This window comes from Aspergillus foveolatus (genome assembly GCF_047715535.1).
Source record: "Aspergillus foveolatus strain CBS 279.81 unplaced genomic scaffold BDW70scaffold_74, whole genome shotgun sequence".
NCBI classification, from domain to species: domain Eukaryota; kingdom Fungi; phylum Ascomycota; class Eurotiomycetes; order Eurotiales; family Aspergillaceae; genus Aspergillus; species Aspergillus foveolatus.
The window spans coordinates 1-63360 of record NW_027396138.1 but is presented as its reverse complement, the minus strand read 5'-3'; the positions used below and the strand labels follow the sequence as shown (position 1 = coordinate 63360).

Genomic DNA, 63360 nt, shown 5'->3' with positions numbered 1-63360 from the left:
CTCCTTCTTTTCATCCCCATTTCTGCTCCCCCAGATATCAGGGGACCGCGACCTTTCTCTTTCAATCTGTTTTTCTTGACTTAACCGTGCATCCCGACTCTTCTTATCCTCCAAGAATAAGCCCTCGTCGCCACCACCACTAGCGTTCGAACTACCCTCCCTCTTTAACAGCCGCGGCCGCGGAGCCGTAACCCTACTACCAGGTCTCTCCCCCTGCGTCGTGAACTGCGTAATGCGAGCTTGTTTGGATGTTGATTTCGGCGGTCCGTCCGTCTTTTGGAAGAAATTAAGAAGGGTATTGTTTCGTTTTACCGAGTGCGGCTGTGACTTTGCGCCGGCGGAGATTTTGGACGGTGTTGAAATCCGCCTATTGTTAGATGATGCTGGCATTCCCTCTGAAATCTGAAGATTGAGAATTAAGAGCGAAAAAGCGGTAGGTTATATAGAGAATGGAGCTGCGAAGGACGATCGAGGTCACAGTTAGTGTTTTAAGACGAATTCAGTGAATGTGCATCGTATCCAGCATCCATGAGGCATAAACGGTCATATTATTTTGTTCAGTGAAAAACAACGGATTACAGAAACAAAGATATGTTTAAAAGAGAGACAATGTTGCGTAAATCAAGAGTTAGTGGCCAATGTCTCGGAGGCGCGGCAAGTCGATTTTCGCGACACGAAGTCACGTGATTAGGCTACCTACTCTATGTAGGCTACGGCTTTGGAGATAACATCAGTGCAGGGCTAGATGGACTGTTGACCCGTGAAAGTCTAATTCGCTATTCTGGCGATAATGATACGTTCGAAAATAGAGGTATGTCCGCTGAAATATCAGCAGGAAAGGGACGCAATGAGCCCGGCCCAGCAGCGCTATGTGCCTTCTTGAGTCCGCTCCGGTATTCCCAACTGGAAGCTCTTCCCAACGGCCTTCCATCATACATCAGCCATCATGGTGCTCAACCACCTGGCCCTCCCAGGTTGTGGTTTCCTCGGTCGACGAAATAGCAACATCGCATCACATCGTAAAAGCGCATTCATTAGATAAATATGTCTCGAATCCTAGGTGTCGAAATCACCGAGCCTTCCCTGCCTGGTTCGCAGCCTCTGCAAGACCAAATCATATCAGTGTCATGTCTCATGTCAAAAGTTGTTCCAGGAGAGTAAGTGGTTACATACCTCTCCGCGTCGCATCCTCCAACAAACCCACATCAACCTCCGACCGCGGCAAAACTACATACCGCACTACACTCCCTCGAATAAACATGTTCTTGACGGAGCTGAGATGTGGATATTTGTCGAGGTCTAGAACGTCGATATCATCGAGTTTGATGTTTAGGTACTGGTCGACGGACTTGAGCGTCCCGCGAATGCGGATATCATTCTTGAGCTCTATTGTCACGACTTGGTTCGTTAGGGTCTTGAAAAAGCTGAATCGGAGGATTGTTAATAAGGATAGAAACTTGAGATGGTTAATCGGAGGCCAACGTACCTGAAAAAGAGCATTTTGGTTGTGCAGGGTTTTAGTGAAGATTGGTTGACAATGCGACTGCGTCTTTGGACGCGGAGGAGCTCTAGGCGGGACGGACTTGTTCACGTGACTGGCTCGCATGAAGTAGATTGAGACACAAAAGCTCATGTATTTGTTAGGCCTATATTCTAGACTGCAAAGTGCCTGTGTCGGAGAAACCCTATAGTAATATAACGTTGTCTTATAGGAAACGTCGTCCATGACTGAGCTGCGGGTTGTTACAATAGCGATTGGGAGAATACAGGTGTACGTATGAAGTGGGAGAATACTTCGAACAGATAGGGTTTTTTTGTTATACTAGGTCATTGGTATCAAATCTCATGCCGTCGTACTCTGCTATCTCGGATCTCATTCATCACAGAACGCTCAACAGAACCGCACCAAAAAAGGTCAGTTGATCAGATAGTAATCGATCGCCACCAGGACGATAGAGGGAACAAAAAGACAGCCACCAGGGCTGAATATTAAACAATGAAAGAGTGGAATGGACGCACGCCGCAACCGCAGACGGATAGAGAACCTCAAGCACCCTTAGCTTCGCTCTGCTTCTTTAACGGCTTCATCGCCCAACCAGACAAGCACGTCCAGCCAGACCCATTCTTCCGCCCCTCGTCAAACACACTCCCGATACCCTCAAGCAGCTTGCTCTTATCTCGACCCATCTCAACCTGGAGCTTAAGCAGCCACTGTTCCCAGATCCAACCACCCAGTAAACCCGTGATGGACGCAATATCAGCCGTACTTCCCAACGGCCCCTGAACCGCCTCGTAGTCCTCAATCAGACTCTTGACCCTGGGATCAGGAGTCTCTCTTGGGACTTGAGGCTTTGGTGGCTCTGTTCCCATTGGTAGATACATCCAGCCTCGTTTGATGCCCACGAAGCCTTGCTTGCGCAGGCGACCAACGAATTGCCTCGTTGGAACTGGGTCGTAGCCTCGGATTTTCAGACTGAACGAGAACTCGATGGATGTTGCAGATGCGTATGGACCCGCGCGAGTTATCTCGGCGTCCATCACGAGGTACTCTAGATACCCCCCTGGCTTGAGACAGCGACGGCATTCCTTCAGACAAAGATCGTACTCGTCTAGGCTCTCCCCGGCCGGGCGTTCCGTCTTCAGGAACGCAGGTAGGGAGCGGGCTGAGATCACGTCGAACTTATTGTCAGGGAAGGGAAGCTTCCATAGCTGGGGTACCTGAATGTGATGGTGGTTCGGGGGGCCCTTGATGGCCTTGTTGACTTGCTGGTGCTCTGTGTACACAGTGTAGACCTTGACATGAGGATAGTCGTGCGCGAGATGCCAGGCCCACTCGGCTGTGGCATGACCACCCAGATCAAGAACCCTCACTTGACGGCGCTTGGGGGACTTGTGGGCGGCTGCGACCGTCGCACGTTTCGAGAGGCGCTTCCGAGCAGGACTCACAACAAGATTGCCCCCTTGGAGGTATCGCAAGGCTTCCATGGCCCACATTGGTTGGCTGATTTGGGAAAGGACAAGTTGCTCCTTCTCAATCATGGAGAACTCAGCTTTTTGTTGGAGGATTCCGGGAAGAACGGAATTGCGCGGCGCTTTCGCGAACGGCCCACTGTAGGCGGGCCGCTCTGGAAGCACCAGCTCATAGTTCCCAAGCAGGCACTTGTTGTGCAACCCAGACAAACCAAGACGGAAAGATTGCACAGCGTCAAAACGAGTACTACGATGCACAAAGGTATCCCGGCTTCTAGACTGATCAAGCAAGAAACGGAAGCCGCGCCAGTAGATTGAATCCTTGCTCGCATTAGCAGCAGGAAGCGAACTGGGAGGTTCCGGAAATGTCCCAGTGAAGCGAACGGAAGCCTTTCGCTCGAAAGCCGGAGAAACGTGTTGGGGGCTCTCGTCGACGTTTTGAGGCCGCTCCTCTTCATCTGGAAGGTTGTTGACGGGATTTGTTTCGCTGAGCGCCGCAAGATACGAAGCTTGTGCCGCCAGCCAAACGCTAGTTCTGTCCAAACTGGACAGTGCTTTCTTGTGCAGTTCTTCCGCATAATTCTCGTCTTGCTCGTCGGGGTCGTAGGCGGTAGCAGGTCTTGAAATCTCGTGCATACGTTCGCTGACAGGACTAATGGAACCCTCCGTTGGTGGGTGTGCGGGACTCTCTGGGATCTTGATTGCTGTCGGTGGTGCGTAGATTGCCGTCAGCTGCTCATCATTCAATCTCTCTGGGAGATCGATGACTTGCTCAATGATTTCCCCCTCGTCCCTGTTGAACGGAAGGTTGTAAAATCTCTCAGCAGTGGCAGAGGTAGGCGGCTGGTTGAGCTTCGGAAGTGACCAGGTATGGCGAGCCCGAGGAGCCAGCGAGTTGAAGAATCCCCCAGGCGATGGTATGCTCAGTCCCGTGAAGCTATACTCTGACAACTCAGATACTGGCGTTTCATCGTCAAGGCGGCGTGGTCCTGGCGGAGCTGCAACCTGCCACATTTCCTCATTCGGTTCCGAAGTCTCCGACCATGGTTCCGGCGTTCCTTCCAGAGGAATAAACTGCAACGTTGCCAGGGCACCTTCAGGAAGAGAAACACCTCGGTCCGAAAGGGTGTCCTCGCGCGCTGGTTCAACTCCAAAATAGCCGGCCTGCGGTGTAGTTTGGCCAGGAATCTGCGGAAACTCCCCAATGAAGCGGCGCCAGTCGTCGTCGGCATCTTCAATAGGAATTTCGATGCTCGGTACTTCTTCAGTCTCAGGGTTCGCAATGTCTGGGTGTTGCGAATCGTCGAGATCTGGAAGAACATGGATCTCGCGCGAGTTCCAGTCGGTGTCTGGAAGAGACCGCAAGGACGGAGTCGATGGAGTGCTCAAATTAGACACCTGGTCCGATGACACGCTGCCATCCAACGACGGGGTCGCGTGCATTGCCGGTACTGAACGTGACAAAAGCGAGAGAGCGGCCGGAGAAACGGGGATTCTCTGCGGAGGAGTTGGTGGAACGGGCGAGCTCTTCGGAGCCCCATTGAGCGAAGGCCATATACTCGACGTTGGGATAGAGAGAGCCGGATACCGCCTCCGAGAATTCGAAGAGGTCACCGAGTCCGTCCTCGTGGTCGGTGTTGTCAGGCTGGTGGGCCGGGTACTTGTAAATGACATGCACTCATCACTGAAGTCCGACTCATCGTCCGTAGCATCATAAAGTTCATCAAAGGTCCTCATCTGATTCTGCCAATCCACATCTGAACACGACGAGACTGAACCAGCCGACAGCGGCGACAGAAACTTCCGTTGTTGTCTAACCAGCGGCAACGACAACCCAGTCGTCTTCAACTTCAGTCGCGGCGCGGGACTCTTCGGACCATTATCAGTCGGACTCGGTCCCCGATTGTCTGCATATTGCGTCTCGCGCGCGTCCTCGATTATAGTATTAAGCCTCGTGCCCCGGACCTGCCGGGAAGGAGGAAATCTGGCAGTTGCAGGTCGACTCGGCTCTGCCATCATCGAGCCTCGTAATCTGCTAGACGGATTATTGTACGTGAGCGGAACCAGCAAACAGTACTTCTAGGGTATCTCAAAGCATCGACCTGATCAACAGGTTCAGGGATTATAACGAAGGACGGCCTAGCTACCAGAGCCAAAGGCACGACAAGGAACAAACCAAAGGCAGCACGCAAAAGAAGCAACTCCACAAGAGGGAAACAAGACCTGACGCCGTGGGTAGCGCAAGGCTGTGATAAATAGATCTCCAGCGCGGGGAGGGGAGCGGATCTCGCGAAGGTGCCTTCACACCCGCCATCATCCGTGCAGAACCTAATGCAACATTGCGCACGCCGGACCCAAATATCCCTGTCCAAGTGTCCTGCAAATGCGATTATTGGCTGCGAGGAGGCAGGCGCTTCGAACAGGAGGGTCCTCCCTGACGCTGAGAGGCAGGCTGGGAGGTGCACAAAGCAACCAGGCAGATCATCACACCAATCATGGCCGGGAAACCTTTATTGTGTCTGCAATGAACCGCCCAAGGGAGTTATGGTCCCAGTCACTTGAAATTGAAATCGCTGATTGGCGTGATGAACGAACTGCAAGCGCCGAGCGAACTATCTTTAGAACGAAGCCGCTGTCGGTCGGGGAAGAGCACAGACACAGGCAACCTGGCAAATTTTGGGCTCGAACACTTGACGGAAGCGTAGATTGAGTCACCTGAACAGCGTGACCTTGTCCAACTGGCGGAATTACTAATTCTGGAGGATTCTGTGCAGTCAGCAGTCACCACGACGGAGTAATTAGGGGTCTTTCCAGTATCAGTCATGCACAGCGATAAGACTATCCCCAAGTCGATGAGAATTTAACCTCCAGCAAGAAAGCAAAAGGAGATATGCCACAAGCGGTTACCTGGTAATTAGCATGGTTTGATGCTGTACCCAGAGTCCTAATAATCAAGAGATGTTAAGAGCTTGAAATCAACGATTACCGCCAGCGCGGAATCAGGCAGAAAGGTGAGGCATCGATAGGGAAGGATCTAGGCTTGTCTGCCCCACCTCACTTGTCCACGTGCGATGCTTGGCCCTAGCCCTTACAGGCAAGCTCTTCTTCCCAATCGGGCTTTCCGGAGTGACGTCGCCGGACAGATTTACCGATAGAAAATGTCGGTGATATCAATGATCGCTGGCAACTGGGCCTGCGCGGGAGAGGCTGCTCCGTAGACAAAAATCATAATAGCATAATAATCGAAATCCCTCCACTTTAACATTCCTCTAATTTACATCTCGCCACTCCCTACGAGTGCTACCGGTTTATTTGTTTGTACATACTTCATCTTAACAGCCTTCTAGATCTTCCAAACCCATATCAGGACTATCGTCCATTCACACATAATAACAACACAACGGCACAATGTCTCCCCCGGCAATAATCGCCCCCTCTATCCTCAGCGCAGATTTCGCAACCCTCGGCAGCGAATGCTCGACCAAAATCTCCGAGGGCGCCGACTGGCTGCACGTCGACATCATGGACGGTCACTTTGTGCCCAACATCACATTCGGCGCGCCAGTGGTGACCAAGATCCGCTCGCATGTGCACCGCCCGTCGCAGCCGCAGGGCAAAGGGACGTTTGATTGCCATATGATGATTGCAGAGGTACATCCTTAACCTCACGGTATACTCAACTAGAGGTGAGAGCTAATATTGGAGCAACTTAGCCGCAAAAATGGGTCAAGGACTTCAAAGACGCCGGGTGCGATCTGTATTGCTTCCACTACGAGGCGGCGGTTTCTTCAGTTGCCGCCAAGGATCCAGCTGATAAAGAGACAACGCGCAAGACAAGCCCTAAGGAGTTGATCCGCTATATTCATGAGGAGGGGATGCAGGCGGGGATAGCAATTAAGCCGGATACGCCAGTTGATGTGCTGTGGGATATCCTAGCTGCGGATGATGAGAAGGAGAGGCCAGACGTGAGTTTTCTCTGCTCCACTGCACTTTCCTTGTTGGTAAACCAGACGAGCGTGAGCTGACAGTTTTCTGTTACTAGATGGTTCTTGTCATGACCGTGCACCCGGGATTCGGCGGACAGAAGTTCATGGCCTCAGAGCTTCCTAAAGTCAAGGCGTTGCGTGAGAAATACCCAGACTTGAACATCGAAGTTGACGGTGGGTTGGGGCTTGGGACAATCGACCAAGCAGCGGAAGCTGGTGCCAACGTCATCGTCGCTGGGTCAGCTGTCTTTGGCGCTGAGAACCCAGGGGATGTCATTCAGAAGCTGCGCGATGCGGTTAACAAAAACCGGAAAGTGTGACTATCTCCCGGCGAGGTGGGCGGAAGTAGGTTATAAGTTTTACAGCGAGTTCTGAAAGCATATTATGGATTCACGAGCGATATTTTGTTTGTTGCAAACAGCGACTTTCATACATACAACAGACATTCCTTGTGCTCTACACAAAAGCTACCGAGTTATTGTACAGTAGTATCCGTGATTTGCAAAACTTGATTGTACACTGATCAACCGAATTACATTAATCAATGGAAACCCGAGAACAGACCCTAAAATGCAACACCGTGGTATCCGTACATAGCAAAACAAACATGCATGCCGAGTCGTACAACATTCGTTGATCATTAGCAGCGAGAAAAATAGTACACGCAAGGGGGCTGTCATCTACAGCGCATGGTGCCCGCTAGCCCTCTAATGCATCTTCGACCGTGGCCTCAGCGGCGACCGTGGCCTTATGCTCGCGCAACGACTCCAGCGCGGGATTGTGAGCCCCTGAAATCGACTTGCGCAGCTCCTTGGCCATTTTCTCCGCCTCCTCCTTTGACTCGGCGGCGATGTTTGAGTTACGATGATGGTTGATCAGCCCTAAAGCTTCAGCGTTATCAGCACGAAAGTTGGCAGAAGACTCCGCAGCACACTCGGGCACCAAAGGCGGCCGGTTTGAACCAGACTTTGCGATTTCAGGAGCGACCGACATGCGACGTACACTTTGTTCGCCACCTCCCTCCTTGGTTTCTGCGCCTCCGTCGGTTTTGGAAGCGGAGGTGGAGGTGGAGGTCTGGGGTCCTGCGGCTGCTGGCGCGCTGGGTTTCGAGGCGGGTCCCTTGGCTTTGGCCGCGGCCTCTTCGCCAGCTTGGCGAAGTGCCTTGGTGACTGAATCGTCGACTTGGGATTCTTTGTCGCGGGGCTCTTGGATCTTGATTGTGCTTGTCTTGGAAGCTGGAGCGTCGGCCTTGGGTGCAGCCGTGGAAGTTGTGCTGGGTTCGGCGACAGGGAGAGGTGTGTCGGTGGCGGGGAGGTCGTCGAAGGGCTCAACGCTGTTAATCTGCATCTTCAACTCGCCGAATTCGTTCCATTCTTCGATCTGTTCAAGGTCCTGAGTTGCGTCCTCGTCAGCGATGTTTCCAAGATTAGAGACTCAACCCCCGCTTCGCCATGGAAGCGATAGGTCAAGAACATACGCCGACAACAGTCCCGTATTTCACCAGTCCAGGCAGTTTCTTCCCCCTTGAACGACGACCCCAGAGTTTCCTCGCGGCTTCGTCGGTAGCCACATCAATTGCGCGGAAGGGGATCTTGTTGGCTTTGAGGATGGTCTCCAAGCGCGAAGTGGCGGTGATGATGTGAGAGGACCCCGCAGTAAGGGAAGTGTAAAGGTAGAGCGTGGGATCGGACATTGTAGCAAATGTCTGCAATTATTCAAGGTGCGTAGTAGTGTATGTGGAGAGATCAAATGCAGATACAGGGAAGTTACTAGTAGTGCAAGCGTAGAAAAGCAATCACGGTCATGAGGATCGTGGTGCTTGTCTCCAACTGCCTTTTCTCCGCCGGCCTTTGGCCCTTATGACGTGGCCCGTCTGATCACGTGGCGATAACCCACCTTCAGCTCTTGTCAGGCCTTATCGATGTCATTGTCGACTGCGAATTCTACGTCGATCATTGTGCAACTGTAGTTGCCACATCTCCGGCCAGCAAGACGCTTTCATAACACTCCACCCCCTTGACTTTGGATTCAAGGGGTGTACCACTGATGTCGGCAGCCAACCTTGACGCTTCTGCCATCAGACACTGCGCTTGATTCGTGAACCGAACTTGAGCGGCGGCAGGATTCGACTGATCGGAGATCAATCCGTCCAGTATGAGGGCCACCCGGGACCGTTCTACTTCAGGTCCAACTTTGTCGGGTACACGATGAAGTAATTCGCCACAGCCACCAACTTTAGCCTTCTGTACTGCTATACTCTGCGCTTTTTGTACGCCATTACGCCAACCATGCACACTGAGCGCGCAGAGGAAACGATTCTACTGGTGGGCTATTTTTTTCTATAAGGGATTACCTATCAGACGTTATACGTATAACCAGTTCTGACGTGCCCTGGTAGCAAGTAGTTGCTTTGCCTAGGAGACTCCACTCTACTCCGCGTCTGGACTATAGAGACGACTAGGTCTCCATATACACTCCGTACCTTCTTCAACTTGCTACAAAGCATCGGACAACCTGCAAAACCTAACGGCTGCAGGAGCCTCGAACTTTCAGTGTCTTGGATCTCCATAGGTAATATAAGTCTGTGCCGTCCATCTCAAGCCTACACTCGATTACCTGAACATACGTAGATTTGGACTGTCCCAAGTTGTCAACCTTGTTCGACGCCCACTGCCTACGGTATTAGCAACTACGAGAATCAACGGCACTGCCAATGCTTGCATGATTGGACAGTCCTGCGCGCGGGCTGAAGTTGAAGCACTGTAATCGTTGCTGGCATTGAACTGTGGATCTAGCCTGGTAGCCAAAAGGTCTTCAGCTGAGTATCACGCATACTTGGTGGATTGAGAATTGCTGGGCGCAGTTCGTTTTTCTGACTCGCTCTTGGTATGACTGACGAGAGCTAGTGCTCGCCAGCCTGGCATCCGCTTCCACGAAAACAGAACAACTTACCATGGCGGCGCAACGATGAAGGCAATACAACTCAGCCCGTTTGCCTCTCATAAAGCGATTCGCTCCCATTGCTAAGAACCTTATGCGCCATTACGACCTGCAAAAGGCAACTACATGAGTTCCACTGGGGGTAAGCACCTTTCCCTGACTGAAACTCGGCTCGCGACGATATGGACATAGTTCTTGGAAGTTGAACAATAGACACAGGAATGGTAGAAAAGTCAAGAGGGTTAGCTACATATCAGCTTGTTCGAAGCTGACAGCAAAAAAAGGCACAGCGCGCATACGGCCTACCAAGTCGAAGAGAAGGGAATTGCCAAGTATCACTGGCAACTGGAAGTTTCCGTAGCCCGTACTGAGTTAATTAACTATATAAAATCTATTAGCAAAAGGAGAAATACAATGTGCTCGTTCCTGGAGTATAAAGAAAAGGGCCCAGAGGCCATATCAGTCAATAAGGAGTACTTTACAACCTCACTCACGTCCTATTCAAGTCTCTAGATTGGTTACCTCTTAATTAGATGTGCTTGTCACTGACATGGTACTTAGGGACATCGCGATATCAGGCGCAGACTGGCAAAGCCAACCCATCAAGCTTCACGGGAGGTCGCAAAGAGGAAACTTGAATCATTTTCATCTAGGCAGTTGAGACAGATGATATAGATATCGAAGTGGTGGCCGTTACTTAAACACAAGTCTGACTTAGCCGTGCCTGGAGTGTTTTCGAGATAACCGCTGGACTTGTTGGCCATGACCTCGTCAAGGCGGCTCTACTGACCTTGCCAAAGGCAGTTACTGACTCAGCTTGTCGCATGATTCTCGCATAACCTGCCTGTAACCTGCTTAACACACAACCATTGTGGACAATGTGGACAGGGACGAGTTACTTTGCACCTTGCACGACACCCTTCTTCTTCTAGTACTAAAAGTACAATGCGCATTCCTTTTCTCTTTTCAAGAAGCAAAAATGGAGGTCATATCCTTCCGGTCACTCGGCAATTAGTTCCAACCAGCCGTCCCACACGAATTGGAACACAAGCGATGACTGGTTTCGCTATACAAGAGGCCGGTTTCTCTTCAACGAGACACAGGAAATGTCGATACGTTATATCAGATTTGATATGAACGAGTTGGTGAAGTGTGCTACTGAATCAGTTGGATTGACATTTGCACAATGCATTGGGGTTGAGAAGTTCCCTGATGGGATGTTCAATAAGACCTTCCTCTTCACACTGCACCACGGCACGCAAGTTGTAGGGAAAGTACCGAACCCAAATGCCGGGCGAGCTCACTACACAAAAGCTAGTGAAGTGGCAACAATGGATTTTGTAAACAGAAGGCCATAACTTGTCTTGACCTGGACTATTCAGATTTTATCTAATGTTTCCTCTAGGCCCGGAATGAATTACGCACCCCGGTGCCGAAAGTATTAGCATGGAGCTCCAGAGCAGAAGACAACTCGGTTGGCGCGCCGAATATATAATAATGGAAAAGGTGGCCGGCGTCCAGCTTAGTAAAGTTTGGCCCATAATGGGTATCAGGGAAAGATTTGCACTCACCAAATCAATCTCTGGGTATCATGTCGACATCTTTTACCAAATATGGAAGTCTCTATTACTCATCTGACATGGAATATTCCTATGGATGTGACCTTGTGAAAGGGAGTATGCCTGTACCTAACCATCATCGGTTTGCTGTTGGCCCGTCAACAGGCCACGAATTTCTCGACGATAGTCGGATAGTATTGGATTTTGATAGAGGCCCCTGTATGACTTTATATCTGCCACTTGAAGATATCTGCTTACATGATTATTCCAGGGAATAGTGTAGAGCAGTACAAAGTGGCGGTTGGCCTTCGAGAGATTGCTTGTGCGCAGAATATGACTCAGTTACCTCGGTCCCTAATATCGCTATATGGCTCCGGAACCTACTGCCGTTCGCGTTCGAAAAAGTAAAGCGGCTCTTCGAAAATATCTTCGTCTTGTGAAATACCTTCTACAACGGACCCATCAATCACATCTGCCTTTCTATGGCACCTTGACCTCCATGCAGAGAACATCTTTGTTCACCCTGAACGACCAACGGAGGTGCTTGGTATCATAGATTGGCAGTCAAGTGAATTGTTGCCGCTCTTTGACCATGCACGTTTGCCATACTTTCTTGATTATGATGGTCCTCCATCGACAGGTATTGACCCACCAGCATTCCCAGCCGATTTTGACAAACTCGACCCGGCCAAAAAGCTGAGACCCAGGATCTTTATTTAAAAAGGTCACTCTCGGCGTTGTATCGAAGGTTCACTTACAGCAATAGCATGACATTATTCAGAGCCATGGAATTTCGAGAGGCCACCAGCTGTGAGATGCTCCTTCTTGCTCAAATTATCTATCTAGATGCCTTGAAGTTGAGAAGGAATGACACCCCATACGGGTGTGCAAGCCTCTGGCAACCCGCCGTTTCCGTTGCAGGTCTCTGCTGAATGGGATTTCATTGATTGATGAGGATGCTTCTGGCGCTATCAGAGGTATGGAATTAATGCGGAGCCAAAGACAGTCGCTGGGCCAGATGTGGCCTGACAAAGGCGTTGTACGGCCAGAGCAATATGAAGAAGTAAAAAAGCTTCTAAAGCAAGCAAAGGTTGAGCTGATTGACCAGCTAGCACATTCTGAAACAGAAAAGGTTTCGTGGGAAGAAGCATGGCCATTTGATAGCTAGACCAACAATACATTTTTTGCCTAATGGGTACAAAAACATCTAGAAGAGTGCAGAAATTAAGCTCAGTGGTAAAGAGTCAATGTTTAACAGCCTAAGAAATGTGCCTTTTAGTATCTGCGAGCCAGCTATATAGGAGTGTACCCTGCAGATTGGACTAGGTCTGATCATAGTAATGCTTTTGATCCAATTAGGAGTATGTTTGCCTAAACACATGCTTCTACAAGTATGATCAGACATGGGTTAAAGGTCTTGCGTTTAGAGCCAGCTGCAGTTATTGAACGAGGAGGGTTGTCAATGAAACCGTAAAAGGCCTGTATTAGGACTTGCAGATGCAGGGAATTTATGTAGTAGGTTAGGCTATCTCAGGTGCCAGGACAGGTAAAGTCCTGCTAAACTATACCAATCACCAGAATAACTGGGTCTTTAGATCTAGTTATATTTCATCTAAACAATAAACTCTACTTATAGTCATTTTGGCTTCATCGACAGTATACAACTACAACACCAAACATACACAGCTCGACGATCAAATATAACATCGGTTGACTTGCCTGTCCTTAAAGAGGTAGAGCTCATGGACGAGATACGGTTAACGTGGCCATCTAAACACCAACTCTAACCAATAGTCTGGTTCCTGGAAGAGCCCTCCAGTAATCTGGTGCTGACAAGGCTGGAATTGTTTGTGATGCGTGTGCAAGCCACGAGACCAAACCCCCGTACCATCCTAGCTATATCTAGCAGTGGCAGTCCGGCGTTGCTCCTAGTCCCAGAAAGGAGTCCACTGCCTGCCAGCTTCTCTCTCATAAGGACATCTATTGCCCTATAACTTTGCGCTGCTTCGCACACGCCGAACTCGCTAGCAAGGCGGCCGCGCAGGCAAACAGCCACCACCACCCATTTCGCAAGCTCTCCGCGTACAAATCAATGATGGAGTCATACAGCCTGCCCCCAAATAGGGTCTTGACCCTCTGCACATCCGTAAGGATGACGCCGACCTGCCCCGGCGTCAGGGAGAGATTCCGCAGGTTCGAATGCAAGACGTTCTGATACAATGCGGCGTAGACGGCGATCCCGAAGATATCACCGACCGTTTGGGCGAAGATAACCAGGCCCGTGACGAGGCCGATATGTATTGGCTCAACAGAAAACTGTGACGCTACAAGGAGCCCCTCCATGACTGCGCCCTATCCGATTCCGATGATGATGAGCTCGACGATGGCCTCAGCGCGGCTGGTCGTGCTGCTCCAGCGGGTAATCAGCCCGCCTGCGAGCACGATCAAGCCTGGGCCAACCCAGGCGTTTGGCAAAGTGAGGCCGTATTTGCTGGTAATCCAGCCGGCGAGGGGTTACCGATTTGCAGGCCGAGCATCATTGGGAGGAGAGCGACGCCGGACATGGTTGCGGAGTCGCCGTAGACGAGCTGGAAGAATTGGGGCACGTAGTACATCATTCTGAGGAGATTGGCCCCGTAGAAGAACTCGGCGAAGAGAATGGCCACGATGGCACGGTTGCGGAAGAAGACGGGCGGCATGAGGGGATCTCTGGCGTAGTGCTCCCAGATTGCAAAGGCCAGGAGGAGCGAGAAACCGCCGATAAAGCAGCCGATGACGTGGGAGGAACTCCAGGGGAAGCTGTTGCCGCCCCAGGAGATGGCGAGAAGGAGGCAGACGGTGCCGCCTGTTAGGGTTATGGTGCCGATGACGTCGAAGTTCTTGATACGCTCCTTGTCGATTTTGGGGGTGGGGATGCGCAGGTAGAGAAAAGTGATGATGAGGCTGATGGGGGAGATGCATAAGTTGATATAGAAGCACCAACGCCAAGTGACGGATCTATTGGCAGTGTCGGACTCGTCCAGGCTCTTTGTGCAGCACCATCTGGCTGAAAGACCTACTCAGAGAACGCCCCTCCGAGAAGAGGGCCGGCCACATCAGCAAAGGCCCAAACGAGCCAAGTAACGGAGACATACTTTCCCACATCACGGAGGGGAACTAGGTCGGTAAGGATGACCTTAGCACGTCAGATACTAATTATTCTCTCTTCTGGCAGACAACTCACATTGACCAGCCCATAGATACCACCTCCACCAATGCCCTGGATTACTCAGGACCAGACCAGCATGTTCATGCTCTTAGAGCAACCGCATAAACCGCTTCCAAGGATAAAAACGAGCGTCCCAAAGATGAACATGTTGCACCGTCCAAAGACATCGCCAAGCTTACTGTACAAGGGCAAGACGAGGGTAAATGAGATGAGGAATCCAGTTCCCAGCCAGGACGAATTGTTGTAGGCATTGAACTCGGACGAGATGATGGGAACGGCCGTCGCGACGATGTTGAAATCCAAGGCGGCCAGAAGCATGCCTACGCTCAGGCTGTGCGAGTTCGTCTGAGAGATAGATTAAATTATCATAGATTTAGAAGAGGACGGCATACCCAAAACATAACAATCCAGAACTTAGCGAGCGATAGCCCAGCCTTTGCGCCTGGACTCGTACTTTCCTCTGGAGGCGCATCTTGCTCTGTAGTCACAGACTTTTCAACATCGACAGCATCGGGAAGAACGCCGGTCGTCTTCAATGCACTGTCACTTTTTTCTGGTTCTGGCTGCGCTGTCATGATGGAGTTTCCTGGTAATGGCCGATGATAGGCTTTTTCCAGATGGTTGTGGAGATATTGACCGTTGAATAAGGATGGCTACAAAACAAACAAAGACAGACCAGACGGCATGAATAAGAAAGATATGATTACCTGATTTATTTGTACTTGTCTCCTAAACACCGACAGCGGCCGACATCTGACAAACCTGGCGGCCATATAGATGGCTGTGAGCGGCGGCGAGCGGCGAGCCCCACAGATCTCCCCGACATCCCTGTAAATACACATGATATGATTGGATTAATTACAGTGGTGCCGTTTGCCGCCGCCAATGGGAGCTCAGGGCCTTGCAGGAGATGCATAAAGTGGAGTAAGTCAGTACTGTACTTCTGTAGTGGTTTGAAAGTAGTTTGAAAGTGTACAACACTGACAAAGATGAGGACGAAAGTAAGGACTCTATTAAATCGTATATTAAAAGTCGTATTCATAGTCGTTGTATCTGGCAAGTAACAGTCAGGCTGCAAAGGACATGTGCACCTAACTAGGATTGAGCAGTCTGTATCACCAGCCACGAGGGGAATGGAAGCTGTTCCGCGTACCATTAAGATAGATGATGTTATAGTATAAAATGCACTGTACAACAGTTGCAGACTTGGTTTCTCAGGCTCACACTTTTCGTTCTTTTTCTTATTTAGACCAATCATTCCAGGGGCTAAGCTGTACTAGGTTGACTGTCATTAAAGTAGTTTACAGAGTACTATATAGATAAATTAGAGTCACATATAGGGTATTCTCATGTGTATTCACAGGAGTTTGTCGTATTTTCATCGCAAAGCACCAAACTATATTCAGAGAAGCAGCTGGCGATTCAACGGAGTTTCAACAGAGTTACAACAGTGGACTGTAACAATGAAAGGGCATGTCAATAATTACAACGAAAAAAAATTTCTCCTATGTTGCAGTGTCTTGAAATAGGCATATTCATCCTAAGATGATGTCAGATATTTAGCCACTCTGGTTAACAGTGGTAGAGAATTCATTACCCTAGCTCTGCAGCAGCTAGACACCGTTCCGCAATGGAGTAAAGTTTCAATCCTGCCCTAAGCCCGCTGCAGCCTGAGTTGTAGTATTTGGGCGCGCAATCGAGAATACCCTAAACCGAGTATGCCAGCGCTAAGTAATTGGAGACAGTGCAGAAGCGTACCTCCCAGATCTTACTAGTGCACTTTCTAACTTAACCGCTTCAGGTTTTACTAACAGGTTCTCGATTCCACTTCTTGGTCCTCTACAGCGCCAACCACTTCACCCGACAACCGCCCTCCATCAGTCTAATAAGTACAGGAGCGGGAGCCAGCTCTATAAATCTAGATACCTGAGGACCTCTAGTGAGATTTCTATCAACATGGTTTCGCAGCTTGAGCTCCATACACCAAGCAAACCACGTAAACAGGCCTGTCTGGCATGTCGACGGCGAAAGAAGCGTTGTGATGTGAGTCTCCTCTGTCTACCCGCTCCCATAGCCGTACTTGCGTTGACTGGTAAGGGCTATCGTCCCCCGTGTTCGGTGTGCATTGGATGGGGCGTTGAATGTGCCTACGCGTCGGACCCTCAGCCCTCAATGGGCTACGGATTTCCCAACCCCGACAGCACCCTGGGGATGGACTTGGCCGCATTTGTCCAGAATATGCCCGGCGCTGCATCATTTGATCTTCCCCCGGATCTCGCGCTGATCTCCTCGGAGGCAAACCATGGCGTGCCGGGTCTGGGAAGCAACAGTCCAATGCCGGCGGTGGACCAGCTGCCACTGGCTGGACAGACCGTCCAGCTGATAGACGAATTCTTTGCGCGTTGTCATCCACAGTTGCCCTGTATTCACAACGAGACGTTTCTGGCTCGTATACAGGCCCAGTATCAACGCCGCTAGAATGGGCGATCCTAGCCACCGCAGCAAGAGCACATCGCGACGCGACAGTCTCAAGTCGAGCAGACATATTTCTGCAAGCCGCCGTGGATTCTCTTGCACAAAGTCCTCTTCTTCGAGTAAGCGGTTCTCTGGTTGTGTCTTTTAGTTGTTCAGTGTCAGTAGCGCAAGCTTACAGGGACAGGAAAACGTCTCGAGAGACCTGCAAGCAGCAGTATGGTACGTGTATTCGCTCTACTATTCAGGGGAGATCACGAGAGCTGTTATGCTGTTGGCGCAGGCCTACTGGCTAGCCTGTCTGAACGGACTGGACAGACTGGATGAGCCCGATCCGAACGTCCCGGCAACCATGCACCTCTCCCTATAGAGAAGGAAGAATGCCGAGGGACGCTTTGGGCACTCTTCGTTCTCGACCGACAGATCAACTACCTCATGGGCCGCCACTTTGTCATTGATGATGTGCGATGGTGTGTAAACTACCCACTAGATGATGCATCGTCTCAGAGTCAACATGGATTGCGGCCCGACTTAGAACCGGAACGATGCTACAGTAGCGACTTGGCAGCGCAGGCGTGGGAGAAACCCAACATCGTTATTGGCACTGCTCTACCTCGTCTGGTGTGTAAGGCCAGCGTCATGATCGGCCGCATCGCAACATACAAGAGCATCAACCCCATGCCTAGCGACACCCACGGCGCTCAGAAGCGTCAGGCCGACTTCCGCGAGCTCCAATCTGCCCTCGCCTGCCTCTGGGTGTCTCTACCAGCATGTGTCCACAACGTCTCCGAAGTTCCATCGGGTTGCGTAAACCAGAGCGTGTGGCTGCTGATTACGCTGCACACCTGCTCCACGCTGTTCTTCTATATCACAGACACGGAGCGCAGGAGTCCCGGCAGTGATCAATATCCCACCGAGCGCAAGAACTTCACCTGCACCTACAAATCTGTCAACAAAGACGTGACCGCACTGCGCGCACTGTCGGCTTTTGCGACTGATGCGGTTCTGAACCCAATGCTGGCGCCCTCTTACTTCTCGTGCTGTCGGTTCATTCTACTGCAGTGGCGCCGCTCGCAGCAGCAGGAGTTTCGGTTGGATCTGGGGCTTTTGCTGAGACTGCTGGAGCAGATGGCTGATAAGCAGGCGGGAATGGCGAAAATCTACAAGGAGATCATTGAGCAGGAGTTGGGGAGAGATTTGGATGTGCAGGGTGAAGGTAGCCTTGGTCAGGCCCTGGTGAAGACAGAATACTGCTTTAAGATCTAAGGCGAGGACGAACGGCCAGCTTCAACGGCACTTTCGAGAACCTGGCTCCAATTTGACCAGGAGGCTTCTATCCGGCTTCTATCCGGCTTTAAATCACGCTCGGCCTGAATGTCCTTGGCGGTATACGGTCCATTATGAATCCCCAAAGCCTTGACTTAGGTTGATTCCGGATGAAGTGCGGCCCAGGAACGTTGGAAGTCATGTCCCAATCGGTCAGGTAAAGCGCTACCCCGTCACGTAGTCGGGTTGCGATAGAAGTCGTCAACGCGTCTGGTTGGGTTGTATCCTCTATCACCGGTGTGTTTTCGCCGGAAGTTACTGCAACCATACCTAGCAAACGCCGGTTCTTTCGGCAATCAAGTTCAAGCAGTTATGACCTAGTCAGCCGTCCACGCCAAGGACTATACCATGGAGCCCACAGAAAGCTCACCGAGTGCAGCTCCGGTAGGGGGTTATTTTTCTAGACGGACGCGGAGCTTTTGATCCCTGAGAGGGATCCGGTCCGCTCTGGTTCGTGGTTTTTAACCTTTCAACTCGATGCAATATTGGCGCACCATCCCAGTTACCGGCCAACAAGCGCGAAAAAATTGTTACGGAAATCACTTCTCTCTGGAAAGGACAAGGCAGTGGCATGCTCTCGCACGAGATGGTCCATGATTTCACGATGATGTGGTTGAGAGCAGATATAAAAATGGACGGTATATTGAGGGGTTGCAAAGCTTTACGCTGCTTTTCTCTCATGTCGACTTGAACTCTGCGGATTGAAGGAGTGAAGGCGAATTGCTTCAGCAACAGGTCGAGCCGAGACTCATCTTCTGGCAGGTGACAATGTGCTCTGAGGTTGTCTGCACCAGAGTCTCCTAGAAGTGCCTGACCTGGTTGGCATTCACTGAGGGTACAATTTACGTCTACCGAATGCTGAGCCTGCAGAACTGTGAAAAGTAGATGAGCTGTGCACAATACTGTTGTCAGCTGGCTCTTTGTCTAAGACCCTGGGGGAGTTTGCCTTGTCGGGTTTCCTTGTCCATTTAAGTGGCCTGTGGTTGATGGAATAGGGTTGATATGATACAAGCAGAAAACCTATATAAAGATATCGAAGCTTACCAGCAGTATTATAGTCCAGGTTTCCAAAATACCCCCCAGCGAGACAATTTAGAGTCGTACGATAAGTTTCAGTCGTGCGAGCCTTGGAATGATCATGAATGCATACGCAGAAGAATACTCAACTGGATCGAACTCTATATGAAATGGCTAGACTGCATTAATTGAAGGTTTAAGTGCATCAAGCGTTTGGCGTACTACCCGGTTGTAAAGCTGGTAATGGGCTCTGACACGAATAGACAGCAACCGAGAACGAAAGTACACGTGAAAGCTGAAGGTAGCCATGTTTCTGGCATCACTCAAAGTGACGAGAATTACATTTAGAAAGAAAAGAAGAGTAAAAGGAGAAAGAGTCGTCCTGACCGCTCATTCGAAGCAGTCTCATCGGTCTCACCTTCAGCAGCTGTTTGGCTACATAGGTAAAATGGCTCTAGTATTGCGGAGACAGAACACGAGTCTGATAAGGTATGGGAGCATCTTCCAGCATGAATTGAGCAGTCATGCCATGAAGTCGACTGGTAATATGCCGGTCCTTGTATTCTACCAGTCCCTGCCGCGCGTCAGTCCCACTACGTCCATAGATGCCGTCCACAACCAAATGCTCAGGTCATAACGGCAAGACAATAGCATTATAGGGATAATCCAAGCACAAGCAGCGCAGATGCAGTCTCCTCAGACGGAAATGAGATCATTGAGATTGTGGCAAAAGAGATGAGTATCACCTGCCTCAGCTCTGCATCGCGCAGGAGCTCAGACGGTTCACCGGTGCCGACAGTTCAGCAGCTATTGCTCAACAGTCGGAGTCCCGAATGAACACTTGTATCGATATTGAAAGCAAGACTCTGCTGCGCAAGACTAAGCAGCTGGTATGCGGCCGGGGTCTGATACTAGGAATCTTGTTGGCTGCATACAGCAGACCAGGTTGCGAGTTTGGCATCGCTTCTAGTTGCTACCGGACTTTGCCACTGAGTACTTTACTTCCCCATACCTATATCCTTTAGCAAAGGTTCTGGTATCGAGAGCTCTACTAACCGGGAATCGGTACACCATCTCGACTTTCGAGCATTCCTAACATTCTAGTGGAGAGTACTGATGTGTCAGAGTCGATTACTTCCGGTTCCATCGTCATCGGGGCCAGTTCGTTTCAGACTTCATGACTTGTTGGCGGGCTGTGGATAGTGTGGAAATCATCTCCAGCGCAATGACAACACACTCAGCTTCCATAGACCGCAAGTACACTCGGCCTGGCAATGGAGCAACTCGGTGTTCGCCCGAGCCGTTATAGCGATTAGTCATGTCTTTACCGGAGGGCAAACCCTCCAACGGCACACGACACGATGGTCTTCCCCACCCCGATCTCATTTACGATATACGGAACTGCGACGAACAACGGCTTTCAGACTCAGGGTCAATGACGTCTTCCGAAAATCTTCCGGGCGAGCTCCGTGAATTAAGACGAGGAGATTTACTTCGTAATTTAATTTTGGCAGCCCATGTGGGCCACTCACTGCAGAAGCCAGCTAGGGGCGTTTCAGGGAAGAACAGCGGTGCCGGCACGTGATGCAAACCACGTGATGGCAATCTCCGATCTTCCTTCCCCACCGGCCCACACTGCACTTTTTGGGATTGCCGATTGCGACGAGTGTGAGATTCCCGGGATGAAGGTATCGAGGACTAACACTGGCGCGCCCGGAAGAACGGAGAAAGTGTGAACGCCAAGGGTCACCCAATCTGCCTTGCTATAGCGAATGCGATAATATTCCCAAGTCATACGACGCACTGGCAGCCTTGAAACAGATCCTGAAGTCAACAGAGGGCGAACCACTCAACCTTGGAAGCCGGCCGTCCGGTACCGCCGTTCCAACGGCGGAGAATGGAGATCAGTGTGTGGCCTCCATGATTGATCCATACTTTGACCGTTCTACGCTGACCACAATATGTCATGTATCCTTCAAGAAGCAAGTTTGCCTGAGTCGGCCGCCGTCGCGGGCAAGCTGCATCCAAGCGACCGCTGCACATCGGCTGGCTCGTCATCAGCAGGATAACCGAGCGAACCGCGGTATTCGCCAGATTTTTAGAATCACTAGGACCGATGCTCTTATTGCTCTTATCATAAAGGAGGGTATTGGGTGGAAAGGGTAGAGACCCGAACGGGTGTAGCCCAGAGGCCAGACAACGTGGCAGCCGGCGAGTCGAGCGGGAGTGTGAATTCAGTCCCGAATGGCCTGAAAGCTGGCAGCCTGGCACCCTCACATGGACTTGGGCTGGCATACCTGACCTCCAGAGTCCAGAGAATTCTTCTCTGACCGCACTGGGAGCGAGCCGTATAAGCGCCCCATCACCCATGGCCAAGAGGATACGTTGTCGAATCAGAACAAAGTGCGATTCATACGGGCGTCTGAGAGTCTTCCAGATGACTGATCCAGCAGTGGTGCTTGCATCCGTATGGGCGCCTCACTTTGGTTCTGTATTCTGTCCGTACTCACCTGGCACTACACCGTACTTAATAGTCTTAGTAGTACCTGGTTCTCTGCCGCTGTAACCCGCCCGGCAGCTGACTTTCCTTTCTGGTCACTGGTCGTTTCTCACCTGGGCAAGGCTCAGGCTCTCCCAGGCTCCTCCTCAGGCTCTCAGTCTCACTTCGTACTAGCCTCCTACTCCAGCGTTAGGCTCTCACCCTCTCCTTTCCGTCTTTGCCCCAGGCGGTCTCTTTCGCTAGCGCTCTGATCTTCGCGATCATTATTGATCATGGATCACTGATCGTATTTCTTTTTTCCCTGTTCGAGCAACCCGCCTGCGCATCGCGCAGTCCAGACCTTCTTCACGTCATCCAATGATCCCCGACTGTACCTCTGCAATAACCACCCGAATTTTCAGGCTCCTCCTGTACCTTTTTCTGTCTCAGGCCTTTCCATCTTGACGCCGTAGTCTGTTTGACTAACCCAGATCTGGTCGTAGCGGACTCTGCACCCACGATATCTATCGAGCTCTCCCTCCCCATCACCCTCGACTGAATTCCAATAATCTCATCTCCTGTCAGTCGCCTAGCTGTTGTTCTCGTTTTCTCTCTCTTCTGTTACGTCTCTCCTTCCCGCTCAGTTCCTATACATCCTCCTCGTTTCCTGCTCACATCTACACTACCCACCTAGTATCCGCCCCGTACTACTCTCATCTATCTTATCGGTTCTTTATCTCTATCGTCAATCTGCCTCTCACAGTCTGTCTCCCCACCCTACTGCCTCTCTCACTATGAGAATCCTACCTTGGAGGCGACTCGCACTTCATACTAACAAATACACCAGCCCCATCAGTCCCCCAACTGTTCTCGCTGACCGCAGTTTCATCCATTTATCCAAGAGACGAAGGAGTACAGCAGCATGTCAGCAGTCACCATGGCCGACGACGAACTCTTTACGAGGGCCATATCTGGATATCGGGACGCATTTTTGGAGCAACACTCCCACCTCCCGGAATTAGAGCGAAATCAGCTTTGGAGCCAGCGCTTGAGTCAGTTTATGCCTACTACGACCGCGGTGTCACCGACCTCTCCCGCGTACCGACCAGTCTCGGGTTCCAGCATCCTTGGCCACGACACCTCTTCTGAGAAATCTGGGAAGCGGACACGACAGGAGACTCCTCGGACATTACCTGGTTCTGGCCCTCCTCCGACAAAGCGGCGAGTCACCGTACGTGCTCTACTCTGGTCCTCTCCTCCCGTCCCGCTGCATCTCTCGTCCCCACCCATGCTTGTTCCTGCTGCGCTACCTTTCTCACCTCTCCAATCTTCATCCTTTACTCTCCCGCCAACAGTCCCTGGATTGACACTTGGCAGACTCCGGATCCTCCAGAGCGTGTTGTCCTGAAACGCGATCTCTCCCATGCGTCCTCACCGGCAGCTCCGGAAACGTCCTGGCAGCTTTCGAGAACAATGTCGCAGACGGACAGCACACATCCTTCCTCCGGTCCTGGATCCGTCTCCCAACCGCCAGCTATGGTTCGTTCGCAGAGTCAACAGGTTCCAGTATCGTACCAACATCCTACGGCGTCCATGGCCCAATATCGACACTCTCCTGGATACCATCGCCGCCTCCTGCAGAACGTCAGTGAGTACTCACCGGCCGAGTTCACGAAGCAATATTTGGGCGGTTTTGAGGGCCAGCCGAACGTATCTCCAAGTACTATGGCGTTTCCAGCGAGTCCTGTGCAGGTTGGGGGATCAAGTCCGGGTTCATTTGCCAGTCAGTTCTTTCAAGGGCAGATGAGCGGCGACAACTCTCTGGCTACGGCATCCGCTCAATCCGTCCCTATGACCCGCAGCGGAACAACAGATTCCCTATGCGGAACTATGGGTATGATGCGCTTCGACTCCTCAGGACCGACTCTGGGCTCGGATTACCCCTTTGTTGCTCCTTCATCTACCTACCCTTCCTCCACACCTGTGAATGTCCCCCTCGCCAGCACCGTCTCTAAAACTCCGCAAATGATCCCCCAAGCCTCATTCAACATGGTCGATCCGTCAATATCTTTGCCATACTCTTGTTCTGCCCCTCCTGCTACCTCAATGACCTTCCTTCCTCCCTCCCCAGTGAGCGAGGTAAAAGCTTCAACGCCTACAGAGGGCGACGCCGCGTCAAGTACGCCTTCTTCTAGGGCTGCTCGAAGGGCACAGGAGCATATTGTGCATAGCGCAAGGCCTATTGCTCCCAAGACAGAGACACTCAAGGCCACGCCGCCGAAAGTGACAGAGCATAAGATGATCCGTATATCATCATCTGACGGCACTTCCAAAGAGGTCGCTGCCATTCCCAAAGCCTCAATCCAGCGTCCACCTAGGCAAAAGACATATTGCACCATGTGCAACGACCAGCCCGATGGCTTTCACGGAGAACATGAGCTTCGCCGTCACATTGAGCGTGTTCATGCCGTCGTACGAAAAGTCTGGGTGTGCGTTGACATCTCTCCTGACAAAAAGTTCCTTGCAAACTGCAAGGCTTGTCGGAACGGAAAGCGGTACGGAGCCAACTACAATGCTGCTGCTCACCTTCGTCGTACCCATTTCAACCCTTGCCAACGTGGCCGCGGTGGGCGCGGAAAAGACAGCGAGAAACGTGGTGGCAAAGGAGGTGGCACTCATCCACCTATGGACATCTTGAAGCATTGGATGGTCCAGAAAGAGGAGATTGTTGTCGAAAACGCACAGATGTATCCTCTCGATGCGGACGGACTAGTTGATGATATTGTACCTGTTCCGACCAATCCCCTAGACGACACTTCATTCGAATCGCTCGCCTCTGAGGACTTGCCTTCGCAGGGCACGGAATCAACCGGCATGAACAGTTACGATTCATTTACTTCATTTCCTGCGACGAATTCGTATCCGTCGTTTGAGAACACCTGCTACCTCGATTCTCAACCTCTAGTTCCTGAAGTTACCTCGTATGTCTGATGCTTCTATTCTAGGAATGTTTGATGGCTTTTCAATCTATATTCGCACCTTATGTTTTACCAAGTACGTCGTCGGAGTTGGTGTTTATGCCTTTTCGCCTTTGACCATGCTTTTTCCCTACTTTATCTTTCATCTTCACTTTTTTTTCTCGTCTCATTGTTCCACAAGCTTGTGGAACTTGTTTTCTTATACACTTTTATTATTTTTATATTCTCCTTTTTTTTTTTATCTATTTACGGACAACTCGTTTCCGACTTTTACCTCATTGAGGGCCTACAGGTCGAATCGCGACCTCGTAATCCCCCTCAAGGAGGGATACGACATAATGTGTGATGACGAGCAGCGATGCAGTCCACGAGACTATACATCCAGAATATATTGATTCGGCGAGCACGCCTAAGAACAACAACTCAACTAAAGCCAGACCGCATCAACGGTGGGAAAGCAAGATGAGCTACTAATTTTCCCGATGCATCACTGCAGGGACTTTGGTAACCTCCAATCTTCACTACATTACTATACTAGCTGCAGGCAGGCTTGACCTGTAGGCTATATCTGTTACTAAGTGCGCAGGAACTGAACTGAAACTCGGTGAGATAACGAGCAAGGGCAGCAGCAACCATCAAAGTCGGTTGACTTGATCAACTTGAGTCCTCATGATTGATATGTGCAATGCGCATTCATTGCGGCACTCCTGGTTCCCAGGTGCCTAGCAGGAACCGACGACTGCGAGCTCGCTATCATCCTCTCTTTTCTTTGAGCCACGCAAGCAGTCGGGCTATGCTGCTGAGCAGCCAGTCTGAATTATTTTTATTATAGATCAAACGTGCGCGGCTGTGGCGCAGTTGAGCTGGGCGTAGGACTTGTGGACTGTGTGGCTGAGACCCGGGCTGTATAACGTTGCACTCCGTATGACTTGTAACTATTAACTTTTACGAAACACTTAATCGAATTTTCTACCTCGTAGCAAAGTCGCCTATGTAGGGGGAAAGATGACTACGCATGTTGTAGCAACTGCATGCTTTGCGTGTGTTCCTTCAGATTTTCAGCGTCTCATTTGGACTCATTACTGGTCCTTGTCCGGAATTTACCCACTACCATTCCTTATGCCACGTTTGTCGAAAGATATTCCGCCTAGGAATATATGTGGCCTGCGATATCAAGAAGTAACCGCTGCACTCACTGTGCACTCACTGGAAACACCTTAAAAAAGTACAGAATGCAGCGCAGTTAGGCTTTAGAAAAAAAAACTTTTAGAGTTCTCTTTCTCCTTATCTGATAGACGCAGACGGCCCTTCTATCATCAACGGTTATATTTGGTTACGGTTGATGTTGTGCCAAGGTGTCTAGTCGGAACATGGTCTATGCTCTTCATAATTACAAAGCAGTTTATACTATGTTATGCTCTCATCAGGTGACTTTTATCGCCGGGCGGTAAACCGGCACCACACCGCCACCGCATCACCCCATGGCAGAACCTTGGAATGGCGTTCATACTCCATTCAAACGAGTCCGAGCCTTTGAACAAAACGGCAAAGGTGCCGCCGCAACGAACCGAACAATAATAGCATCGCTTGCTATTTTTTATTAATATATCTTCTCGTCGCGCCCAATCTTCCGGCTGAAACTCTAACCTTGCCTCGTCTCATCTCGCTCTTTCCTACCTACACTCCTCACCAACCCCTCCCGATCGCTCAGCCTCCGGCGCTCTCAGCTTGCCCTCTGGGCTCTGCTCACTAAAACTTGGCATTTCTTAGGTACGAGATTCCCCGGTGGTCATTGGTCCTCTGTTAGTGCTCATCCCCATATGTCGAGAGCCGTCGTCATCTGCTTTTTTCGTCTTCGTCGATCTCGAATCTTGACTGACTCCGTGTACAAGTTACTGCACCTTGAACTTCCTTTTCCCGCCGCACAATCATGTCCGCTAGAGACTACTATAACCAGGGACCCCCTCACCCTCAGCATGCGTAAGCGACCCGTTCTCTCTCCGCTTTTGATTCCGCACTCGATATTGGGAGTTCTATCTGCTCTTGCGCTGCGCGACCGCGCAGTTCGAGTCAGGTTGGATCGAAGCTGGAATCTGTCGCTATCATCGTCCGTGAACTCCACGGATTGCGACTTGCGACTTGCGACTTGCGACTAACTTGAAACAACCTCTCGCTCTCGTCCGTCATATTAAACTATACGATAGCTGACTTGGTTCGTTCATTTAGCTACCAGGGCGGCTACCCCCCGCAGGGTCACTACCAGCAGCCGCAACAGCCCTACTACCCTCCTCAAGGCTATCAGCAGCCTTATCCGCAAGGCCCCCCACCGGTATGTTACCTTATCTCGATTTACATTTCAGGATAATATAAACGGAAAAATGACTGACCAAATTCTTCTCCCGCGCAGCCACAAATGGTGTATCAGCAGCAACCTCCCCGGCAAAAGAAGGATCGCGGGTGTTTAGGTGCTTGGTGAGCCAGCTCCTCCAGTAATCCTTTGTCTTCGCATCGCTATTTTGCCGCTAACCGTCGCTTCTTCAGTTTGGCAACGCTCTGCTGCTGCTTCCTCTGCGAGGAAACCTGCGAATGCTGCTTCGACTGCATTGAGTGCTGCGAGATGTGTTAAATGAATTGATTGATACGACCCCAACGAGACGCGACGAGACGAGTCTTTAGCATATTATACTACCCGTTCCCTGCCGGCTATCTGTCGCACTTCCGCCGTACTAGACTACTCCACTGGATACGGCACCGTACCTTCTGAAACCCTCAGCGTTTTTCTGTCTCAATCTCCTCACCTGATAACAAAGATTGGCTCCGTTGAATACCTCGCATTGAGGTTCCTGATTTAACTTTATGGAGCTATGTCGTAATGCTCTGATCTTCTGGGATACTGATTACTGATTACTGGATTTTGGATACTCGGATACTCGGTTGAAGGCGCTTACTTACTAGTTTTATACCTCTGTCGCGTCGCGTCGCCTTCTATACTCTCTAATGCCGCTGACGGATTGAATATGGGTGGATCTGGGGGACTGTATATTGCTTTCACTTTTGTGTTGCTCCGGTTTCAATACACCTTTTACCTGATATCATGTTTGCGTGTTTTTTCTCTTACTATCGCTGTAGAAGGGCCTTTCAACTCCCATATCGCCGCCTCCGGCTCCCGAGTGCTCTGAACAAATTGCGCCTCGTCAATTTAAACACGTCCGGTCTGAACGGATCAGAGATCTAGAGTTGTAGGTAACTCAGGTACACAATGCACCAGAAATGGTTAGCTTTGCTTGAAATGACATGATTTAAGCGGTAGTCTACTCTCAAGCTATGGTGGAAACGTCAAGACAGGAGAGAGCTCTTCAGCACGATGGCTACTAGTTACCAGGACCACAACGTAGGATGCGCTCTGTCGGTGCGGATCAGCTACAGCAGGATAAGCTGAACATGGACGCGGCACTGGATAGTATGAGATTAATAAGCCATAACCTTCTGAGATATATCCTGTGTATGATAGGAGATATAATCGACCGTGAAGTAACATATGAGATGACGATAGTTAACACTCAGTTCAGCCCTCTAGTAGGCATCATCACACCAGCCTTGCTGATTCTTCCGCTCCCCTCCTACTGCCTTTTCACCTGCTGCGACTTCTTTTTCGGTACACGAACCAGCCAATAAAGGAACACAGCCGCAAATGCATTGAAGACGATGTAGACGAACAGAATCCCAACATTGCGCCAGTTATCATCAGGGTTGATATTCAGCGACGCCAGGAACTGATTCGTTGAGGAGATACTGCAGAGCCGGCAGTCACCATTAGGAGCATCACTAAGTAGTTTCGCATGGATTCCTTCGGCATAGGGACCGAGATACGATGTGCAGTTTTGCCCGTCTGGAGGTGGGATTTTGAGTATCTCAATGTCGGAACATTCCACTTCAGCTCCTGACAGGCCGGTGGATAATACCGATGATACTAGGTAGGTAAACGGTGAAACGTGATACATGAAGATCCAGAATCTAGGCATCTGTTGGGGAGTTGCAAGTACACTGAGCTGTTAGCAATGAGTGATGGCATCAAGAAGGACCTCTTACCCGTTGAAAATGAGACATAACGAGAACAGCAACTGGGCGACGTTGCTACCCGTATCCGGATGCTCGATCCCAGCAATGACCATGGAGCTGAAGGTTGATGTGAACATCATGAAAATTAAAATCAGCAGAAACATCGTGCCTCCTCTCTCGACCGTTTCGCCAGGACCAGCATTGCGATAGAGCCCGATGGGATAGTACCAGCAGAAGTATGCTGGTACTGCCATCAAGATGTTCCAAGGAAGCTCTACACAGATACTGGCCATCATGAAAGCTTTCCACGAATACGCCTTGGATGGTCTCTCCCGCACCTCATACAACGCACGCTGTGTGACAAAGTACGGCATCATCTGTTGAACGAGGTTGGGAAAGATAACAAGTAACATGAAGATGGCAAACATTTGGTTCTGCATTCCCTGGAGACTAAGCGGCTCTCTCCAAAATGTAAACCCAATGAAAATAGGCTACATCATTAGTTTCCTTTCACGTTCAAAGCATAGAAGGAAACATACCGGAATCACACACATGGTGGCCTTGGAATAAATATAGGATGGACTGCGCCAGTACTGTTGAAACATTCGCTTTAGGCAAATGAAAAACTGTGACCAGAGCGGCATTGCGAATTCTCCATACTCAGGCGTTCTCGGAGGCTCTGGCTTCTGTAGGAGCTCGGCCTTCATCCGTGCCAGCTCTGCGCGCACTTGCTCGCGTTCAGGGCTTTGGTTCCACACTTCAGACCAGTCCCTGTCTGCATGAGACCCTGGCGCCGCACCAATAACCTCCAACATCCATTCGGCGGGATTGGCATTCTTTGGGCAAGAAGTGGAACCTTTCTTCTCAAAATACTCGATCAGAGTCCCCATGTTCTCACCTAGCTCACCAAAGTATATGGTCTTTCCACCTTTGGCCAGGAATAGGAGCCGATCGAACTGCTGCATTAAGATAGCGGACGGCTGGTGAATTGTGCATAAGATTGCCTGACCATGATCGGCGAGCTTCCTCATTAGCGAGCAAATAGACCAGGCTGTCTGACTATCCAGACCAGACGTTGGCTCATCAAAGAAAAGAAGAAGATCAGGTTTGGCTGCGAGTTCCACTCCAATAGTAAGGCGCTTCCTTTGCTCCACGTTCAGACCTTCCCCTAGGATACCAACCACAGCCTCTGCATACTCTTCCATGCCTAGCATCTTGATGACTTCTTCCACATAAGCCAGTTTTTCCTTTCGTGGAATGCTGGCTGGCTGACGGAGCATCGCGCTGAAGATTAGCGCCTCACGGACAGTGCTGGTCTCCAGATGCAGGTCTTGTTGCTGGACGTAGCCCGTCTTGCGCTGGAATGAGTCATCCCGTAAACGTCCGTCCACCAGCATCTCTCCGGTAATCACACCCATCGTCACGCGATCCGCTAGGACATCCAGTAAAGAGGTCTTACCAGCTCCAGTGACTCCCATCAAGGCTGTCAGAGTCCCTGGCTTCACCCAGCCATCAATATGATCAAGGATACGCCGATTTTCACCTTTGATCTTGATGTCGTAGCACACATCCTGCCAGTGGAAGATCGCAGTTTGTTTCGAGATTGCTCCGACATGATCGTCACTCTTCTCACCAACCAGCTGATGCTTTTCCACTGTCTTTGCATCCTCTTCATCACGTCGAACTTCCTGGGCGAAAGCCGGGATTTTGCCCCTTGGGAAGACAAGGATCTCTCCCTTCGACGGCTTGGCCCGGACCAACTCACTGCAGATGATATAGGCTGCCAAAAAGAAGAGCATGAAGGCCAGGAGAACTCCATAGTTTCTCCACAAATGGGACCTGTAATACTGGAATGAAGTGTTCAAGTAGGTGTCACCGTCGATGTAGTCCTGTCCAGCTACAGCTCCACGCCCAGAACAAATCTTCGATGACAGAGGGACGTCAGCATACCCCGGCCCGTCCGGAACATACTGTGCACAATCAAATCTCCGGCCGCTGAACTCATTGACCATAAGAGACTCAAAAGCATACTGATAAAAGTTAGCAACGTACCTAGCGCGCTGTGAAGAATACCTACACCAATGGGGTTGAGATAGTTGAGCCATCTGAACCAGGGATGCATATTGCGCACAGGAATTGTGAACCCGGTATAAATAACGAGGATCAACATAAATATCGATGAGGGAACCATTGCCTGCGCCATAGACCGAGAAATTGCACCAATCCAGCGAAAAATGTTGGACATTGTCAGTGTCGTCGTGAATGAAAATAGGTAGAAGACGAAGAAATGGCCTGCTGTGCGTCGTAGATTCGTCATGAAGTAAAGTATAATGTTGAAAACGATCGACACGAGTACCTTAGCTGGCAAGTCGACAATCATTGAGCTGATCGCTTCTGCGGACGGATGATATAACGCATACTTGTAGTGTTTTTCCACGATTGGCCGCTGCTGCCAGAGAGTCAAGATTTCCAATGCACTGGAGAATGCGTTGAGCAGAATAGCGAAGAATAACAAGGCCCCACGCGAGAAGAATTTCTCGGTCGTACCATTCATGTTGTAAAAGATACTTGAGATGATCAACGCCATGATACTGTTGCCGATAGTGGTAGCAAGGGTCATACTCATATCACCCTTTAGACGAAGAAAGCCTCTCGACAAGCACAGACGGATCTGCATTGGGTAGGAGAGTGTGTAAGGCGAAGCAGCACGGGTGCCCTTGGCCTTTTCTGCTGCTCGAGAACGATTGAATTCCTCGTATTTGCTGCCGCCAAGGGGATGTTCGTTTTGAAAAGCTTCAATTTCCTCAAGCAACCTCTTGCGCTCCGCGCTTTGCTTCCATCGCTCCGCGAACTCATCTGGTGTCCGGGGAACAAGATTCTCGAAACCCTTTCGAACGAGGCGCTCGGTGGGACTAGTCAGGGATGTCAGGAAGTCGGCAGTGGTCTGCCTGTCAGGGCATTCGAATCCCATCTCAATGAAAAATCGTCTAGCATCAGAAGCACTCCCAAAGTATATCTGCCGACCTTCGTACAGGACAATTGCTTTATCGAACACATCGTAAATTGCCTGACTCGCCTGGTAGATGGCTACAATAGCTGTGGAACCAGTATATTCCGTAGAAAGACGTAGGTTTCGGACAAATTCCTTTCCAGAGTTAGAGACAGTAAAGAGCAGCCCGGAGTCCACTTACAAGCGCGGTTGAGCTGTCAAGACCTCTGGTCGAATTATCCCAGCACTGTAATGGACAGCCACAAAGGATCGTTTCTGCAATACTGACTCTTTTCCGTTCTCCTCCAGATACGCCTCGTATGAACTCGTTCCCAACCAAGGTATTCATCGTATGACTTAGTCCCAGCATCGCCATGGTAACATCGCGCATGTGGTGAGCGTACTGGTCTCGAGTTACACCAGGAAAACGGTTGGCCGGGGTACGAGCCTGTGCGGCAAAGAGCAGAGTCTCGCCAGCGGTGAGATTGGGGAAGTGAATCTCGGTTTCAGCCTGGTAGATCACCTCCCCGCGGAATCGACTGTGCATTTCGTCCCACGAAATTCCTTGATATTGTATATCCGTCCCGTCGTCAAGCCAGAGGCCGTGAGTCTCTCCGGCGATCGTTTTGAGAAACGTAGAACACCCACTAAATGACGAAAAGATGTAAGCAACATCGGGAAGATTGAGCAGGAGCGAGCACTGTGTTACCTTCCGGGTCGCCCAAGGACCACCAGCATCTCACCACTCCGAACAAAGCCTTCGAAGTCGCGCAAGATGTCAATGCGGACCCTATCTACGAAACCAAGTTTCCGACGAATCCATCCAAACCCCTTGAGCCACATATTCGCAACATCCATCTGGTAATCGGCGGCAGTCCCATATCCAAAGGCGCTTAGATTGCGAAAGGAGACTCCCGCAGTGCGGCGGGGGTAACGGTCTGGGTCGCGATTGGCAACGGAGAGGAAGTTCTTTGTCCATTTGCGAGCATTAAACTGGCCTGAATTAGGATCGAGCTCGGGGTCGCTAGAGGAGTCGAGGAACGTGTTTGTGCCGTCAACGGCGCCGCTTTTCTGTGAGAGACGGGATAAATTCCGCGCGAGTGCAGTGATCTTCAGCTCGCTTTCTTGATCGATATCTTTTCTGTCACGGTCGATATCTTTCTCGGAACTGGCACACGTGATATCGGAACTCTCTGCGTTTTCTTTTGCTGTGCTTGGCGCGCCGTTGTCATCTGTTATCCTGCTGACGGCCTCTGAGGGCTGCTGCACCGCACCAGGAGGGGCAACGTCCCCGGAGGGCGCTGGAGGCGAGGGTTGAGAAGACATCACGCGAGGTCAGACTGTCAGGATATCACATAGTCTGGCAAACAGAGGCAGGGGGGGAGAAGTGAAAAGACGGAAGTCTCTAGGGAAAGACCGATGGTTAAGTAGCGAGAGTCGACAGTCAACCCACGGGCCATCAAGAAGAGAAAGAGGACAGCCGGGACAAAGTCAAATAAGATCTGACAACGGATCCCGGGAAGGCAGCATCCGAGCATGAGAACAAGTGACTCACAAACAGGGACAGGGACCCAAGAGCAGCCGGCCCGATGGGTGGTGCAGTTCAGGGCCTCCCAGGCAGGATGAATGTCAATCCAGTTGCATGCTTTCGACTGGCCAATACAAGTAGATGATTGGCTTCTGAATATTATGAGAAAAATTCCGATAGGAAAATAAATTGCACACTGCAGCCTGTACTCCGAACTAGTCGGTGGCATTAAGTTCTTACATTGGGTCTGCCCCATACGCAGTGGTGACTCCTTACTGGGTTGGGCTATCGAAAATCCGGGGCTGACAGGTGTGGACCTTGATCTCAGTGGATCGGTAACTATCATTCAAGCAGGAGGATACATCCAGTTGATGCCAGCACTTCCGACTTCGGAAGGGCGGTGTTGCCTGACAAGCTGAACGAGAAAAACCATAATAATAGCATCAGTGTTAGACAGAACGGTGTCCTCAGCTTCTCGACCGGAGTCCGAGATCGAATCGTTAAATCGTATTTTCGTATTCATTATGCAGTGGTCCCACAAGGCCGGCCCGGATCTAACCTCTTTAGGATAATGCAAACAGTTATGCAAATCACGATACTGCTGGTAAGAGGTATGGTAGGGTCCGGGAAACCAGGGTCCGACTGGGAGATTCACATGGATTACCAAGTCCTTGCTACATTAACCTGAGGTTGGTATCGGGTATATTTCATGAGTATATGTGGAGTATGTATGGAGTATATGTGAAGCATATACAATTGCTAACAATTGGCAAAGAGTCTACCAATCTGACGTGAGCCACCTGGATTTCAGTTCGACCTGAGATCTCGGGGGCTTTCCCGCTTCACAGACAGGCTAGGGCCAATAAAAATTCTTGAGAAGTTGCCCACTAGTAGAGCACAGTACGGCGCATAGGGAACATAGGGAGCTATATCAATGTACCGGTTCGTGCATCAGACTAGCCTACACCTCCAGCCTTGGCCCGTGATAATGGCCTCTCGCGTAAGCGAACCAATTCGCCACACCTATAATAAGCATCACGACCAACACAACCGACGCATAATCTGAGGATATAATTAGCAGCCGCGATCGTCCAGGATGATATTGGACAGCTTACTCATATTTCCCCCCGTGACCGGAAGGGCTGCGGGAAAGCAGAAGAACACAGTCAATATGAGTGCCCAGGTAATGCAGACCACGTTGCAGATATATCCCACCACATTTGGGACCTTGAATGGTCGACTTTCAGGGAGGAAGTGAGTTGACCGGCGGCGAAGGATCACGAGAAGGGCGGGGATGGCAAAGGAAACTTGCGCGACAATGACGGTGGTACTGATGAAGGAATTGAAGGCTATATTTACTGTTAACTTGCATGATGCCTGGGATGGTAGGTTGTGAGAGATTTTACCTGTTGAGGAGCATATGTAGACAATTCCGACGAGGAAGACAAGAATCCCATCGAGCATAAGTGCATAAACGGGTACACCGAGGGAATGGTGGACGGATGAGAGTTTCTTTGAGAAGAAGAGGGCGTCATCGCGAGCAAAGGACCAGGTAAGTCTCGAAGCTGTCTGATGCACAGCATTGAATGCAACACATGAGATGACAAATAGGCAAGCCATGAACACAGAGGCGGCGGCTGGGGAATGAGTGGCCTTTTCCCAGATGAAGAAGATAGGGAACCTGGTTTGACCACCAATTAGGAACTTTCTGTGAGGTATATTGGGCATGAGGTTGAGTGCATACTCACCCAGTGTTGGTAGACAACGACTCTGCAACGTCGCGGTAGCTGTAGCTGATCGCGATAGCAAAGGGGAAAGCAGTGAGAAACCCTACAATGACGGTGGCCAGTACCGCCCTTGGTACGACGCGTTCGGGGTCAAGACACTCCTCTGCAAGATGGAGCGTGGCATCAATGCCGGACAGCATGAACTGGGGAGTTGACAAGCCCGTTAAGAAGGATATGCCGTCTGACCAACCGGATCCATTGGTCATTATGGCCCATATTTCCTTCGAGTCAATGTGAACTTCCGAGCGAGCTGGACAAGCAACAGTAATGGCAATAAACGTAGAAATGGAAAGGACAACTGGAGCAGGAGCATAGCTGTTAGCGGCAACTAATCGAGCCGTCCTTGGAGGGCAGGAACTCACATCCAATATTGTACATCCAGAGCGTCTTGTTGGCTAAGTACGTATTGTATACCACGACGAGTATATTGAATAGCTGATAGACAAGAAAGTAATGCCACGACGCGGGCTGATACGCGGGCTGCCAGCGAATAATGATCGCCATCAGAGCGTTCGTCCCTGACAGTCCAATCGACGCACCCAGGCAGATCCAAGAGAATATGGCCGCAAGGCCGCTGAAGTACGACAGTCCTCGACTCCATCGGCGAGAGGCCAAGATGGATGTGAAGTGGTATTGCCCACCAGCGGTAGGGTAGACGCTGGCAAGTTCAGCGAGCGTCACGCCCGTGCAGAGCATGGCAAAGGTGACGACGATGATCCCATAAAGCAAAGACAAGGCACCGCCTGACTGGATAGCGATAGCAAAACTGGCAGCAATAGCAACCCAGCTGTTGGAGATGTTGTAACCCACGGCGATGATGCTCAGGATGTTGAACTTGCGCTTCATGGGCATCTCCAGCTGGTCTGCTATGCCCACATCGCCCTTCACCAACTCAACATCTGGAATGGATGTTGCTCCACAGTCGGCTTTAAATGCTGATGACTTGGGTTCTTGGACCGTATCCATGACCGTCGTGGTATTGTGGAACGATCAACGATGAGATATCAACCACGGTAGGGACCAGTGTCCACCAAAGCGAACTGGGACTGACGGCTATTAAGAACCAGAACCAAAGGCATCCGCTGGTTGTCGGAACAGTTACATAATGGTCGGGGTTGCTGGCCATGCTGATAGAGAGATACGTGATAAGTGATATCGGAACCGCTGCTGAATTCCGAGCTGCGCTGCCAACCCCTATCTCAGTCTCACAACGACCATCTAGTATCAAAGCCATCTTGTCCTCACTAGCGGAAATAGACCCGGTATATGCGTCATTCTCGGCTGAGGATCAGCTTGAAATGCGGGGGACGGCACTAGGTTCTCTGACGGGCGATATTGGTTTTGGGTCACAGGCCGAATTGCGGGGAACGCTAGCCTTGAACTGCGGAGGGAATCCGCGATATCAGACAATAGTGACTGACACCAGCAATAGCCTGCCAAGATTGATAGAGTTAGTCGACTGCCCAGAAGCTTGACTGCCCAGAAGGACCGCCAGTCAACATAGGGGGATTTCAAGCTCCTCAACTCAGCTAATCCTTAGCATTGGCCCCGGACGCGGTCGGTGCCAGAAACCTTGGACAAAGCTTCGGGTTCATGCATAATACTTACTCTCTAGAATAAGCTGCTATCGAGGTAACTGGGAGTCAGCACGAGGAAGCTCTGATGAGGTTGGTCAGATATATGGAAATCAAGAGCGAAGAAGTCATTCGAGAACCTCGCATTCCCTTGGTCTAAAGCCGCCTTCGCATGCTAGACTAGTTGAAGACGGATCTAATGTCGAGAAGAAGGCAAGAGCCGTACTGTACTGTATAGATGCCGTGATCAATATATCGGCAATAAAACACTCCGCGCGTGTATCGAGAAAGATGCGAATCGAATCCGAGGTCTGCTTTGCTGATGCGCTGTGACAGCGTGAAGGCACCATCCGTTTTCTCTCAGTCAGTGGGAAGTTGCAAACTGTCCAGCGTTGCGGTTGCAAACATGCTTGCTTAGTACTCTCCAGGAATACCCGGGAGAGTGTGCCGAAGCGGCGAGTGTCGCTCATTCACCAGAATAGGAAGGAGCGAAGGGCCTCCAGGACTGTTGGTTTCAATTTCGCCCGCCCTTTCGCCCAGCACCGAGACTTAATAGTGCTTGCTAATTGTTTGTTGTGCTGGGTACTTTAATGTCATTGTGAAATGGCGATTCTGGCCTTACTCGTCGATACCTCGACCCGTTGATCAGTAACATCGACATCACGAGTCGCTTTAAGCTATATTGCTGCTTCATCCGCACACCCTCTATCGGCAGGTTTGGGCTGGACTGGTCATCACGGTAACGGTCGTCTCGAGTACTGTCGTCGAAGATACAGGACAATATGCCCGTAAGTCGAACATGTAGCGCGGCAGGGCTTCAAGTGAGAAATTGATATTCTGACATGACCCGGTAGTCTTATATACCGACGCAAACACACAGCCCTGATAGTTAAGGCAGCTATGACTTGGGTTAGGAAACTTTAAATATTAAAGAGTGTAAAATAGTCCATACAGCTCGGAGCAATCTGTTCGATCGGCCTGTTTGTTTGCCACTAAGTGCCTAGGGAGGCTTCCAAATATATACAACGCAGCAGAGAGGGGCTACATTGCATTCTCACGATCATCAACTACCTGTCTGGATGTTCGGCTGACCCGGATCATCCTTCCAAGACTGGACGTGGACATTTTGATGAGGGGAAGGTCACTTTGGCTTACCTCCAGGCGACCCTGACTTACCGAGAGACTAGAACTAAGAGACCGTCGAGTTTGGCGTTTGTACTGGCCTGATTCGTTGTGCCTGCGAGGCTGCAAGAAAATCCGCTTATATTTCGAGACTTGAAGAAGCAACTACAGTGAGTAGAAAATGGACTGAAAACCCCTACATCTCCAAATATATGTGTTGGAAAGCAAGATCTTCCCGCGCTTCCTCGTCTAGGTCTCTCTCGGACAGAAGGCTACTTTCCGCTATTAAACTCGGGTCAAGCATGTTGATCAGTGTCATCTGAAAACGTAAACTGTTCTGGGTGTCTCCAGCAAAGGAGGAAAAGGGGAATCCCCATGCGTCTTGGTCGTGAGCCACAACAGCTAAGACACCGTCGGTGGGGTCTTTGAATATTGTCCACCAGATTATTGTCCGGCCGAAGATGAATTCTTCATCAGCCAGTGCCAGCTTTATCATCAGCACTGCCATCCGTCTCTCATTGTGGCTCCTCACTCCTTTACTGTGGTGTCAAAAGTCCCGGCGTCTCGGCTTCCCTGAAGACAGTCACTCTTCAGATTTGGGAGCCAACAAACTGCACTGCTGTCTAGATCTTTGTCCAGTAAGCCCGGTTCGGTCCCATGAAGATCAAACACTGCTTTTCGACAATGGCTGCACGGGGGTTAATCAAAGTCTATTGTGTCGGTCGGACCAGCTTCCAGCGGCAGTGCGGAAGATGGTGAGAAATGACGCTGAGAAAGAAATCGCCTGTAGTTTGCCAGACGATCTGTTAGTAACTCATCCAGTGGAAAAAATTGGAGAAGGCACTCCCGGACCAGCCAATACCATCAAAGCCAATTTGAACGTTCGACTGCATCAAGCGCGGAGCTGTTCCATCCGGGGACGCTGCTTGGATGCCGGACGGCAACGACCCTGCAGGGGCTTCTAAGCCTTGAGGCCTCTAAAAGTGTGGCTGGCAGATAAGCCATACAAGACAACTTGGCCAAGATCTTCACGTCCCAGCTAATCAGGACAGAACTGAGTTTCAGTCAGTGTGACAGCCGCTAAGAGGCTCTAATTGGGCAAGTTGAGAATAAGATGGTATGCTGATATGTGCAGTGAATGCGTGGTCCGGCAGAGCTCTGCGTCAAGTCATCCGAGCATAGCCGCTGCACGGCGCCCGCACCGCCAGAGTCATGGTTCTCGTTGAATTGGCGGTTTGGATGTCTTACTTTGCTTTTGCCCTCCGTTTCACTGAAAGCTCCTTCGTCCATAAGCATGCAGAGCTCTGCGCCCGTTTCGATCCTGCCTAACTGTCCACCTCTAACCCCAAGATGATAAGCGAAGGTGGAGACAGAGTTTCGCCCCTGAGAGATGCATACCGAAGTTCATCTCAGCTGATGCAGCTAGCAAGGTTTGTGCTACCAAGATGAGGCACCATTTGCGCTACTGCTGCACTGCGCCTGTGCCCCAGGCAGATCAGTATGATTGCGGTACAGAGAGACTAACGGGACAGGATGACTGTCACAAGATAGTAGACCGCACAGATATTTCATATCAGAGTGATCATCGGGTGTGCCTTACTTGACGGGGCTCGATGCGGGAGAGGGCCGTGCTAGCGACCAACCAGTGTCTGGTGGCGTGGCTTGGCGGAATCTGACGGTCGGAGACAGGTCTGGGTCTGGGGGGTTTGGTGGAGGGTGATCTTGGGTCGAATGAATACTCGAGTGGATCAGCTCTCGCGTGGGGATGCCCCGATCAGGCAAACACTGGGACATCCTGGCCGGGCCCAACTAGCTGGCATCTCCATCCTCCCCCCAAGCACACTTGCACTTGTGATTTCCAATAAAATTATACATTCGCGACTTGAGCTGAGCCCTAAATAGAACATGGCTTCTTGCTTGGGCCTGTTCTTTTGCAGCAGTCCAAAGCTGCGGTTTAGCGCTGCAACACGAGATCCAGGTGCAAAAAAGCAGGTCTGATCGGATTTCGACCACTAGTCCACCACCACCATCTCATCTTGCATTCCGACCTCGTCTCGATAGATTCAGCGCGCTTCACTTATGACATCGCCGATCGCTTCTTCGTTGGTCCCCGTCTCCAGTTATCTTTGCTTCGTTATCTGCGCCAAGCTGCCACCGTCTTCATGCCAGAGGCCCAGAGCAAGGGGGCCCTTTCACCAGGGCAAACCACAATCGGCCAACACTGCCCGTTCTTGCCAGCCACTCTCTGTGAGATTGGTCGGATGATGCATCCTTCATACCAAGATTGGTCAGTCCCCGATGGAGGAAGCCCGGGAGGGGGCCAGAAAAAGAAACGCACGAACGAGTGCATGCATCTCTAGATGACGACAACGAGAAAATTCACCAGTGCCACGCTTACCGCTGCTCACGGCTCCGCCCTATATCATCTAATGATAAGTCCTCTTTTGGACAGGTTGAGGCTCAACTCATGAGTCACGTATCGTTATCGTTTCGTAATGGACTCCGTTCCCGAGGCACGAGTCCTGGGGAATGCACTCCACGACGCAGGCGTTTGTGGCGCTGCACCTGTCAGCTATCTGTCCCGCTCATGTACCCGTATTTTACGCCCATGAATTTGTGACTATGCCGATTTGGACTCGAAAAAATTCAATTCCAGAGACTACCTCAAAATAAGGGGAGGAAAAAGTAAGGAAGGGTTGGTTCCAAAGCAACCGCCCTGACTAGTCCTGTCCACTCCTATTTCTGCATCGATGGAGTCCGTCCGTCGGCACTAGACGCCAAACAGGGACATACTCCCAGTTCCCACCGGCAGATTGTGCCTGTTCGTCCTGATGGAGGGTAGGAATTGGTAACTTGAGGCTCATTCGAGATTCGCCAATTCGCGGTGCTCTCATTGCGGTTTTGCTTCTGCTTTTACCACGCCAGGAAAATATCTTCGGGCGAGGGAGCCTAGCGGAGGATAAATGCCGCCATGGCTCCTCTGTGGTCATGGCCGTCTTAATTGTTTTGCTCAAGCTCAAATAAAGCATTGTACTTACCTCGTGGTGTTCCTGCGCCTGTCATCCTTTGTTGACTTGACTTGATCAGCCTTCTGTCTTATGCTGAATAATGGAGGACCACTACCACTACCCTGACTTTTATCACTACTCCGTACAAGACCATCTTCCAACATCGCAAGAGGCCGAGTCCCAGTACTATCCTCATCACATTGCCAATGCAGTGGGAGTTCCTATGTCTGAGGCTATGATTGAGTGCGTTCCCATTGCAGCTGAGGCTACCGTCAAGGGCACCCACTTTCCTCCATTCGAACCAATGCGATACCCTCCCCCCCCATCTGCTTCGGACCTAGGAAACTGGTGTCCTTTGTCGCCGTTTGACGAGAGCGTGCGCAGCGTCTCACCTCAGACAGACTGTCAGAGCAATTGCATGTCAGCCCTCAGCTACGATGACTCTATATCATGCACATCCAGTTTTGAGAATTCGCCATCACCTTCATACCCCGATATGCCCACCACACTCTACAAACAAAGATCAATCAGTCACCCCGAGCCCACTCGTGCAGCGCCGCATCAGAACTGTATGCTCCTGCAAGTATACACCCCAATCACTCACCAACCCGATGAGAACTCTCGCAACTTCGCCTCTACTACCGAGTGCGAGCGCGAAGCCCTTCTACCCGCTCGCAGACCTTTGACCGGCAACCGCGTCCAGAAGTGCAGCAGCAAGACGCGTAGAAAGACAGCGGCCAAACCCAGCCGCGCCGAAGCAGCCACAACCAAACAAACGCTCAAAAAGACTACCGACCGCCGCTTTGAATGCTGCTTCGCCCGCTATGGCTGCGAAAGCACCTTCCCCTCGAAGAACGAATGGAAGCGCCACGTCTACTCTCAGCACATCCAGACAGGCTTCTACAGATGTGACATCGGTCGCTGCAGTCTGAACAACCGCTCCCCGTCTCCTACCGGACTTCGAACACCAACTTCGTCCTCCCCACAAACCCCGCCAACCCCACTAACGCTCCTTGTGAACGACTTCAACCGCAAAGACCTCTTCGTCCAGCACCAGCGCCGCATGCATTCTCCCTGGAGCGCAAACTCATCTACCCCAAAGTCTTCCCGTAAAGCCTCCTCAGTCTCCCAGTCCGAAAAAGACTCCTTCGAAGAATCCCTCGAGGCAGTGGTTAAGCGGTGCTGGCATCAGCTTCGGGAGCCACCAATGCTAAGTCACTGCGGGTTCTGTGATATGGAGTTTTGCGGGGTTAATGCTTGGAAGGAGCGCATGGAGCACGTGGCGAGACATTATGAGAAGCGCGATCCTTGTCCTGAAAAGGAGGATTTACCGTTGAGAGAGTGGGCCGAGAAGAATGGAATTGTGAGTTGTGTCAATGGAGAGTGGAAGTTGGTTAGTCTTTGCCGGAAGTGATCTTCTGCCTGTCTGGCTGGCCTCATTAATCTCTTTTTGATCCGCGACTGTCTCTTTCCTACCTTTTCTATCTTTTATTGTATATCATCCTCGGTTAGTGATACCTGTTTGAAGGATCTATTTTTGGTTGGGTTCGGTATTTGGTCGCCGTGGGATACAGTTTTGGTCATAATTATGATTCATGATGTGATGTGATGTGATGATATTTTGTATTACTTTTGATATGATTATAAAACTCTTCTCTGGGCGGGCTCTATTACTTGCTTTCCATCTAACATGGCAGATTGCTGACTATGTTCTGATGATCGTAACGTTCGTTTCTTGTTAAGACTGCACGTGCACGGTAGATAGTCTACTCCTGCTCTGAGATACCTGAAATTTCGTGCCCGATTATAGGTAGATACTCAGTGAACGCTCACTTCAGATTCAAATTCTCTTCTTCTTTACTGAAAGTTCGTGGGTTTCGCTTTTTTAGGGAACAGCTAAAAATTTCACTGCATCAATAAACATCCAAGCGCTTCGCCTAAAGGCCTGACCTGGGAACTGGACTCTAAGACCTAGCAGAACCTGATAATACATCAGAATATCCATACCTATAGAAATTCCAGCCACGGAATACTGAACAACTACCTGTGCTTGGCCCACGTCCAATGCGAAGGGAGACATTGCTGACTACCTGGATAGAGACAACGCCCACCGGCGAAATTTATGTACTGCCAGAATTATACATACCATCAATATGAGACGAGGGTTTCAAAAAGTATTTACTCGTCTGGACGCTCAATCTTGTAGTCATTATTACTGTCTTTCAAGAGAGGGCCAGCGTCAGGAAGGTCAGCAGGCGCAAAACCAGCACAATAGCAGAATCAGCATATCGTGAAATAGCACCCCCTCTGCCACTGTGATATCTGAACCGGCCAGGCTCTGTGGATGCCCGCCTTAGGCGCATAGTCAACGTTGATTACCTCATTCTGGATCGTCGTTACTTATTGTGGTTCTAACTAGCCAGAAGAGATCGAAGGCGAATTTACATTAAGAGGATTTAAAGATGTATGTATTATAACGAAGATTTGGAGTTATTTTGGTGAGGTTTCCAGGGAGAATGACTTCTTGAAGTATAAGGTAGCAAGAAATTACCAAGGTTTGTATATATTTGTGCATATCCTTATCTACACTCCACTCGCATTGGGTGCAGAATAAAAAGGCGACCCGGCAGACAATCCACCTCCGCATTGGAGCTTCGACTTCCGCCTTCATTCTCAAACCCAACCTTACTAACACCTGTAGCCTGCTATTGCTGCGCCGATGAATATGATCCTTTTCCCTCAATCATTTTTCAAAAAGCAAACGCAGCAGCTCCCGATTACTCGAGACTAGACCCGACGACCTAAGAAACAGCCTGAGCACCGAACCTTACAAACTCGCACCGCACTGCACTTTCCCTTCTCATCACCTCGATCTGAATATATTACCATGTACGTCCTGCTCCTTCACAACCACCCGACGCAGAAGCGCGAGCAGATACTAATAGCCGTTACGGCAGGCCCGTCTACTCCCTTATAATCATCAATAAAGCCGGCGGACTGATCTACCAGCGCGAGTTCCAGCCTGGCTTGCGCAAGCTCTCTACAAACGATTACTTAGTCCTTGCAGGGACATTTCACGGGTGCGCTCTCTTTGAATAACTCCCTTTCACCTCAATTGGCCCTACCCTTTTGACGGAGGGAACACAAGTTAAATGAAAGGTGTGCTGATAATGAGGCGCAATAGTGTACACGCAATAACCCGCTCAATAACGCCCAAACTCCCAAACCCTCTCTCCCCCACCTCCTCTATACCTATATCCTCCGGCGCCGGAACATCGTCGCCTTCACCATCACCATCGACGCCCACACCAGCCACGTCCTCAAACCACACGCACACATCCACCCTCTCAACGACAACGCTCACACCATCCCCCTCCGTACACCCCGCCACGACATACCCGAACCCTCATCTTCCGGTAACAGGTCTCGAAACGCTCGAAACGGACAAGTTCCGATTGACGTGTTTTCAAACGCTCACGGGGACGAAGTTCCTGCTATTCACAGACCCGCTGATGGATAATGTGGATGTGGTCATGAAAGGGATATATGAGCTCTATGCGGACTATGTGATGAAGAATCCATTTTATCAGATTGAGATGCCAATTAGGTGTGAGAGGTTTGATAGGGGGCTGGGGGGATTCCTCAGGGTACGGGGGTGATTGCCGTTTGTTGTCCATAAATCATGGAAGGCGTGCGAGATACCTAGCTGTATAGATCATCTACCCTTAGATCATTTATTTTCTCTGGGTTATTAGTGGGATATTAGGCTGGATAGACGTATGGCGATACGAATGACGATAATCTTCAGTTTATCATTGCTTATACTAATAGTACGACTGACTTGTTTTCGTAGGTAGGTGCGCCGGGTATGCATTAACGTTAAATAGAAACATTTAAGCGGTATCCATCTTATCCGGATCCTCGTTATCCTTCTTGCTCGCCGATCCCTCCTCTGGAATTCCCTCCAGATTCTCCTTACCATGTTGCGCCTCCCGCTCCCGCCTCTCCTTCTCCTGCCGGTTCTTCTCTTCCTCTAGCGACAGACGCAGCGCAAAGGCGAGCTCGGGGTCATTCTCGGCTGCAGCGTCCAGGTCAAACGCGCCGCCATCGCCACCATCACCGCCTCCCATACCGCCAGCACCACCAGATCCATCACCGCCAAGGATAGGTGAAGCCTGGAGTTCCTCGGACAGCAGATTCGGACCGGGCGGGATGATGGCGAGGTTGGATCCGTCGCCGCCTTTGACGTTTTCGACGAAAGCTTCGAGTTTCTTAGTCTGGTCCGATTCGAGGTCGCCAAAGGCGATAACGTCTATGGAGACGTTGTTCTTCTTCATTTTTTTGGCAAGCTTCACAAGGGTCTTCTCATCTTCGGCGATGGGGGAGCAAGAGAATACGATGATGCGTTGACGCTGGGACTTCTCGGAGCGGTGTTTGAGTGCAAGCTATCGATTTCGTCATGTCAGAATAGGTATATACCAGTATTAGTATGAGGAAGCGTACACCGGCAACTTGTATACTCGAGGTGAAGTGGGCGGTTCCGTGGATCTTCGTGCGGTGCAGTCCGGCCAGGATGCCGCCGAAGTCAGTAGTGAATGTGGATAGCACTTCTGGACCTTTCCCGCCCATACTCATCAGTCCTACGGCGGACTGGGGATGTGCGCGCATCTTGGCTGTGTGGATGACGCTGACGGCGTCGATCTGAGCTTGCCATCGTGTCGAGCTGTGGCGGTTAGCAACGGGTATTCGAAAGGACGTAGGAGAGGTGTCAAGGTCCTACGTGTAGTCTCCATTTCTGCTGCTTTCGCTATTGTCAACGCTGGAATAGTTTAGCTGTCTCTGAAATCGGAGCTAAGTGATGGGTCGGGGGACGACGAACATGATCATCGTAGCTTCAAGCGACATCTTGGCGGGTCAATCAGATGTGTGGGATATGCGTGGGAGGAGGCAGAGAAGAAATCAGACGTAATAGAAGCCGTTAGCTGAGAATGGACAAGGTGAGAGTGGATGATGTTGGAAGGATGAAGCTGGGCCGACAAGAGATGTCACCCGCAGGAGAGTTGAGGCTTGAGGGAGCTCACTAAGCTAACGACGAATTAAGTCAGCGCTTGTTTATCTTGTTCCACATCAACACCACAACTCCATCATTCTCCTCCACATCTTCGTCCACCACCACAACACTGAGAGTCGCCAAATTCGACCGCTCTAGATATTCAATTATTGAGAAGAACCACGATAGTTTTTGACTGACGCAATGAGTCCCGCATCTAAACGCAAATCCCACGAGATGGCCGACGCGTATCCCAGCCTGGAGGATGCCACGCCCACAAACAGTCCACCCAAGAAGCGCATGCGCATTACGCGACGCCAGAAACAGGCCCTAATGGATAACCTGCAGCTCGAAAGTACGCTGTTCGAAATATAGCGCCATGGGATCAATGCTAACTTGGGCAGTAACGGAACGAGCACGCAAACTCCGCGCACAATACGCTCTCCAGGCACAAGACTTGCGGGCCCGGATCGAACGACGCGTCAATCGAATTCCCGTGATCCTACGAAAAGCGAACATGGACGAGCTGCTCGAAAAGCACAATGCTTCTCTCTGTGCTCAACTAGAGAACCCATCGCCAAGGAAGTACCGTAGTCCGGCTAAAGGGTCCCGCAACTTCACGGCCATATCTGCGTCCGGCAGAAAGAAGGCTGCGACTGTTAGCCCAAGTCCTCGACGAGTGCGGAAGCAACATAGGTATGTGTCATTAGTTGTATATGTCACGACAGTGCTAAATGTGCTCGTTAGTCCCGCCGGCATCTACTCTGACAAAGAAAACGCTCCTGCGTCAGGCGAGCAACTGGACGTGCTCAAGAATCCCAAGCGACGTACCAAAGCCGGCACAACAGGTGGCACTTCGCGCATTGTCTCGCAGGAAGTTCGAGGAGCAGACTACAGAATTCTCTCGCCAAAGTCCTCCAACTCCAGAACCTACCCGCAATCTCCTCTTTTACGATCACCCGAGAAAGCCCAACCCTCTTCATATCTTTCTCGGCCCATGTCTCCCTTGAAACCATCTAGCCCCCTCAAGTCTACCACGGGTAACTACGCAGCGTCTCGCACGGGCTCATCACGAGGCGCTGTCCCGCCTCGCCCGCCATCTTCACAAACCAAACGTCCTGCAAGCAGGACCGCCACGGCAGGACCGAGATCTATCCGCTCACCCCTGTCACGACCTGGTACTCGGCAAACCGATCGCAGAGGTAGCGTTTCATCTTCCGCCTCATCAGGTACAACCGTGGCCAAAACTAGCTCGTCGCGGAGAATAACCACCGCCTCGACTGCCAGCGCTGCAGCAAAGAAGATGTCTACAGCGCGGTCTCAAGCTTCTGCCGCTGCGAAGAAGACTACAGTCTCAGGATCTAGGAAAGCAACCGTGCCGGCGGGTAGTGAGACTGCAACAGGCGGACGGCGGGTTCTGCGGAAGCGTGCTTAGACCCCTGGTTCATTAATGTATTAGTGCTTGGGTTCTCAGTTTGCTTTAATGCTGCATTCCGATTCGAGGCGTGCTGGAAAGCGGAGTCAAAGGGTCTGGTGTCATTTGAGCCGTTTGGGATTAGAGTCTATATTCTTGCTTATTATGCTTACTTTGCTTATTCGAGGTATGGTTGGATGTCTCGAGTTTTCTGCAGTTGGGTCGTTCTGTGCTGTTTTATTAGATGCTTTCCGGCATTTCGTGATCGTTGACTTGAATGCACGAGTTCAGTTGGATGTTTATCTGATTTCTTCGCCTGATTATCTAAGTATGTCCACAAAATAGTCACCCGTAAAAAAAATGGAATATGATATGAACATTGCGCCGTTGTAAATTGAAGGAAAGTACCACGCTTGAGCATGGCACATACTACTAAAGATGAAGGGTTATCTCAGGATGAGTATCATATTTCACGTGCAAGTAAACATGTTGTGGCGACCAGGGTTACGGCAATGTCATCTTTCACTTCTTTCATCTGTCGGCACACCCAGGCACTCTTCACACAGTATCCCAGCCGTCAAGGAATCCGCAATGTCATAGCCGTATTGCGCGGAAAAACAGTGGTAGAGGGGTTGAAGTGAAAGAGCGCAGCAGCATCATCCTTGCAGGCGTCCTTGTCTGGATCCCGTCTTGGTGTTCTTCCATCGTTTATTGGACAGGCACCCAATCTGACGCCGGCCTGACCGATTTGAATCTCCATACCGAGGCATAAAGTTTGGTTTTTACTCAAAAGCATCCCTGTGCAATGCAAACAGCATCAATATGATAACCCATATATATCCGCTAACAGGCTAGGTAAGTGACTTACTCGACAGACCTCTCCACATCCCTCCGCAGGGTCCTTTTGTACTTCTTACGGTCCTCTGGTGAACCCCAGAACAGCTTCGCTGCCTCAGTATTGACCGTTGTGCGTGGATCATAAGGTGGCTCTTGCTCCTCTAACACGGCAACGATCGCTTCAATGTGTTGACGCATCTCCTCGATTCTTCGGGGGAAATAGCATAGGACGCCCTCCTTTGACACACGGACGTGGAAGAGGCTCGTCTCGACGAAAACACGGGGCTGTTCTTCTGGAAATCGGGGACTCAGGTGGATACGGATCTTGATAATGCCGCCCTCCAGGGGTGTGGTTGGGCGGCCAAAGTACGTGAGCTTCCAGAGAAATGGGTTACCGTTGACAAGAGTCAAATCAATCGAGTAGTTTTTGTGGCTTTTCAGGGTTTCAACGATTTGCTCGTACTGCCTCTGGAGGTTGACTGCGATGCCTAGTTCGTTCTTTTTGGCTTCTAGCCCCTGTGTCTGCCAGTTCTTGGTTTCGTCCATGATCTTGCCTTTAAGGTATATTAGTCGTTGCTGGAGCTCTGGGTAATCAAAATGACCATCCATGGTATTGCCATGGCTTTCAAAGGGCATTCGGTGGAACGGGAGCTTGGGCGTGATAGTCTCCTTCGCCGATTCGCTCTGGATGAGCTGCACGTATGAATCGTAATACCAGAGGAAACGGCGTTTCCGCAGATCAACGAACGCATTGGTAGAGGTGTGGTTCTCATCCTCAGAACTATCATCGGCTTCCGACAGGTATTTTTCGTAGCCTAGCGATTTCGAGGTTGCGTCGAGCGAAATACCCATGGCGGACTCCAGGGGTTGAAGGACTGCTATGCGTATTGTTTCATGGCGAATCTTCGCTTTATAATGCGCCATGTTTTCTTCGTCTGTTTGCGACTTGGCGTGTTCGTACCCTGGCTCGTTCTCGTAAGGGTTTGAGGACATGAGACTCTGGATAGAAATCAGGACTGACTCTAGTCCTTGTGCTGATGACCATTGCTCCCCTGGTTGGCCGGTCCATGTTCTACGCAAGATTAGCTGAATTGACGCCTCAGAAGATGCATGGGATCTTGCTTTACCCGAGAATCGATCTTCTTGCGTCAGCAAACTAGCAACATGATGTCCAGTTGGCAAACTTACAAGCAGACCTTCCCTCCAGCATATAGATTTGGACTAAACCTACAGGCTCCCGAATTGGTCGTCAGAGCCCTTACGCTCGGAGCACGCGCAGGGTAATCTGGAGGCTTGATGAGCATCAATCAGGCATTGAAAATGGCTTAACATACCTTTTCCAAACTTGATGCTGAACTATATTGTCCCGAATTCAGCAACGAAGGTCTAATAGCGGAATAGAAAATATCTGACCTCAAAGAAACCAAATTGATACGGCGTCTCTGGTGGTCCCAGAATGACCGCGCGCACATTTCGAATGTCTTTTTCGTCGTAGTCAACTGCAATCGCTTTACCAACGGTTAGCGAAAACATCCTGCCGAGTATTAAAGGCCTTGCTGGTTAATCTGGAATAAAAGAGAACATCTCTCTTCGAAGTGCTTACATAGGTCGGCACTGTTCTCTATCTGCTTGATCTCCTGGTATTGAGACATGTGTTAGTCTCTTTAGGAAACATTATGGGAAGATGACTCTAATAATGAACTGGAGACTACCCTTGTGATGCGGATAATCGCTTGATCAGACATCGTCGTGCAACTATGTTTGGAAAAGTAAAAGAATATTGATCCGACGTGAGACCAGGCTGTATGATAGCCTAAGATCGAGAGGAAGGCGTAAACTTCCGAGAGGAGGATATGTTCCTGTTAGGATGAGTGATCCAAAAGGCTATGAAGAGAGATTAGGATAGAAGGGGCAAAAAGACAGTTCTGATACGAATGAGGTTGAGGTATAATCGCTGGGAGAGGTGTGGAAGACAGGTAGAGAGAACCGAACAGGCTGATACAGACATACAGCACTGCAGTCAGCCACGCCAACAGCCTGGACCACATCCAAAGAGCAAACAGCGCCAGGAAACAACCACGATGCTCCCGTTCATCGAGAACAATTGCTATCATTTAGAGTCACCGTTGATTTTTTTGTTATTGCTATTTTCAAGGGATAAACCGGTATTTCTTACAAGGTTGTAATTTTCCAGTTCAAGCTTGTAACAGATGAGTTTGATGCATCAAACAATTCAGGATCCTACCTCTCCATTTCTCTTCAGCCTCCAGGCGAGGCAGGCCGACATGTGCGTAGTAGCTGATGCCTACTCTAGGCAACCCCAGCCTGGTGCAGGTTGAAATGGCTTCGACGTGACACGAATAGCAGAGGGAAATTTGAAGCCTCATAGCAAAGCATATCGAAAACAGGAAGGTAACCAGCTGTCCTGGAGTCATGACCCCGCCGATATAAGCAAAAGCAGCACTACGGCATACGGTACCTGTCTTGTAAACTCAGAGTCTATACCAGCCGCTAGGGGGCGCGGGCTTCTCCACAAGCTTGTACTGTATGTACGCAGTCGAGACATTCAGAACCTATACAGGCATTCTGGGCTCATAGTGGCTGCAGAAAGCCAAGGAGATCAGAGCCGACTGGATATCATATCCGGGCCCTGTTGTTCTCAAGAGATAGATTGACTACGAACTCGCAGTTCTTGCTCCTGAGCGGGGGTTGCAGAGATGCATTCAATTTGTGGCCTGAAACTTGCGCGCAGATGCCTCAGGCTAAGTTAGCGACCATTATACTACGTAGACAAACTCAAGGTTTCTTTTTTACTCCCCGAGATCATCAGCTCAATGATTCAGACAGAACGTTGATTTCGTCTTCGACCGGGTTTAATTCCTGTGGAGTCGTGGACCCTTTTACCCAGGCACAAGTTCCAGCCACCCAAAAAGGAGTGCAAAACAAACATATGACCCTTTCTTTCAAGGCGGTGTGAGCAGCGGTGAAGCTGACACGTGATGCTAGCAGCATAGGGGGGCAGAGCAACAATGTATTCGCACTGCCCCAAACATACCCTCTAACTATTGAGTCTGGTTTTGTTGGCTGTGATTGCTGGGCTTTTGTTCAAAAAACTGCCTTCTGATTTTCAGGGGAATCCGAGACTGTGCTGTCGAATAATCCCCTTTGGTTGAAAGTGACCAGGTATGGTGTTGATCTTGGCCATCAACCTCCGCCGCTCGTTGGTCTCACTTTGAGCTCCGGCCCTTTCAATCCGATACCTTTATCACAAGGCGGCTACGTTCTGCTGTTGAGCTGACTTGACTTCTTCTTCTTCTTCCTGTTCAAGTGGGTGATTCTGTGGCTTACTTGCCCGCCCTATCGGTCACGCGCTGTGTTCCTTGTCCCTTGAGTTTCCCCGCAAGCTGTACCTGAATGGCTTGAAGTGAGTTCGCCATGAAATGACCCTAAACATGCCTCCTCCCAGCCCCGCGCGAAGCTAAGAACACGCTGTATAAACTAACATCCCATTTTAAAGCACAGGAGACTGTTTGGATGTGCCATTTTTACGTTTAGTAACTTGCATCGCCTGTTAACACTTCTTGTTCGAGAATAACCTGCGCTCTCATCGAACCTCTTTGACTCCGGCGGCAAACCGACCCTTACCTTTGAAATACCTCGTTCAATCATATCGGAACAAAGTCAAGAAATCATCATATATTGTTGGGAGACGTATAGTTGGACCAATATTCCAAAGGCATAGTTCTTCGCAGGACATGCCTCCCGGCGACGTTTCACTGCCGGACAGCCTCGTGCCGGGCAACGGGGCTGTCCGCCCGTCCCTGAACACCAGCGGCTACGGCGGTAGCAATGGAGGAAGCTTTCAGACGCAAACGCCAACGTCCCCTGCTGACAGTACTGTTCCCTTCGACTCCCCTCGCACACGGCCATGGAACGCGTCCTCTACTGGACCGGATTCCGGTCAGAGCCCGGTAGATAGTCGCCCTATTCGACGTCTAGACTCGAATCCCGTTGAAGCCAGAGACCCGACGACGCCTCAAGATCGGACTAATCACTGGGAAAATTCAGGGCCGCTTGAAAGACCCCGACCGAATGGCCGATCGCACGCCAAGTCTCCTGGAAGCTCATCAAGGATCTGCAAAAAGTGCAATGAACCCCTCACCGGCCAGTTCGTTCGAGCACTGATGGCGACATACCATCTTGAGTGCTTTAAGTGTGAGGTGAGATTCTCAGCTCTGAGCTTATTCCATTTCAGCATACTAATTACACCAATAGGACTGTGGGCAAATAGTAGCGTCCAAGTTCTTCCCTGTCGATGCAGAAGATGGAAGCGGGCAGTATCCATTATGTGAAATTGACTATTTCCGAAGACTAGACCTTTTATGTCACGATTGTGGTGGTGCGCTGCGAGGATCGTATATCACCGCACTGGACCGCAAGTACCACATTGAGCATTTTACCTGCTCGGTCTGCCCAACAGTTTTTGGCGCACAGGACTCTTACTATGAGCACGAGGGCAAAGTATATTGCCATTACCACTACTCTACGCAGTTCGCCCAACGATGCCATGGCTGCCACACTGCGATTTTGAAGCAGTTCGTGGAGATTTTCCGCAATGGACAGAACCAACATTGGCATCCTGAATGTTACATGATCCATAAATTTTGGAATGTTCGCCTTGCTCCGACCGGCCAGCCTCTGGAATATCCTCAGATGAAAGAGGATGCTAGCGACGAGGAGCGGAACCAGATTCGCGAAGAAGAAGACTTGATGGAGGAAAAGGTGTACAAAATTTGGAGCACTCTCTCCACCTTCGAGGAGTCGTCTGCTGCCTGCATCTCAGATATGTTATTGCATGTCAGTAACGGCGCATATTTAGATGGTGTTCTTGTCGCGAAGCGGTTTATCGGCCACGTAGAAATCCTTTTCTCCGCTATTGATGAACTCGCCGTATCCATCAAAGCCCAAGGAATGAAGGGTAAGACATGACTTCACAAAGTTCGACTAACCAGCTAACTTTCCTGTCTAGACCTCGCCTTCGGTCGTGAAGCAAAACTTCTGTGCAAAAAGATCGTCGCATTTTTTGCACTGCTGTCCAAAACTCAGGAAACCGGCGTTAAGAAACTCGGCGTTACCCAAGAACTTTTATCGCTTGTTACCGGTCTTGCTCACTACCTCAAACTTCTCATTCGCATTGGATTGCAAGGCGCTCTAAAGCTGGAGAGAGAACAGCAAAGCCCTGAAGGCCTTCATAGCCTCCTAGATCGTCTTGGAGATCTTGAGTCACTACGGCCTCTCGAGGAAGAGGAAACGCCGGCAGATTTGTTGGTCGGTGTAGATACGTTGGCCGATCAGCTCTCCGATTGCTGCGCAGCGTGTAAGGAGCCTATTGATGATGAGTGCGTCATGCTCGGTGACAATAGATGGCACATAAAACCCCTGCATTTTCTCTGCTCGTTGTGCCAGACAGACCTGACAACAGATCTTCAGGACGCTTTTTTGAGCCCCAAGGACAAGCAGATACTGTGTTCTAGCTGTGTCACTCACAAAGGTATTGTGAACAGCACGCAGAAGGGCTTTATACGCGTCACAAAACTCCAGCAGTTTGTCTTTCTACTTAGAGTAGCTCTGGCACGGCTTCTTGCTGTTTTAAGAGCTGGAGGAACCCTTTTCCCGTCAGGTATGTAATCATTATGCACCGGCTGAACTCCCAGAAACTGACATACCGTCTTCGTTTGGTAGAAGACTCCTCTGCCGCACAGTCTGACGGTAATCAAATACCTCCTGGTGGCGAGTTGCGCCGCAGAAAAGATGGAGACGGGTCTTCTCTCGAGCAGACAGTCGGTGAGATGCGACGCCTACGGTCAATCCGAAATGAACGCACACTTTCCACAACCTACAAAAAGGCTAGAGCGTCAAGGATTATCGACGGACCTGAAGGAAGGAGCGTCAGACCTGGTTCCTCAGGCGGCGAGGGCTCGGACTCTAGGGGACCTGGCTTCCAAATTGTGGAGGAAAAGGATGCCAATGGAGAACCGGTAACTGAGCTGGCATTTGGCAATCAAGATGCCTTGACCCTGGATGACATTCCTCGAATTGTCGCAGCAGAGCAAGCCAAAGAGCAGCGCCCGAACGCTTACAGACATGCTGGCACCAAGCTCGTGGGCACGACTGAACCTCTTCCCAGGTACAACCAGGGACATCAGCGCGGCGTTTCTAATGCTGGTATCGAACAACCTTACCCTGCGCCGACTGGAAGGGGCAAACGGTACTTTTCCGAACTCTCTGCCCTCGAATACTTTATTGTAAGACATGTTGCTGTGTTGTCTATGGAGCCCTTGCTGGAAGGTGCTTTCACTCTGGAGGAACTCCTTTCATTGATTGAATCACGGAAACCAACGATATGGGGTATCTTCGGCAGAGCTTTTACCAAGGATGCCAAAAAGGGTGGAAAGAAGAAGGGCGTGTTTGGCGTTAGCCTTGACTACCTTGTTGAAAAGGAAGGCACCGAGTCTACTCATGGCGTCGGCCCGGGGGCTCTTCGTATTCCGGCTCTTGTTGATGATTCTGTGTCTGCCATGCGCCAAATGGACATGTCTGTTGAAGGTGTCTTCCGGAAAAACGGCAACATTAGACGGCTGAAAGACATCTCGGAGATGATCGACACCAAGTACGAGCAAGTGGATTTGACAAAGGAGAACCCAGTTCAGATTGCTGCTCTTCTCAAGAAATTCCTCCGCGAAATGCCCGATCCACTTCTAACATTCAAGTTGCACCGTTTGTTTGTTGCATCTCAAAGTATGTCGCAATTGCCGTGACATATTGACTTATGCTAACCTCATTTCTAGAAATCCCTGATTTGGAAAAACAGAAGCGGGTGCTTCATCTCACATGTTGCTTGCTTCCTAAAGCTCATCGTGACACAATGGAAGTCTTGTTCGCTTTTCTCAACTGGACATCATCCTTCTCCCATGTCGATGAGGAGACTGGCAGCAAGATGGACATCCATAATCTCGCGACCGTTATGACTCCTAACATTCTCTATCCCAATACGAAGACAAGCGCTGTGGATGAAAGCTTCCTCGCAATCGAAGCTGTCAACGCGCTCATTACGTACAATGACACCATGTGTGAGGTATGTATCCGCCGATCTGATTGCTGAGCTGTTCGCTAAACCGAACGTACAGATTCCGGAAGACCTTCAATCTGTTCTTAGCGACAGCCACCTCTTCAAGGAGAACTCGGAAGTCACGACTAAAGATATCCTGAGAAGATATGGTGACATTGCAAGGGGTGGCTTCTCCCAGAAAGCAAGCAATGGCGGCGAAACATTTACTATAACTAATCAAAGCCGAGGAGCCAACGTCCCCACTTCTGCCCGGATTGAGACAGACCCGTACCAGGATGCGGCATCTCAGATGCAAAGTTCGGTTCGACATGTGCCTGGACCGGTTGGAAACTCGCATCCAAGTGGTGCCATCGCACCCAACAAAGACCTCGATAAACGCACCCGCAGCACTAGCACCGGCAGTCAATCCGAAGGCCAACCCCAGCAGGTACCTTACAGAGCTCGTCCAAACCCAGGACCTATGGGCGTTGCTGGTTAACCATGTTTTCGGTCTACATATGATGATCAGGGTTGCTTATTCCACTCTTGGGCCGCGTGTCGTTTCACTGTTTGAGCTTCCAGAGAGATGCTATATGCGTATTTTCGGCCATGAAGCATTTTCTTCACCTTAACTGTCACCTCGGCTTGCGGTCAGTTTTCTTATATAAGTTCAGTCTCAACGCAACGTGTTCGGGCCTCCTAGTTTGGGCTATTGAAGCGCCATCTGCTCGCCTCTCTCGTCTTTTTCAAATTGCATTGCAAAACGGTCGCAAAGTTCCGTCTCATCTTTCTTATCTTGTTCATTGGTCAGCCGCTGTCAGGAACTTGAGGAACTTTACTTCGGTCCAGGCATGGCTTTCCATCCACATTTCTGGACTTGGGGTGTCATTTCTGTCGTTCATTGTGTTCGTTCATTGCATCGCATCTGGCAATTAGTATGTCATATGAGCATTGCCCTCTAGTCCGCAATGCTCTAGTCTGTCTTCGTCATTTCCATTTCTCTCCTCCATACTCCCTGACTTCCCATCTCTCATCAATCTGCGAGAGCCTTTACTTATTTGACCACTGACTCCTGTTAAAGTTGGCTTTTTGTTTCTTTCTCATTTCTTTCCCGCCAGTCGATAATAAGACGGCAAAGATACCTAACAATGGCGAGTCTTGTTTCTTCTTCCACCCTCTCTCTACGTACTGCACTTCTTTATCTTACCTCTTCCCATTCCCCTTCTCTTTTCTCTTCTCTTGAAGCGGCGTCTTAACTTGTCTTGTCATTGAGTCCGCTGGAAGTGTTCGGTGGTTCCATTGCAGGTTCTGGTTGTCTTCCTCTGATCTCTACAGTTACCCAAAGCATCCATGTGATCTCAATATGGTGGTTTTCTCTGTTCCTTACCCATAGGCTATGTAGTTTATGTACAGTCCGTGGCGAATGGGTTGCCTCTGGTGTACTACGCTGTCTGCATATTTCTATCAACGTAGGAAGTGGGTCACATCACGTGCACTGTCTGGAGCTAGCCCCAGTCGTTCGGCCCCAGACTCATCTATCCATAAATTGATTTCTCTGAGATTAAGACAGATTTCACTGCCAGCAGTGCCCAGCTAATTCCTCCGATCGTGACCTGCCTCGTCGCTCCTTCCCACGCCCTCTTCCTTCTAGAACTAGCCGCTCCGCCCCTCCTATTGTCATAATGACTACAAAGCGACCTACCATGACCCTGGGCACTGTCCTGGTAGTTGGAGGATGCGGCTTTCTAGGCTCTCACATCGTCGATCAGCTATTAAATTTCCCAACGGAGACCGAACCCAGCGCTTCTCTTCCCAAGCCCCAGGGGGATAAAAGATTCGACTACCCCAGACTCGGGGACCGTTACCCAGTATGCATTGCCAAAGTCGCTGTGGCTGACCTGCGGACTACAAACAACCGGTTACCTGGGGCGGACTACTACGAGGGCGACCTGACGTCCGCTGAATCGATGCTGTCCATCTTTCGCAAGGTCAAACCGGACGTGGTCATTCATACCGCGAGTGCGATGTTGACAGATAAAAATTTGCTGTACCAGCTCAACGTCGAAGGGACAAAGACCTTGCTCGAAGTTGCGGGTGGTGCCCGGGGAGATTGGGGAGGCAAGTGCAAGGCATTCGTCTATACGAGCTCAGCCTCGGTTATCCACGATACGCAGAGCGACCTGCTTAATGTGAACGAGGACTGGCCTCTTATCAGGGGAAAGCTGCAGCAGGAGTACTACTCCGATACCAAGGTACGGCATCTCTCCTCTGCTCTTCCCAGAGGGAAGGAAAGGAAAGAAAAAAGGAAGAAGAAGAAGAAGAAGTTCTGCTAATAATAGGAAGAGATCGCTAACACTAAGTGAAACCACAGGCTGAAGCCGAAGAAGCCGTCCTGAAATACAACCGCAAATCCCCATCCTCAATGCTAACCTGCGCGCTCCGCCCATCCGGCATCTACGGCGAAAAGGACGGCCAACTGATTATCAAAATGCTCAGCCATGGCGTTAACGCCTCGCCCACTGTCCGGAAAATGCAGCTCGGCGAGAACAACAACCTTTTCGATTTCACATACGTCGGAAACGTCGCGTACTCACACCTCCTTGCGGCTTTTCGCCTCCTAGCCATTCACAAACGCGTCGAATCAGGCCAGGGTGACCTCCTCGACTACGAACGCGTCGACGGCGAAGCCTTCCTCATCACAAACGACCAACCCGTCTACTTCTGGGACTTTACGCATGCTGCCTGGGCGCTTGCGGATAAGGTCGTCGAACCGCATCAAGTCTGGCAGCTCCCTGAGTGGCTGCTCGGTCCTATTGGAGGTCTTGCCGAGGCCGTTCTGGGACTTGTGGGAAAAACGCCAAATCTCACGCGGCGGGCGGTGCGGTACTCCTGTATGACGAGGTACTACTCCTGTGACAAGGCTAAGGATCGCCTTGGGTACACACCTATTGTCCCCCTTGATGAGGGTCTTGCCCGTGCTGTGGGGTACTTCCTCGAGCGCTGGCGGCTGGAGGGTGAAAAGAAAGGGCAGTGATTCTTGTTGCAAACTGATTTCTTGTTGCAAACTGACGTTCGTTATTTCTTATTGTAATATATCCGTACTCGAGGCTACGAAATAACCTGTCTGAGAATCTTTTTTATGTATATACCTCCTAATTATGCTTCAATAGAGCTTCTACTTTTTACCGTTTACAACTGTTCGCGTTCCTTTCAATGTCCACTTTTAACCTCCCTTTGCTAGATGGAATATATAGGGAATACTCTATATAAAGTTCAGAAAACCCAGAGCGCTGAAACACACGCAGAGAAAATATTATATGTTATGTCTTTGCATCCCGGTCTATGGATAAAATCCTCGTTCCTCTATTGTCTCGCAATACTCAGAAAGATTCCGTCTCTTACTGTCGGCGAAGTACTCATTAAACAGGCTCTCTAAACTTGGAATCTTATTGCAAACTCAGGACGGCAAACGCATTGATGAATAGACTAGTCGACATTAGATGTGCTATATTATACGTATTGCAATTCCTTTTCGCATGATGACTCACTGTAACATAATGTGCGCTTGCATAATAAATGAGCGTATCGAGCTAAGGTTGCTGGTTGAACTATTTTCCTCTCTTAGTCTAATGCGCCATAGACATATAACAGAACCTGCAATTGCACGGGGCTACGTTTTCTAATCTTGGATGAGTCTGGAATACACTCGGAGGCCGTTGGGACAGATTCGGGCTTTCAGAAGGCTAGGGAAAGTGAGCGCGGAGCAGAAATGGAGATTTTCTACTTGATATAGTGCATATGCATAAAGAGTGGTGTAGAAATTCGGAATAGGTGACGCAATGAAGAGGAGAAGGAGAAATGGCAAGGTTGAGAAAAGAAGCACAAAGAGTTTAAGCGCAACGATGCAAGTGGATCTTCAACGCTCGCCAACTATAGAAGGCACTAAATACGTAATATAGATATACCCAGCCGTCTAGAGCCAAAAGAGAAGCAAGAAGAATTGGGAAAGTGATGGCATAAACAAAGGCAAAACTAGGTCATACTTTGCTTGACTCTTTGCTGAAAAATGTCTTCAAGCTAGATTTCGTCCGAATTCCCATGCCAACCACAAACAAGACCAATGCTACAACCCACTCACACCACAAAATCGGAAAAGCCCTGTACAGATGCGGGTTACACCCTTCCGTCCAGATCTGAAGCAGGAGCTCATAAAGAGAATGTGCCGAAAACACATACCCGATACGATAAAAACCCGGAGACAGCTCAAACGGACCAATGGTACTGGAGACATTGAGTATGATCCAGGTCAAGACAAAGAAGGGTACAAAGGGCATCGGGATGACAGAGGTAGCGAAATCGATGAAAAGGAAGTGGACATGCATGGCCAGCCAAATCGCCATCCAGGTTAATGCGAATTGGCCAAATGAGACATCCCAACTTTCGCGGAACGCCCAAATATAGCCAGTCACTACGAGGGCAGCAACGAATGTGTAGCAGACTGATATGATGAATCGGAGGATGGTGTTCTGTCTTGGGGAGAAGGTGTTGAAGTTGTTGATTTGGGCAGAGATGCCACCGATAGCCATTATGAAGAAGAATTGGATAATGATAGGCATAACCATTGAGACTGTATTGTAGTAGAACCGGACGCCCTGGCTCATGGGCTGAATATCAGTTGAGGTAGACGAGACTGGATCGAGAACAGTTTTCGCGATGTAGGGGTCGGAGACGTTGACTGCGCTTAGGGCTGCGGTAAGGCTCGCCTGCTTGTAGACGGCAGCAGCAGCTTGAGAGAGCTGAGCCAGGTTTGAGTACATTCCTTGCGCATAGGCCGGATAAACGGCACTTTTATAAACGTAGCCTAGCGCCTGGGTGTTATGTACGCTTTCGCGCTGTCTGTTGAAAATAGCGCGTCATTTATTCGCGAGGAGGCACCCAAGCCAGAATATATAGCTCCCCAGTAGCCGCCTTTGCAGACGGCTTCTTGGATGTCTTGCTTTGTTGGGTACTCCTCCTGGGTGTGTTGGTGGACAGTTGGGAATTCGGGACCTTGTATCTGGGTGTAGGCCGTTGTGACAGACTGGCCAACCGCGCCCCCATCGTAGTCGACATACAACACCTTCATTGAGTTATATCGCAAGGAGTCGCGGTACGCTGTGCCGTACAGGTAGCTCATGTTGGCGAGGATTAGTAACTGCAAAGAGACTATTGCGCCGACGACGCCAGTGAGGAAGGGGTTGAGGACGGCCATGGTGTCTGCCTTCCGTCGTATTTTGCCAAGGTGCCAAAAGAGGGAAGTGAGAGGCTAGAGCTGCACGAGTGTTTGGAGAAGTGCGGAATGCCCATTATACAAGAAGGGATCCGCATCTATAAGTCTGTGTCTATGTCGGAGGTCGGACAAGCAAGACGCCAATAATTCCGCACACCGAGATCAACCTAACTCCGTAGAAAGAAGTTTGGCTCTGGGCCCTTGAAAAAAAGCTAGAAAAATCACTATTGAATATGTATCGAACTTATGGCACTGATCTCCACTTACCTGGACATGGTACTTCGTATATCATCCGATGCTCGACGACCCTCCGCTGAGGTAAGCGGAAGGATCCACTGATTTCGGCAGCGGCGCACTCCATCCGACTCCGAAGTATACCCAGGTCTTCAGTAGACCTAGTAAGAACACTAGCGGAACGATCTACAACCACCAAATTCAGGTAGTGACCCGAGTGGGCAGACCGCTGCAGTTCGGCGTGGTCGTCTTGCCGCCTGGCCGCCTGCAGGCACTTAGAAGGTATGGGGCTTTCCCATCGGCCCATATCTCGGGAATGTATAAAAAGCTGCACGCATCCCCGTTGTCGGTATATTGCTTCCTGAATGCATGGAATCGACTTCGAAGCTCCAAGTTTTCCGTGTCTTCTTTATATTTTCACATCAGCCAACTATCACAAATGCCGTTAAGCGTAATTGTTGTTGGCGCAGGCCTCGGCGGGTTGGGGGCCGCTATAGCCTTAAACCGGGCAGGGCACCGCGTGCAGGCAAGTGGCTATTGAGCCAAATATCCTGCGATCCGCTCTTAGAGCCGTTTGCTAAACGCTGAACAGGTGTTTGAGAAGTCTGGTTTCCTCAACGAGGTTGGTGCGGCAATTCACGTAGCGCCCAATGCCACTCGTATCCTGAAGTCATGGGGATGCAAGTTGGATTGGCTTCAACCTGTTCACTGCGAGACACTGCAAATTTGGGATGCAAAAGGAAATCACATACGCACGCCAATCGTAAGTTGTTTCGGCAAATTGTTGATTTGTGTCTTGTAAGATCATAAACTGACAGGTATGATAGGTTACAAGGGACCATCAGCGTAACCTGAATGTGCATGATGAATGGGTGCTGACCCATAGGGTAGATTTGCACAATGCCCTGCGTGCCACTGCCGCCCAAGAGATTGACAGCCGCAAGGTCAATATCCGATTATCATCGCCCGTGTTGTCAGTGGCAAGTATCCCAGCTTTCCTCAGTCTCTTCCTAAGGCTTTCTGTCTGGTTATAACTAACACTTGGCGAATCATACAGGATGCGGAGGCAGGTGAGGTTGTTCTAGAGGATGGCACCAAATACACTGCCGACCTGATCGTAGGCGCTGACGGTATCCATGTAAGCATCTCTTGCGCAGTGTACTGTCACGCATGAGATTAATGCTCTTTGATTGACTCTTACAGTCTCGTTCGGTCCACGGCATTGTGGGAGCCGATAGGGGTAGGGTGAGTACCGGACAGAATTGTTACCGATTCTTGGTACCCGTCCACAGAATGCGAGATAACCCACTCACGGCCGATCTCCTCGCGAGAATTGGTCTTAACGGGGTTCATGTCTTTGCGGCCCAGGACCGGCGTCTGGTGATGTACCCTTGCCGCAGAGGCGAGTTGCTCAACGTGTGTGGAATCTTCCCTTCTGCGTCGAAGACGGAGGCGGGAATGATGCCGGATGGCACAACGCAGGAAGTGTCAGCCAGCTACTGGAGACATTCCACGACTTTGGCGAAGAGCTACAAGAAATGTGCCGCATGGCAGAGGACGTGAAGCTGTGGAGTCTGGCGTCTCGTAATCCGGCGCCTATGTTCTTTCGCGGCAAGCTCGCTGTGATCGGCGATGCCGCGCATCCCATGCTTCCTCGTAAATTCCTTGGATTTGATTCGCACCTTGTGACGTGAAATGCTGACAAGCTGTGTACAGACCAGGGCCAAGGCGCTGCACAAGCCTTTGAGGATGCGGCAGCTCTTGCCGGAGTGATGACCGCAGACACGACTGTAGATCAGATTTCGCGGCGTCTAGAGCTTTACAATGAACTGCGGTATGCGCATGCAGTGACAGTCATGGTGATGTCAAGGATCAACGATGAGCGACGGGGGGAGATGCTGGATGAACTGCGTCGGTACGTTCCCAACGCGGAGCTGCCGCACGAGATGTTTGAATTTACTTGGCCATCGGATCCTATCAAGGAGGCGGCACACCTCGTGGCAACTGCTTCGTGAGGAACATGACGAGGGCTGATCTTCGAAGCTTGATACTTATTCGTAGAAAATAAACTCCTGCCTATAGATGGCAGGTGTCAACCGGAGGAGATCGCTCCTTACTAATCAAGCTTACAGCACCTCGGTCGACCTTCCATACCTCCATTTATTATAGAGAGATCAACGTATCTCCTGACAATCAGGAGAATTATCATAGTAGCTATGAAAATCTCTACACAGACTGTAGATATGAGATTAAAAGGCTTTCAATTTTAACAATTTCGTTGCAAACACTGGTCACATGACCGAAATCGGCGCTAGCAACCACCTCGATAGTCGACAGCGAATTAGAGAGTTCCCTTCAGGTCCGCTGGATTCCAGGCCACTCTGGAATCGCTGGGAATGAGCTGGCAGACAAGCTGGCTAAGCTAGGGTCTTCTATATACAGCCCC

General features: G+C 50.3%; 21 protein-coding genes across 21 annotated transcripts in view; 12 read left to right on the top strand and 9 right to left on the bottom strand.

Annotated features, from left to right (window-relative positions):
- BDW70DRAFT_153426 (cytochrome P450-domain-containing protein) overlaps window positions 1-4986 on the bottom strand; it is a gene marked incomplete at both ends in the record, with an annotated part of 9619 nt that extends 4633 nt beyond the window's left edge. The window contains 4 exons of the mRNA XM_073739634.1: window positions 1-273; window positions 1232-1424; window positions 1685-1733; window positions 2055-4986. The exon at window positions 1-273 is cut by the window's left edge and continues 558 nt beyond it. Coding sequence (XP_073592163.1) covers window positions 1-273; window positions 1232-1424; window positions 1685-1733; window positions 2055-4986 — 3447 coding nt within the window. The remainder of the gene's footprint in view (window positions 274-1231; window positions 1425-1684; window positions 1734-2054) is intronic.
- A 1225-nt stretch (window positions 4987-6211) lies between these two features.
- On the top strand, window positions 6212-7466 carry BDW70DRAFT_113107 (ribulose-phosphate 3-epimerase RPE1). The gene is made up of 3 exons (XM_073734591.1): window positions 6212-6621; window positions 6684-6935; window positions 7013-7466. Exons 1-3 carry the CDS (start codon window positions 6379-6381, stop codon window positions 7274-7276), a joined length of 759 nt encoding a protein of 252 aa, XP_073592162.1. The 5' UTR covers window positions 6212-6378; the 3' UTR covers window positions 7277-7466.
- BDW70DRAFT_171439 (uncharacterized protein) lies at window positions 7350-8649 on the bottom strand (the record flags this gene model as incomplete). The annotated part of the gene is made up of 2 exons (XM_073743217.1): window positions 7350-8348; window positions 8434-8649. The coding sequence occupies 2 exons, from the start codon at window positions 8647-8649 to the stop codon at window positions 7656-7658; spliced, it is 909 nt and encodes a 302-aa protein (XP_073592161.1). The 3' UTR covers window positions 7350-7655.
- A 2145-nt stretch (window positions 8650-10794) lies between these two features.
- Window positions 10795-12623, top strand: BDW70DRAFT_171437 (uncharacterized protein; the record flags this gene model as incomplete). Its single annotated transcript, XM_073743216.1, has 8 exons — window positions 10795-11236; window positions 11302-11370; window positions 11403-11482; window positions 11517-11674; window positions 11727-11805; window positions 11866-12095; window positions 12152-12311; window positions 12377-12623. Exons 1-8 carry the CDS (start codon window positions 11003-11005, stop codon window positions 12621-12623), a joined length of 1257 nt encoding a protein of 418 aa, XP_073592160.1. The 5' UTR covers window positions 10795-11002.
- An 812-nt stretch (window positions 12624-13435) lies between these two features.
- BDW70DRAFT_153422 (major facilitator superfamily domain-containing protein) lies at window positions 13436-15238 on the bottom strand (the record flags this gene model as incomplete). The annotated part of the gene is made up of 6 exons (XM_073739633.1): window positions 13436-13618; window positions 14011-14452; window positions 14515-14588; window positions 14679-14722; window positions 14762-15008; window positions 15056-15238. 6 exons carry the CDS (start codon window positions 15236-15238, stop codon window positions 13436-13438), a joined length of 1173 nt encoding a protein of 390 aa, XP_073592159.1.
- Window positions 15239-16619: 1381 nt separating this feature from the next.
- Window positions 16620-18401, top strand: BDW70DRAFT_171436 (fungal specific transcription factor domain-containing protein; the record flags this gene model as incomplete). Its single annotated transcript, XM_073743215.1, has 5 exons — window positions 16620-16659; window positions 16738-17085; window positions 17121-17257; window positions 17323-17475; window positions 17508-18401. 5 exons carry the CDS (start codon window positions 16620-16622, stop codon window positions 18399-18401), a joined length of 1572 nt encoding a protein of 523 aa, XP_073592158.1.
- Window positions 18402-21186: 2785 nt separating this feature from the next.
- On the bottom strand, window positions 21187-22086 carry BDW70DRAFT_113034 (uncharacterized protein). Its single transcript, XM_073734590.1, has one exon. The coding sequence runs from the start codon at window positions 21846-21848 to the stop codon at window positions 21309-21311; it is 540 nt and encodes a 179-aa protein (XP_073592157.1). The 5' UTR covers window positions 21849-22086; the 3' UTR covers window positions 21187-21308.
- An 808-nt stretch (window positions 22087-22894) lies between these two features.
- BDW70DRAFT_153420 (uncharacterized protein) lies at window positions 22895-25751 on the top strand (the record flags this gene model as incomplete). The annotated part of the gene is made up of 3 exons (XM_073739632.1): window positions 22895-23188; window positions 23335-24938; window positions 25682-25751. 3 exons carry the CDS (start codon window positions 22895-22897, stop codon window positions 25749-25751), a joined length of 1968 nt encoding a protein of 655 aa, XP_073592156.1.
- A 723-nt stretch (window positions 25752-26474) lies between these two features.
- BDW70DRAFT_143538 (uncharacterized protein) lies at window positions 26475-28290 on the top strand. Its single transcript, XM_073738115.1, has 5 exons — window positions 26475-26705; window positions 26828-26915; window positions 27162-27264; window positions 27343-27407; window positions 27477-28290. The coding sequence occupies exons 2-5, from the start codon at window positions 26866-26868 to the stop codon at window positions 27559-27561; spliced, it is 303 nt and encodes a 100-aa protein (XP_073592155.1). The 5' UTR covers window positions 26475-26705; window positions 26828-26865; the 3' UTR covers window positions 27562-28290.
- A 93-nt stretch (window positions 28291-28383) lies between these two features.
- Window positions 28384-33581, bottom strand: BDW70DRAFT_112984 (pleiotropic drug resistance family ABC transporter). Its single transcript, XM_073734589.1, has 6 exons — window positions 32693-33581; window positions 32186-32630; window positions 31072-32139; window positions 29534-31024; window positions 29025-29485; window positions 28384-28979 (listed from the first exon to the last, which is right to left on the bottom strand). The coding sequence occupies exons 1-6, from the start codon at window positions 33307-33309 to the stop codon at window positions 28556-28558; spliced, it is 4506 nt and encodes a 1501-aa protein (XP_073592154.1). The 5' UTR covers window positions 33310-33581; the 3' UTR covers window positions 28384-28555.
- An 891-nt stretch (window positions 33582-34472) lies between these two features.
- On the bottom strand, window positions 34473-36264 carry BDW70DRAFT_153418 (putative choline transport protein; the record flags this gene model as incomplete). Its single annotated transcript, XM_073739631.1, has 5 exons — window positions 34473-34573; window positions 34627-34860; window positions 34918-35192; window positions 35260-35596; window positions 35661-36264. 5 exons carry the CDS (start codon window positions 36262-36264, stop codon window positions 34473-34475), a joined length of 1551 nt encoding a protein of 516 aa, XP_073592153.1.
- A 1885-nt stretch (window positions 36265-38149) lies between these two features.
- On the top strand, window positions 38150-39191 carry BDW70DRAFT_112971 (uncharacterized protein). Its single transcript, XM_073734588.1, has 2 exons — window positions 38150-39058; window positions 39130-39191. The coding sequence occupies exon 1, from the start codon at window positions 38456-38458 to the stop codon at window positions 38957-38959; it is 504 nt and encodes a 167-aa protein (XP_073592152.1). The 5' UTR covers window positions 38150-38455; the 3' UTR covers window positions 38960-39058; window positions 39130-39191.
- Window positions 38856-39739, top strand: BDW70DRAFT_143530 (uncharacterized protein). Its single transcript, XM_073738114.1, has 3 exons — window positions 38856-39058; window positions 39130-39333; window positions 39393-39739. Exons 2-3 carry the CDS (start codon window positions 39133-39135, stop codon window positions 39441-39443), a joined length of 252 nt encoding a protein of 83 aa, XP_073592151.1. The 5' UTR covers window positions 38856-39058; window positions 39130-39132; the 3' UTR covers window positions 39444-39739.
- A 1363-nt stretch (window positions 39740-41102) lies between these two features.
- On the top strand, window positions 41103-44522 carry BDW70DRAFT_163614 (putative C2H2 finger domain protein; the record flags this gene model as incomplete). Its single annotated transcript, XM_073741324.1, has 2 exons — window positions 41103-42365; window positions 44187-44522. 2 exons carry the CDS (start codon window positions 41103-41105, stop codon window positions 44520-44522), a joined length of 1599 nt encoding a protein of 532 aa, XP_073592150.1.
- Window positions 44523-44794: 272 nt separating this feature from the next.
- BDW70DRAFT_112938 (proteasome regulatory particle base subunit RPN10) lies at window positions 44795-46053 on the bottom strand. The gene is made up of 4 exons (XM_073734587.1): window positions 45882-46053; window positions 45783-45821; window positions 45506-45725; window positions 44795-45447 (listed from the first exon to the last, which is right to left on the bottom strand). Exons 1-4 carry the CDS (start codon window positions 45905-45907, stop codon window positions 44896-44898), a joined length of 837 nt encoding a protein of 278 aa, XP_073592149.1. The 5' UTR covers window positions 45908-46053; the 3' UTR covers window positions 44795-44895.
- Window positions 46054-46162: 109 nt separating this feature from the next.
- On the top strand, window positions 46163-47566 carry BDW70DRAFT_112927 (uncharacterized protein). The gene is made up of 3 exons (XM_073734585.1): window positions 46163-46407; window positions 46457-46748; window positions 46800-47566. Exons 1-3 carry the CDS (start codon window positions 46257-46259, stop codon window positions 47485-47487), a joined length of 1131 nt encoding a protein of 376 aa, XP_073592148.1. The 5' UTR covers window positions 46163-46256; the 3' UTR covers window positions 47488-47566.
- Window positions 47567-48067: 501 nt separating this feature from the next.
- Window positions 48068-50253, bottom strand: BDW70DRAFT_112930 (ubiquitin-conjugating enzyme E2). Its single transcript, XM_073734586.1, has 8 exons — window positions 50016-50253; window positions 49907-49940; window positions 49717-49811; window positions 49638-49659; window positions 49492-49588; window positions 49431-49442; window positions 48335-49375; window positions 48068-48264 (listed from the first exon to the last, which is right to left on the bottom strand). Exons 1-8 carry the CDS (start codon window positions 50046-50048, stop codon window positions 48249-48251), a joined length of 1350 nt encoding a protein of 449 aa, XP_073592147.1. The 5' UTR covers window positions 50049-50253; the 3' UTR covers window positions 48068-48248.
- A 1468-nt stretch (window positions 50254-51721) lies between these two features.
- Window positions 51722-56287, top strand: BDW70DRAFT_112911 (GTPase-activating protein LRG1). The gene is made up of 7 exons (XM_073734584.1): window positions 51722-51727; window positions 51821-52523; window positions 52579-53281; window positions 53333-53983; window positions 54046-55101; window positions 55152-55438; window positions 55491-56287. Exons 2-7 carry the CDS (start codon window positions 52059-52061, stop codon window positions 55908-55910), a joined length of 3582 nt encoding a protein of 1193 aa, XP_073592146.1. The 5' UTR covers window positions 51722-51727; window positions 51821-52058; the 3' UTR covers window positions 55911-56287.
- A 690-nt stretch (window positions 56288-56977) lies between these two features.
- Window positions 56978-58638, top strand: BDW70DRAFT_143523 (C-3 sterol dehydrogenase/C-4 decarboxylase). The gene is made up of 2 exons (XM_073738113.1): window positions 56978-57663; window positions 57783-58638. Exons 1-2 carry the CDS (start codon window positions 57094-57096, stop codon window positions 58443-58445), a joined length of 1233 nt encoding a protein of 410 aa, XP_073592145.1. The 5' UTR covers window positions 56978-57093; the 3' UTR covers window positions 58446-58638.
- Window positions 58639-59448: 810 nt separating this feature from the next.
- On the bottom strand, window positions 59449-60662 carry BDW70DRAFT_153411 (SNG1 family protein; the record flags this gene model as incomplete). The annotated part of the gene is made up of 2 exons (XM_073739630.1): window positions 59449-60256; window positions 60295-60662. 2 exons carry the CDS (start codon window positions 60660-60662, stop codon window positions 59449-59451), a joined length of 1176 nt encoding a protein of 391 aa, XP_073592144.1.
- Window positions 60663-61353: 691 nt separating this feature from the next.
- On the top strand, window positions 61354-62929 carry BDW70DRAFT_153410 (uncharacterized protein; the record flags this gene model as incomplete). The annotated part of the gene is made up of 7 exons (XM_073739629.1): window positions 61354-61365; window positions 61507-61677; window positions 61742-61858; window positions 61972-62052; window positions 62118-62334; window positions 62367-62570; window positions 62631-62929. The coding sequence occupies 7 exons, from the start codon at window positions 61354-61356 to the stop codon at window positions 62927-62929; spliced, it is 1101 nt and encodes a 366-aa protein (XP_073592143.1).
- Between the last annotated feature and the right edge of the window lie 431 nt (window positions 62930-63360).

Coding starts and splice junctions, on each gene's coding strand:
- BDW70DRAFT_113107 (XM_073734591.1), top strand. CDS start 6,379: ATGTCTCCCCCGGCAATAATCGCCCCCTCTATCCTCAGCGCAGATTTC. Junction 6,622..6,683: donor GCCATATGATGATTGCAGAG/GTACATCCTTAA, acceptor GGAGCAACTTAG/CCGCAAAAATGGGTCAAGGA. Junction 6,936..7,012: donor ATGAGAAGGAGAGGCCAGAC/GTGAGTTTTCTC, acceptor TTCTGTTACTAG/ATGGTTCTTGTCATGACCGT.
- BDW70DRAFT_113034 (XM_073734590.1), bottom strand. CDS start 21,848: ATGGGTGATGGGGCGCTTATACGGCTCGCTCCCAGTGCGGTCAGAGAA.
- BDW70DRAFT_143538 (XM_073738115.1), top strand. CDS start 26,866: ATGTCCGCTAGAGACTACTATAACCAGGGACCCCCTCACCCTCAGCAT. Junction 26,916..27,161: donor CCCCCTCACCCTCAGCATGC/GTAAGCGACCCG, acceptor TCGTTCATTTAG/CTACCAGGGCGGCTACCCCC. Junction 27,265..27,342: donor ATCCGCAAGGCCCCCCACCG/GTATGTTACCTT, acceptor TCTCCCGCGCAG/CCACAAATGGTGTATCAGCA.
- BDW70DRAFT_112984 (XM_073734589.1), bottom strand. CDS start 33,309: ATGTCTTCTCAACCCTCGCCTCCAGCGCCCTCCGGGGACGTTGCCCCT. Junction 31,025..31,071: donor ACTATCTCAACCCCATTGGT/GTAGGTATTCTT, acceptor AACTTTTATCAG/TATGCTTTTGAGTCTCTTAT. Junction 29,486..29,533: donor CCACCATGTGTGTGATTCCG/GTATGTTTCCTT, acceptor CTAATGATGTAG/CCTATTTTCATTGGGTTTAC.
- BDW70DRAFT_112971 (XM_073734588.1), top strand. CDS start 38,456: ATGAATTCTTCATCAGCCAGTGCCAGCTTTATCATCAGCACTGCCATC.
- BDW70DRAFT_143530 (XM_073738114.1), top strand. CDS start 39,133: ATGCGTGGTCCGGCAGAGCTCTGCGTCAAGTCATCCGAGCATAGCCGC. Junction 39,334..39,392: donor TCCTGCCTAACTGTCCACCT/CTAACCCCAAGA, acceptor AGAGATGCATAC/CGAAGTTCATCTCAGCTGAT.
- BDW70DRAFT_112938 (XM_073734587.1), bottom strand. CDS start 45,907: ATGTCGCTTGAAGCTACGATGATCAT. Junction 45,822..45,881: donor CTTGAAGCTACGATGATCAT/GTTCGTCGTCCC, acceptor AAACTATTCCAG/CGTTGACAATAGCGAAAGCA. Junction 45,448..45,505: donor CGAGTATACAAGTTGCCGGT/GTACGCTTCCTC, acceptor CGAAATCGATAG/CTTGCACTCAAACACCGCTC.
- BDW70DRAFT_112927 (XM_073734585.1), top strand. CDS start 46,257: ATGAGTCCCGCATCTAAACGCAAATCCCACGAGATGGCCGACGCGTAT. Junction 46,408..46,456: donor GGATAACCTGCAGCTCGAAA/GTACGCTGTTCG, acceptor TAACTTGGGCAG/TAACGGAACGAGCACGCAAA. Junction 46,749..46,799: donor CGAGTGCGGAAGCAACATAG/GTATGTGTCATT, acceptor TGTGCTCGTTAG/TCCCGCCGGCATCTACTCTG.
- BDW70DRAFT_112930 (XM_073734586.1), bottom strand. CDS start 50,048: ATGTCTGATCAAGCGATTATCCGCATCACAAGG. Junction 49,941..50,015: donor CGATTATCCGCATCACAAGG/GTAGTCTCCAGT, acceptor TCTCAATACCAG/GAGATCAAGCAGATAGAGAA. Junction 49,660..49,716: donor ATCAATTTGGTTTCTTTGAG/GTCAGATATTTT, acceptor GGGACAATATAG/TTCAGCATCAAGTTTGGAAA.
- BDW70DRAFT_112911 (XM_073734584.1), top strand. CDS start 52,059: ATGCCTCCCGGCGACGTTTCACTGCCGGACAGCCTCGTGCCGGGCAAC. Junction 52,524..52,578: donor TTGAGTGCTTTAAGTGTGAG/GTGAGATTCTCA, acceptor TTACACCAATAG/GACTGTGGGCAAATAGTAGC. Junction 55,439..55,490: donor ACAATGACACCATGTGTGAG/GTATGTATCCGC, acceptor CCGAACGTACAG/ATTCCGGAAGACCTTCAATC.
- BDW70DRAFT_143523 (XM_073738113.1), top strand. CDS start 57,094: ATGACTACAAAGCGACCTACCATGACCCTGGGCACTGTCCTGGTAGTT. Junction 57,664..57,782: donor AGTACTACTCCGATACCAAG/GTACGGCATCTC, acceptor GTGAAACCACAG/GCTGAAGCCGAAGAAGCCGT.